The following is a 61,472-nucleotide window of genomic DNA, read 5'->3' as shown; positions in this document are numbered from 1 at the left end:
TATAGAAAATATTTCTAATTCTAAAGGGTTCACAAACTTTCAAGCACCACTGTATAGAAACTTGCTTCACTCTTCGTTTTGTGTCCTTTTGCTCTCTGTCAGCCTTTAGGTGTAATGATTTATTTAACTTTTATTGTAACCATTATTCAACCTATTAGCAAGCTACTGAATAATCAACAATAGTATCAAAATATCAAAAGCCAAATGACCTGATGCTGTATTGATTGAGAAAGAAAAGAAGGAATGCAAAAATGATAGACTTTGCCATACCATATGACAGTAGAGTAAATGAAAAAGAGATAGAAAAAAGAGAGAAGTACCAAGACTGAGCAAGAGAACTACAAAAGCTATGGAATATGAGAACAAAAGTCATTTCAATCGTAATAGGAGCACTCAGCACAACACCAAGACAATTATCGAAGAGATTAGATGACCTGGGAATAAGAATAAGAATTGCTGAGTTGCAGAAAACTGTTATCATCCACTCTGCAAGGATCCTCCATAAAGTCTTTGAAATTTGAGGAATCTTGTTGATAGTGAATTTCATGAAATTATTACCACTGACAAAAAACAGTGAGCGACACAATACATAATAATAATAATAATTATAATAATAATAATAATAATAATAATAATAATAATAATAAAAGGAGGTACAGTTTACCAGAGACTGCGAGCGGTAGCAGCAAGACCACCAAGAAACTACTCCGTGTCAAGATCATGGAGGCCAGAATGCAGCGCTACAAGGAGAAACCACTGCAGTCAGTTCTTTACCAGCCTGGACAGGCCATATGTCGACAAAGAGCAGATACACATGTGGCTCCAAAGTGCAGGATTCAAGGGTAAAACCGAGAGCCTCATCGCAGCTGCACAAGATCAGGCCTTGAACACCTGTCACGACCAGAAATGTGTCATGGGCATGCAGGTCAGCAGCAAGTGCCGTCTGTGTGGTGAAGCCGAGGAGACCATCAGCCACACAGTGTCTGGATGCCGGGTACTGGCCCCAAAAGAGTACCTCGAGCAACCCAACAGGGTTGGTACCTACGTGCACTGGGCGCTGTGTCGGCAACTGGATATTCCTCTGGCGGACAGTTGGTACCAACACAAACCAGACACGGTCATCGCTAATGGAGACTGCATGGTCATGTGGGATAAAACAGTGCCCACGGACCGAACCATAGCCGTCAACAGGCCGGACACCGTGTTCCAGGATAAAAAGAACAAAACATATGTGTTTATTCTATGTGGCCATACTGGAAGACAACAACATACTGAGTAAGGAGGCCGAGAAGATCCCAATAGAAGTAGGCGCGCTGGGGACTATCAAGACCAGGTTCCAAGACCAGCTGGACAAACTTGCATGCAAGATGAGTGTGAAAGAGATCCAGAAGATCGCACTCCTCTGGACGGCACGCATCCTTTGACAAATCCTCAGCTGAACACCTATCTGATTAAAAAGCCTGAGAGACCTAGTTGACCTCTGGCGAACGAACCAGCATGCTGTGCCCCAGTGTGCTGAGAGGAGGGTGGATAATAATAACTCACTCACTACATTATGTATAAAAAAATTACATTGTTAAAGTTTATTAAATCATGACATTTTATAATGTTATTACATTAGGCTTGTTCTGTTACATAAAACTTCACGTTATAATTGCTATTACAGGGGCTTTCACAAAGCTATTTGGATTATTCAAATAGAGTGGCTGAGAAAAGTAACAAATATTATACCTCAATACGGGGATGAAAAAGATTTGAATAATTAAAAAAACCCCACAAATATTTCAACTGAGTGTTCACCCTAAGATCAGGAGATTGCAAGCTTGATTTTGGGTGATGCAGCAGCTATTTGTTACCAGGAGTGCGGGAAAGCATAATTCACAGATGATCCAGATTAGCTAACTGGCTCTCTCAATATAGACTATATGCAAAGTGTTTATAATGTTTTCTGATCAGGCTCATCAGATGATGTTTTGCCTCTTTGTTACACATGCAGTTAAACTGCATCTTTAAAATGTAGTTTTGAACCTGTAGATCTTTTTATTTTGTATAAAATTAAGTTGACTCACTTTAGTGAAGAATTTAAAGCTATGGATAAAAACTAAATATGGTTTTTCTGAAAGACGCTGACATAATGTAGTATTGTTAGCTCACTCCTTTAATGTGTGCTTGTATGTTTAATTTGACTGACATTACTAGAGGCTGCAGAAGGAGAGGAGGAAGGGGATGATGGATAAAGAAAGGAACAGACAGAAGAGGTTGGGGGAAATGCAATTGCCATTTGAGACTTGAACAAATCCCACTTGATTGCTGCCGATCTGGCTGTTGATCCAGTCTTGGTACTGAGACACTCTGGCGTATACACCAGGAAAATCAGGTAAAGCGCAGCCCTTGCCAAAGCTTACAATCCCAGCCTGGACCCAGGCTCCATTGGACTCGATCACCAGTGGACCTCCAGAATCACCCTGCATGGACAACAATCACCCTGTTATCTACATGTCTGCTCTTCTACCACATGACACTGTACCATGTCCCAAATTAATATTGCAGGTTTTAGATTTCTTACCTGGCATGAATCTTTTCCTCCCTCAGCTAAGCCAGCACACATCATCTTGTCTGTGATATAACCAGGTCCATATGCTTTTGCACAGTTACTGTTGCTGACAATCGGTACCTGCACCTCCTGCAGGGTTTTAGGGGAGGGCAGATTCACTGTGAAGATCCAGGATGAACTTTTACAAACATGCTTTCATGCCAATGGACAAAAACTTTTGCTGAAAAATCTAGTTCGGTCTGATCAGCTAAAACACAGAACAAGCTGGTCAAACTGGTACACCATCTTTGACAGCGAGGGAGTTAGTTTTCAGCTCCTTGTTACTTAACTAAATTAATCAGTAAATGTTTGAGAATTTTTAGTTGTGTTATTTTCATAAACTTAAATAATATTGGCTGGCATTGAGTGGTATATCAGATATATTCCATTCAGCTAGCATGATATTGAACGAGTCGAAGACTCATTCAGTATCATGCTAGCTGAATGGAATATATCTGATATACCACACAAAAAAGCCAGCCAATATTATTATTATTATTATTATTATTATTATTATAGCCCTGTGATGACCTGGCGACTTGTCCAGGGTGTACCCCGCCTTTCGCCCATAGTCAGCTGGGATAGGCTCCAGCTTGCCTGTGACCCTGTAGGACAGGATAAAGCGGCTAGAGATAATGAGATGAGATTATTATTATTATTATTATTATTATTATTATTATACATAGACATTCCTTTCAGGTGTTCAATGCATCTTTCTCTTTCAAATTTCTCTCAAAATCTTTCGTATTTAATGAAGCAAACCTGATGGCCATGTTTGTTTCTAAATTATCACAGTCACTCGCTAGCACAGAAGTTTTACATCTCCAATGTGTGACGTCATGTTACCTTGACAACCATGCAATATCGCAAACCATATTTAATGCTCATTCTCCACTGGGTAGAGTGACATAATACATGTAGGGTAAGCGATATGCAAACAATACTGCATGCTATCAAACCAAATGAATGGAACCCGCAAGAAGGGAATAGAACGCAGGGGTTTTATTCCATTGAAAAAGTCTCCTGTATGTATAATAAACTATGGTGTTGCATTAGTAGCAGGAGTTCAGAAACTTTGAATATACAGTACCAGTGCAAAATAGACTCTCAAAAGTGGTTTACCAGGTTGATTTTAAGGGGGTAAGAATATTTTATATTCCAAAGCAAGGAATGGTTCATTTATTTACAGATTTTTTTTTTCAAATCAACTTGATGTATTTAATGAAACTCCTTAAATGTTCAATGCACTGGGTGTGGCACGTTTACCGTCAGAATCAATGTAACCCCATCCTGTGACCCAGACTTTAGTACCATCAGGAAAAGAACTGTTGTTTGCTGCAAGGCACACTGGCATGACATAACTGGTGAAAGTCACTGAAGAGGAGAGCTGGATGAGTGCAATATCATTGTTGAGGGCATCAGGGTCATAATATTGGTGGTTGATAATGTTACGAACACTTTTTTCCTGCATATTCGGGTTAGTGCCCTCCAGACTCTCCATTCCTAGAAAGATCATGACTTCAGGTGCAGTCATACTGAAAATGAAAGGAAGAGACATTGAGAGCAATTTATTTATTTTCCTAACTTGTCACTCCCCATCCCTTATTTCCTGATGTTTTATATTTACAATAAACAGTAATAACTTGCTTACAGTAAAGTATGGGATATTTTGAGTGTGGTACACTATGAAAATGCATATTATTATTATTATTATTATCATTATTATTATTGTGTGGTTATTTTAGACTTTCCTCAAGCATATACCTTTGGAAACAGTGAGCAGCTGATAAGACCCAGTTCTTATTGATCAGGCTGCCACCACAGAAATGGCGGCCTCTCGCCTGAACGCTAACCTGCCAAGGCCAAGCACCGGCAGGAGCATTGTCACCACCCACAATCTTGGGGTTCAGTGGAGGTCGACCACACACTGGTAGAAAAGAGGGAGGTTACAGAGATGGGTGGTAACACATTTACTCCATTGCATGTACTTAAGTAACTTTTACCAATAATTTATACTTATGGAGTAGTTTTAATGTATATAATACTTTTCATTCTCGCTCAAGTACATTTACTATGTAAAGCATGAACTTTGACTGTTACATCAAATTATACACTTTTTGCTACTTTAAATTTATCCATCCATTATCTGTAGCCGTTTATCCTGTCCTACAGGGTCGCAGGCAAGCTGGAGCCTATCCTAGCTGACTATGGGCGAGAGGCAGGGTACACCCTGGACAAGTCGCCAGGTTATCGCAGGGCTGACACAGAGACAAACAACCATTCACACTTGCATTCACACCTATGGTCAATTTAGAGCCTCCAATTAGCCTATCCTGCATTTCTTTGGACTGTGGGGGAAACCGAAGCACCCGGAGAAAACCCACGCAGACACGGGGAGAACATGCAAACTCCATTACACCACCGTGCCACCCTTACTTTAATTTAATTTTTTCAATTATTTTTATTCACATACGCACATCTTCTATGACATCAACATCTGAGTGCAGAGCCACAGAGCTCCATTTTTAAAACGGCAGTTTCAGGCCGGTGGCACTGAACACATGCAAAGTAGGACATCTTGTGGATTGGGGTAAATATAGTTAATGAAAACTAAAACTAGCAGTGAAAAAATAATGCAATTAACTGAAATAAGAGGCAGGTTTTTTTTTAAGAAAATGAAAACTAAATAAATAAAAATACAAATGAACAATGCAATACAAACTAAAATGATACAAAATTGCAGGTAAAACCAGCTTCAAGAGATTGATGGACTAGTTCCAGAAGGTGGCAGTAATGCAAGATGCCATAAGCAAAAAAAGGGGAGTCCCATATACGATTCGTACATTGGGGGAGTGCCTGTTAGAGAGCGCACTTGTCCTGGGCCATCGGCATAGTGAGGTAGGGTGGCCAGTTCCTTTCCTCGCCGCCTTTAACTTCCCCAGTGTTTCCACCAGGTCCCCATTCACTGCTGGGTGGACAGGGAGCGAGCCCCAGATCCCCATCGAGCCGAGGCTCGAACCAGGGACCATTCGCTTAGCGGTCAAGCGCTCTAACCACTTGGCCACCTGCGCTCCACAAGATGCCATAAAACTCCAAAGAAGAAGATTCTTGCTGTGTAATACCCGAAAAATTAAAGCCAACACTAAAACTAAATTAAAACTAAATTAAAACTAGTCACTTCCTCAGAATAAAAAACACATGCACTTGTAAAACTAACTAAATTGAAATAGAAATAAAAAACTAATGAAAATTTCAAAAACAATAACTCTGGGGTGAACCTGCTAATTCGTCCAGTTGTACCATGTAGACAATGACCGCTTGTGCTGGTAGTATGTGTTGCATAAGTTAATAATGCATAAATCTGTGGCTATGAAGTCAGAAAAATGGAAGATATGTCAGTTTCTTCTTCTAGCTGCTCCCGTTCAGGGTTGCCACAGCAGATCATCATGATCTGCATGTTTGATTTGGCATAGGTTTTATACCGAATACCCTTCCTGACGCAACCTTTCCCAATCTATCCAGGTTTGTGATAGGAACCAAGTATGCATTGGCTTGTGCAACCCCAGTGGCTTTACGTCACCTACAGGTCTTTGAACTGTGGGGGAAACCAGAACACCCAGAGGAAACCCACGCAGACACGGGGAGAACATACAAATTCCACACAGAAAGGCCCCGCTGGCCATGAGGTTTGAACCCAGAACCTTCTTGCTGTGAAGCTACAGTGCTAACTACTGCACCAAAAAATAGAATACAGAAACAAATCTCATCTCATCTCATTATCTCTAGCTGCTTTATCCTTCTACAGGGTCGCAGGCAAGCTGGAGCCTATCCCAGCTGACTACGGGCGAAAGGCGGGGTACACCCTGGACAAGTCGCCAGGTCATCACAAGGCTACAGAATCAAATGATCAACAAAAAATAAATGTTGCAGCATGTTTCAATTAATTAACATTGTATTAATACAATATTTGTTTGTTTAGTCATGTGTTCATTTATTTGGCTTCAGAAACATGGATTAAATAAAAGGTACCGGAAGTCGTACTTGCTTACGTAACAGACACCTAGTGATATTGATTGTAATGATACTATTAATCATTATTTTCACAACAAAAACAGGAAGTAACCATGACAAAACTATGGTAAATTCAGATATCAATATAGACAATATCTCTTCTCTCCACTAGGTGGCAACACTAAACAAGTTAAAGGTGGCAAACTAAGGTAGCCTAGTAAACTAGACCCACCCGCCTAGTGGCCAAAAATATTTTTGCCTACGAGTGGCAAATATTCACATTTAGTCTGGCTTGCCAGGCTAAAACTAAGGAAGATTCATTGTGAAGCCTTCAAAGCAAAACATTTGGCATCACAATCAATTAATAATACATTACTCATTTATTTTCTCATATTATTTCAGTATTCTATAATAAGTAGACACAAATTCTTAATTATAAACATATTCTAATTTCTTCAATTCTAAAGAATGCAATTAAAGTGGCAGGATATAAATCCAAAACAAGTGTTTAAGTTTTGAAAAAGATGAAGAAAAGCATAACCATCAAACAAACATGTGCAGCTTAATTATGTGGGTTTTTTTATATGGAATTGCACCATTTTAACAACAAATAATTCTAAATAAATTCTGCAGTTTTTTTTCCCAAGAATTCCTCCAGAAAGCCATGCCTTAAAAGGAAATTTAAAGTATTACAAGCATGTCAATGAACACAAAAGGCTTTAGTTATTTAGCTATATACATACAAGGTTATACAAGGTATTGTAGTCAGTGCAACTTGACTTAACAAGTTGGAAAAAAGGTAAGGTGCTGCTGGCTCCAATGAACACATATACTGTACAATATATAAAAACTGAAAATATGCTTAATTTACACCAAGTCAGAGAGAACTTGAGGCTACTGAAATATTCCAAGCATGGCAATGTTAAACTGCCATTGGTAAAACAAAAACATGACAATGTTAAACTGCCATTGGTAAAACACACACACACACACAAAAAAAACAACTTTTGCCTAGTAAATTCAAATATCAGATATCACTGTACTGTCTGCTGTGCTACTTCCAGGGTGGAAGAGAACGCAAGGGTAGCAAAAACGAGCATTGACTACATCACAGCCAGCTAGACAAGTTTTCCGGTGGTACCAGTTCTTGTTAAAACCTCTTGAGTAGGTCCTCTCCCCCTTTGTAGACACTTGCTTGATGTTTAAATTCGGTCTAGGAGGTCCTAGCTGTTTGATTGCCGTTTTCTCCTCATTGGCACGACGACTAAAGGGAACTTCTTTCAGAGACGCTATCGTATTGTTGCACTCAACACTCGCCGCCATCTTCATAGAATGTTCACACATTTCCCGCGCAAGTTGCGTTTTCCAGCCCAAAATTATGTTCAAAACCCGCAAAAATGCACTTAAAATTGCCCAATCTGGCAACAGTTGCGCGGCGCAACAGGCGTATGACATAAGCACGCTGCTTGTGCGAGCACATAAAACCCAATAGAAAATGCATTGGGAGCATGATTTTCGAAAAAAACGTACGTACCATTACGGTCAATGGGAGATTTTGGGGCAAATCTGAACCTGACAGAAATCGCCCCAAAAGGGTGTGTCTACACCAGGCGCGACCTTAGCCTGATTGGACAATGACATTACTGTTGCCGTGGTAGTAGGAGTAGATTAAAAAAAAAAAATCTCCCTCCCTGTTTGGGAGTGCGTCGCCCAAATCGCCCCTATTAACGAGCCGCCAGTGCCCTCAAGGTAATAATATGTACTTTTTTAGGACCAAAAAGGTACATATGTTTCCAAGCAGTATATAAATGGTACAAATAAGTACCTTAGAGGGTACTGCCCCAGTGACAAGCCACTGTACCCCTAAAGGTACAATAATGTACTTTATTTTCTGAGAATATACACTACCGTTCAAAAGTTTGGGGTCACTTTGAAATTTCCTTATTTTTGAAAGAAAAGCACTGTCCTTTTCAATGAAGATCACTTTAAACTAATCAGAAATACACTCTGTACATTGCTAATGTGGTAAATGACTATTCTAGCTGCAAATGTCTGGTTTTTGGTGCAATATCTCCATAGGTGTATAGAGGCCCATTTCCAGCAACTATCACTCCAGTGTTCTAATGGTACAATGTGTTTGCTCATTGCCTCAGAAGGCTAATGGATGATTAGAAAACCCTTGTACAATCATGTTAGCACAGCTGAAAACAGTTTAGCTCTTTAGAGAAGCTATAAAACTGACCTTCCTTTGAGCAGATTGAGTTTCTGGAGCATCACATTTGTGGGGTCGATTAAATGCTCAAAATGACCAGAAAAATGTCTTGACTATATTTGCTATTCATTTTACAACTTATGGTGGTAAATAAAAGTGTGACTTTTCATGGAAAACACAAAATTGTCTGGGTGACCCCAAACTTTTGAATGGTAGTGTATATTGTGAAGTCGTTTGATGCAGTAGAATATTCCCAGAAGATAGTACCATACAGCTTTGAACACTATCATTGTAGAACATTTTTTATAGTACAGATATTAAATTGTGTAGTCAGTCATTCTTACACTGCGGATATTTTTGTCATGTTTTCACATGGCTGTCTGTCCTTGCCTATAAGGTTTAGTTTTCGACTGCTCGGAAAGCTGTTCTTTCTACGATATATCTAATAGCAATAGAAATACATACATCATAAAATATTGCACCCTCTGCATGTTATAACTGTATAACAATAAATGTATCATGTTGATGTAATTAAATAAAATGTTCTACTCTTTTTTTTTCCATTTTGTTGTAATTCTTAATTTGCTCCAGGAATTAAGCTCCCAACACATTGCTTTAGTTTATGGATTTTACACAGCAACACCACCAGGTCTTAGCTTCTTTACACTGACAGAAAAATCACGTACTCAACATTTCATGTGTGATTATGTGAATATGCAATCACGTGAAAAAATGTGTGAAGATGTTTTACCCTGAAATTGCACAATTGAATTCAAATAAAAATAAATGTACATAACACCATGTGAATAATATATGAAAAAAAGTTTTAAAAAAATTAAACCCATGCGCCTTGACATGAAATATCAGTCAAGTGAGAAAAAAAAATTATCACATATGAAACCAGAATTATGTGGGCAATTAAATGTTGAATAAATTATTTAGCTACGTATATGGGGGGAAAGCATGTTCCCTAAAAATGAAAAAAAAAGACTGAAAATAAGCAAAAATAAGTGAATAATATGGAACAAATCTCAATGTCAAAATACAAGAATCAAATGGGGGAAAAATGCATAATGTCTGAAAGAGGGTTAGGGTAACCCTCACCCAATTCAGTTGATCACTATAGTTGCACATACAGTTGACCATCAGTAAAAGTGGCCTCTTAATTTTTTCCGTAGTTGTATATGATTGTAACATATGGTAATACCTCTTTGGTAGCCACAATATTGTATGACCTCTTTTTCAACTCTGTACATGTGAATCACACTCAGTTTCTTCTTTAACATTAGACTGAAAAGATCAACACTGACACAAAGTGAAAATGCTAATGCTGGCACGAGTGTTAAATTAATATTGCATGAGAGTCAGTAAGAAGGATATAAAAACTATAACAGTATAAAAACACATGAGTGAATTTGCTGCATATGTAAAATATGCACAATACAGACTCATTCATGAAATTAAACTTCAAGGTTAACACAGTGTTGTAGTTTCGGTTCACCCGGACGCTACCTTATCATGAATCTGTTAGCTCACAAACCAGTAAATCCTCTTTAAGGTGTTTAAGGTCAGGCCTTAAAAAAAAAATCTAAAAACAATTTGCTGTGTCACCATTATTCTGCCTGAAGCATATTGCATGCATGCATGTGTGTGGGGTGTCTGTGGTTTGAATCAAGAACTTACCATCCAGTTGGGAGAGTGAGCCTAACGGAAAAAGAAGAGACAAGCACAATGTTTACAGCTCAAACAATGTCAGAGTTTTACCACTGTATGGTGACAGCTTTTGCTTTCTAAATATCACACAAGGAGCAGCCAAAATGTAGATTAAAAAAAAAAGAAAGAGAATGCTGTATTAGTGAGGTTGATTGAAAAGATTTGAGCTCTCTTAAGAATGAGTGTTAGTGCGTCAGCCAAAACAATAAATTGTCCGATTACAATTTTGAACACATCATCCATCCATCCATCCATTATCTGTAGCCGCTTATCCTGTTCTACAGGGTTGCAGGCAAGCTGGAGCCTATCCCAGCTGACTATGGGTGAGAGGCGGGGTACACCCTGGACAAGTTGCCAGGTTATCTATCACAGGGCTGACACAGAGACAAACAACCATTCATACTCGCATTCACACCTACGGTCAATTTAGAGCCACCAATTAGCCTAACCTGCATGTCTTTGGACTGTGGGGGAAACCGGAGCACCCAGAGGAAACCCACACAGACACGGGGAGAACATGCAAACTCCACACAGAAAGGCTGTCACCAGCCGCTGGGCTCGAACCCAGAACCTTCTTGCTGTGAGGTGACATTGTTAACCACTAGCCACTGTGCCACCTGAACACCTCATAAATTCTGATATTAACCAAAAACAAAACAAAATAAAAAACAATAGCCCTAGCTCATGGCAGTAAATAAGCCAGCATAGTTTTTTACTGCCTCGGACAGTTTGTGTACAGTGTCAACAAAGCAACAGATGGATATAAAAGCAGTAAAGAGTTTTAATGAGGCAAAGCTGGCAGACAAAGCCAAAACAATAGGCAAAGGCAGAGTTAACACACAGGCAATGGTCAGGCGAGACACAAACAGATTATCAGCAGTAAATACAAAGAGCAAAAATCCAAAGTACAGAGTCAAAGCCAGACTATCAGAACAATACTCAAAGGCTTGGTAAAGTCAAGCAAGGACACACTGAGTATTTACTTTGCAATGAAGCACTGTCCAATCTGTTTATATATAGTTGCGTGTTTATGTAATGAGGAACAGGTATGCATAATCAGTACTCAGGAGACTGAGAGCACCGAGGTGCAGGATGGTTGTTGTAGTCCACGGCAGCCATATTTGAAGGCCGCTGTGAATTCTGGGAAGTGTGTCTGTGAAGATTCTCAGTCATCCAGGTACATAGTAATCTGTGGTTGGTAGAAGAGAACAACTGGACTTGCTTGAAGATTCTTGAAAACGTTTCACCTCTCATCCGAAAGGCTTCCTCAGTTCTGTCTGACTAATAGGGAGTATCAGGTATTTATCCTCTCATGGATCATCATAGAATCAGAATCAGAATTCTGATGGCTGCATTGTTTCTACGCACTTTGGGGTGAGATCCCTTTGACTGGTGCGGGAGTATGAGAGGACTTCCAGAAAACTGGCAGACATCTTAGCCAGAGAGGATCGTTCATTTTTGTCAACCTGGAACGGCCATCACTGAACAGAGGTGGGTGTCTCAGCCACCTACAATGCAGCCATCAGAATTCTGATTCTGATTCTATGATGATCCATGAGAGGATAAATACCTGATACTCCCTATTAGTCAGACAGAACTGAGGAAGCCTTTCGGATGAGAGGTGAAATGTTTTCAAGAATCTTCAAGCAAGTCCAGTTGCTCTCTTCTACCAACCACAGACTCTGGAAAGTGGTGTCCTGAGTGCGAACAGGTACAGAAGTGACATATAGAATAAAGTGCAATGTCACTGACAATAAAATATTATACATTGAAAACAAAAATTCAAAGATATTTTTATGGATTATCATTTGCAACAGTTGAGTGAAAAAAATTATTTTAATTCGAGTTAAATTACAATTCCAGTCAGATTGTATACGCAACTACTTGCCTTTCAGTTTATGCACTAAAAACCTATGATACAAAGTGGACAATAGTGAACGATATATCGAGAAAAACAAAGATGTATAATGAGAAAAAAAAATTCACATTAGTTTCAATGGGCATGGAGAGCAAGCATACTTTACAATGTGCATATCCCTGCAGCTCCAAGGCAAAGACTGTATAGTTATGGCCGGATTCTTACCCAAACTGATAATCTCATTCTCATCTCATTATCTCTAGCCACTTTATCCTGTTCTACAGGGTTGCAGGCAAGCTGGAGCCTATCCCAGCTGACTACAGGCGAAAGGCGGGGTACACCCTGGACAAGTCGCTAGGTCATCACAGGGCTGACACATAGACACAGACAACCATTCACACTCACACCTACGGTCAATTTAGAGTCACCAGTTAACCTAACCTGCATGTCTTTGGACTGTGGGGGAAACCGGAGCACCCGGAGGAAACCCGCATGGACACGGGGAGTACATGCAAACTCCGCACAGAAAGGCCCTCGTCGGCCACGGGGCTCGAACCCGGACCTTCTTGCTGTGAGGCGACAGTGCTAACCACTACACCACTGTGCTGCCTTCAAACTGATAATCACAATCAATTTTTCTTTGGCTAATCAGACACAAGGTACGCCACCACACTTGCCAGAACAATTGGAGGTTAGGTGCCTTGCTCAAGGGCCCTTGAGCCAGTGCTACTGGTTCAGGGAATCAAACCAGTGACCTTTTGGTCCCAAAGCTGTTCCTCTAACCATTTGACTATGGCTTCTCCTAAAGAAGGCTGTATAGACGAGTAAAGAAGTGCCTTCATTCTGTTTTTAGTGCTTCCAAAGTACAACCCAAAATCAGAAAAGGTTGGGACAGTATGTTGGAATTGAAATTAAAACTGAAAACAATGATTTGTAAATAATCTTTGACCTATACTGCATTCAAAACAACATAGCAGCAAATTATTTGATTTTTTTTTACCTCATGAACTTTGTTCAAAATCAACACTTATTTAAATTTTTATTCTTGTATTCTTTTTATGTCTTGTAGCACATTTCAAAAAAGTTGGGGCAGTTCAACTTTACCACTTTGTAACATTGCCATTCCTTCTCACAACAGTTAAAAACTGTTTAGGGACTGAGGACACCAAGTAATGAAGCATTTCAGGTGTTATTTTGTTCCATTCTTCCTGCAAACAGATCTCAAAGTGTGCAACAGTGTGGGATCATATTTTTCATTTCAAAATTCGCTGCACATTCTTTATTGGGGACAAAGAGGACAGGCACCCTGTCCTTCCACAGCCATGCCTTTGTAAGGTGTGCAGAATGTAGGCTTGTATTGCCTTGTTGAAATATCCCTGGAAAAGATGTCATCTTGAAGGCAGCATATGTTGCTCCAACATATCAATGTACTTTTCTGCATTAATGCTACCATCACAGAAGTGTAAGTTACCTTTGTCAAGGGCGCTGACACAACCCCATACCATGACAGACCCTGGCTTTTGGACCTGTTGCTGGAAACAGTCTGGATGGTCCTTTTTATCTTTGGTCTGGAGCACACAGGTCCTCCAAAAAAGACCTTGAATACTGATTCCACAATACACGTTTGACCACAATACATGTTTCCACTGTGTGATGGTCCATCCCAGATGCCACTGAGCCCAACGGCACTTCTGTACACAGTTAACATAAGGCTTCCTTTTTGCACAGTAAAGTTTTAACTAGCATTTGTGGAGGTAACTCCGTATTGTAGAGCTTGACAAAGGTTTGCCAAAGTAATCCCGACCCCATGTGGTTATATCAGCTATAGATGAATGACGGTTCTTGATGCAATGCTGTCTTAGGGATCAGCACTCACAGGTGTTCAGCTTAGGCTTGTGCCCTTTATGGACCAAAATTCCTTCAGATCCTTGAATTGTTTAAGGATATTATGCACTGTAGAGGGTGAAATATCCAAATCCCTTCCTATGCTTCTTTGAGGAACGTTATTTTTAAACTTTTCAAGAATTTTCTCATTCATTCATTGACAAACTGGAGAGCCTCAGCCCATCTTTGTTCCTCAAAGACTAGGCCTTTCCTGGATACTGATTTTGTACCAGATCATAATTACAGTCACCTGTTTCGAACCACATCGTTATGTAATTATTTTACCTCATTACTAGCCCTAAATAGTCCCCATCCTCACTTTTCTTGGAACATGCTGCAGGCCTGAAATGCAGGATTGGATGTATATTAACAGATTAAATGAAGTTTACCAGACAAAACATGAAATATCTTGGGTTCACACTGACTGCAATGAAATACAAGTCAAGGTAAATTTAGAAATCACTGCTTTTGTTATTTGCATTTTCCATACCATCACAGCTTTTTCTGATTTGGGGATGTACTCGAATTTAACAATAATATTTCAATCCACCTCATATTCAGGCCCGGCGCCATGGGGGGGGCGAAAGGGGGCATCGCCCCCTCATGGCTACAGCCCCGCCCCCTCAATGGAGACTCAGATCACTTAATTGTTTTCTTATGAAAATATAATGTATTATAGACGTATTAATAATTTGCATTTTCAAATACGAAATATTAAGTGGTTGCGCATTGCACAAAAATACATTTCACATAAATCACTACTAAAACTGGCACGGTAGAACAAATCTGATTGGTTGTTATGATTCTTATGTTGCAATCGTAGAATTCAAGTGTATTAAGGTAGGATTATTTCAAAAAGCCTGAATATAATATTAACCCTGTTTTAGACATATGTATCAATCCTAACTACTGGGGACTACTAGTTATTGTGGGTGTATGTGTGAAATGCTGACACAGCCGCGCACACACAGACCTATGATAAGGACAAGGGGAGGGGTCGTGCGGGCGGGCGGGGGTTTTACATGTACACTTACAAGTGCACTGTCTCTGCAATATCCTGTAATATGCAGTCAGTTTACGGGAGTAGTCTTTCCCCCACCGAATTAAACGAATTCAATCACAATGTTGTGAATCCATTTTCTTTCTTTGTAGGCTAAGTTTATCTCCGTTTATGTTGGTGTGTGTGTTCATATATGGTCCGCTTTGTGCGCAAATAGCGTAAGAATATGTGTCGTTGACGTCACCCCCCATGCAACGGGGGTGAAAATTCATCACTTCAGAGTGTTTAGTCCCCTACACGCCTAAACTGGGGTCACGGATTAAGTGGTTAGCGTTGACTCGGTGCGAGTCAGGAAGGCTATTACTGGTGCAGCTGCGGGGTCTGTTGATTTTTTTAAATTATGATTTTGGCCGCCGAGCCAAGTACCTTAGACTTGCATTGACATTTTGTTTTCATGCCGCGGAGCTATTTGTATGTATTTTTAATGTAAAGGACTTGCCTGTAGGTTTGTGTGTGTTGTTTTATGTTTGGCATCTTTCCGGTTGTACCGCGTGTCTGTGAGAAAACTGGAGGGGAGGGTTAACAGGTGGGCACGGAGGTTGATAAAGCGCAAATGCCCTGGTAATATGCCACATGATTTTCCCGTACTAAAGCAACATTCGGGGCCGTGGTTTTGTGGTTGGCGCAGTTAATTGTTTGAAACACGTTGTCAGACCGCCATCACTACTACACACTATATGAAAAATATTTGCCCCCTTGCGATTTCTAATTGCCCCCTTAGTAAACTGTTCCTGGCGCCGGGCCTGCTCATATTAGACAGATTAATGCAAAATACTTCAGGAGGAAATCACAATTTTTATCTCTTCTTCTTCAGTGTTACAGATTGTTTGGATGTATTTTTGTCTTTAACATGTCTTCCCTTAAACTGTAGTAAAAAAAAAAATCAAAAACAGAAAATGTCCATTTCACTGTTTTTCTCCACTTCTGCCCAGGGGATTACCTGAAATTTAAAGTGCTAGTTTTACGAAAATGACATCATAAAATCCCAGATTTTCTGTGTGTGATATGTTCAAATAGGTTGTAAAGTTCACCGATAAATAAACATTTTTTCAAAAAAGATATTTTTTGCGTCTGAATTCTGTTCCAAAAATCACTAAAAGCTTGTCCGCCATTGTCAGATCGCAGAGATTTACAGGTCAGTGGCGCTGCATGTGTGACGTCATATGTGCCACTGCCTTGTTTTGTGTCCACACTGACTCTATAGTATTCTCTGCAATGGCATGCATTCCTGATTCTTTTGAAAAAGACAACAAAAGCTACAAGGGGGATGGTACACAAGTGTCATAATAATAATTATATTATTTTATAATTTTAATACTTTTATTTTAGGTGCATATAGGGAATATTGAGTGCTGTTTTAGGCACACCAGATCCATTACATTCTTAGGAATGCAATGAATTTGAAGTCAGATTAAATAAAGGAAATTTAAGAAATAGCACAAATAAAGAAAACCTGTATATGTACCTGCTGAAACAGTGATTGGAGAATCAACCATAGTTTTAAATGTATTCACCCAGTTGCTCTAATTGACTTGTATTTGTGTTTCCTTTTCTTACGTTACAGCCTTTTAATTTTGGACCGCAGAGCTTTCTTATCTGATTTCGGAGTTAGAAAGTTACTGTATCACACTATAAATTAGAGGAAAGAGGTGGAATTGATGACATGGGCTGTCTTGTAAAGTCTGGAGTGAGAGTTGCAAAAGTACTTGAATGAGAGGGTGGAGTTGTAAAAGTCTTTTATGGTTGCAGAGATACAGTGATTTTAGTAAAAGTCAATAATGGCAATTGTGCGCTGACCCCCCACCACCACCTCTACCTAACATAGCATAAAATAGAAAGGGTCTACATGGTCCTAATTGGTACTGTTAGAACCAGAAATGGTTATAGTTTTATGAGTAACTTAGTTTTGGAGGTTAATCCTGGCTGCTGCGCACAATGCATATGGCGCAACGCATCACCCACTTCTGCTGGCTCCAGCACTGAAAGTGAATGTGCCTAACACAAGCTTGACACTTACTGTGCAGTGAGCTCTTTGGGATGGTGCTTCTGACTTTTGTTTCCAGATCGTAGCAACTGCTCCGCGTACCAGACATCGCTCAAATCCTTCTAGGTGAATTTGCCTTGCAAATTTATCTTTTTCAAAATGTATGGAGCAGACACCAAACCATCCTGTCGGCTTGAAGTTACCTCTCTTGGTCTGTACAAATCAAACCCATTCATTCCGTAAGTGTCCTGCCGACTTTGGGCTATAATGGATCGAAATTCCGCTTTTTTAAATCGGCTACACTTGAACAGCCTTGAATGACACACCTCTTAGGAGGCATGCTTTGGTTTTAGTTTTGTTTTGGAATAAAAAAAATCGTTAAAAACGTGCTACACTTTGCAAAGCAGATGAAGCCAGAAATGCCGCAAACTTTCAAGCGTTGCGCATATGACATCACTTCATTTGAATTAACAATAACTTACCAGGAATACATTCGTGTAATGGCGGACTCAAAGAGTCAAACTTTACCAGCTAAATAGAACATGTTCCCGGTCTTGTATTAAAATAAAATTTAGACCGTAAACTATTTAACATGTCTAGTGTTATAAGATACAATTTCCAGGGGTGATGTCATTTTCGTAAGACTAGCATTGAAGAGGGCTTAAGTCTCACAAACTTGTCACAACTACATCATGCGATATATCCATGAAAAGCTTGTTTCCTGATATAAATGTCACTTTGTCATTATGCGATACAGAATTTCCTTTATAAACCTTATAAATTACACTACTAGAACAGACACACATTAATCCATATTGTAACCAAAAATCCGGGTTTCACCTGAATTCGTGAAATTTTATATGCTCATTTTTATCCCTGTTTAAAAATATATATTAAAGGATATAAATCTTCTGTTGGTTTTATGTTTCTATACTAAAAATAGCACAAAGAATGGTGCATGCTCGTTTCTTGATTAAACAAAAAACAAAAATGATTTTCCAACAAACAGTTCTGCAGCAATCGTTCTTTTGAGAGCATCTTCACTGTGACAAATATTTTAATTCTTACAACAAACATCAAAAGACTAGATTAGCTTGATTAAGGATGCATATTTAATTAGAAGAAACCTCGTTTGAAAAAAAATGAATGTAGATTTTTGTCCCAATACAAAATAACACTTGGCAACAAACTAGCAATTCTGCTAGTTATTGTTTTAAAAGAAGAAAATTGCCCTTTTTGCTTGTAATGTTTTGCTTTAAATATACTGTAATATATTGAAAATATGAGAGATTACATGTAATACTCATTAGTACCAGCATTTTCTTTAGACGTACCTGTAGCATTAAGGAGTAGAGCACATACAACACACACGACTTTCTGCAAATAAATATCCATGATCTCATGTCTCCTCTGGTTTAAGGTATTCTTCCTTCTCTTGATGTCGTTTGTCTCAGCAAAAAGAAATGTCCTCTTTGCCATATTCAAAACGTATGTAAACTGTAACCTCCTCTACCTGTGTCACATGTTTACACTTCTTCCAAAGAGGCTGCTACCCATATTGAACTAGAACTAGTTCCATCTACAGGTTCGAATTACTAGGATGGGCAAAACTGAGCTCAACATTGAAGAATAATACATCAAACAAACAATGAAACATATACAGTCAAGGACAAAGGTTTACATACACCTAGATTAAGGACATTCAAATTCAGTTTCTCATAATTCCATAACTTCCTGTGTTAAGTCAACTGAGGTATCTATTTTATTGATATTAGAGGTCTTTTCAAATGAATGTGATGAATGTCTTTATTACGACTTTGCAAAAAACATGCTAGTCATATGAAAATATTTACAATGAAATATGAAACAATAAGTAATAATAAATGCATACATATTTAAAATAAAGCTTTAAAATATTTACATTTACAAAGCTAACTTATATTGAAAATGTAATCTGTTAAAAAAGCAAGACTTAAAACAGATTGTGTTTTCAATAATAGCTATAAATAATTGCTAACAGCCAGATTTAGTTCCACTTTTATTGACCATATCAGCTTTTCAGTGGGTCAAAAGTTTACATATGCTTTGTGCAGCATTTTACATTTACACGACTTAATTAATGCCCTTTTCATAGTGAATTGCAGAAGTGCTACTTCCTGATACCTTTTAGCTAGATCACTGATTAAGAATAATATCAGTCTAAAGCTCTGTTGGGGAGGTAGTATAATAAGAGAAGCAGACAGACAACACATTTTTTAAATAAAGTGCTAATTTAAGTATGGTATTTGGTGACATTGCCTTTTAATTTGTTTAGCTTGAATCAAAAACTTGTTTTCCCTCATTCCTTGCTCAGACACACATTTTCAGTTCAGCCTGCAAGTTTTCAAGGGGATTCAGGTCAGAGCTTTGTGATGGCCACTCAGGAACTTTCCCTTTGTTGTCCTTAAAGGAGATACACAGAACCATGGCCTCACTTTTTGTTTATAAATGCCTTGAGACCTCAAGAATGGCATAGGAATAGTTTTAAGCATTAACAATAAATCTAATATAGTAATTTTTATGATTAAAATGATTCATATAGGTAGCGGTCTGAGTGAATGACCTTGACATCTGTGATGTCACCGCAGGAAGGCTATCGGTCTCATCGCCATTTCCGCTGTACTAAAACACAGAGCTGACTGCAACTTCGAGCTTCCATTTTGAGCTAATTTATCACCATGCCACGTAGATGTGTTGCTGGCGGGTGCAGCAACACAACAGAAGGTGGATTTACATTGCATTCATGGCCCAAGAATGTTCAAACTGCAAAGATTTGGACGTGTTTTGCAAGAAGTTCACAGGCACATTGGGCACCTACGAAGTGGTCTCTCCTCTGCTCTGCACATTTTACTGAAGACTCGTACGAGACCTCTGATCTGTTGAGGAGCATTGGCTATACCAGGGCTTTTCAAAGTGTGGGGCGCGCCCCCCCGAGGGGTGCCAGAGTTCTTCAGGGGGGGCGCAACGTGAGAGACAAAATGGATCGATTTTTAGTACCTAAAGCTACAGGGAGTGAGGAGACGGCCAAGCAAAAAACCAGAGCCTCCAGGATGTTGCGATTTGCAACTTCAGCGCAAATTCAACCAATCCCCGCGAATTCAGGGCGGTGTTGCAATTATATCCAATCACCGCAACTTTCCCGCAAATTTGACCAATCGTTGGCGTCGTCTTGAGGTGACGTCGACAAACTACCTTCCGCCTTACTTCCGGATGTCTATGTTCAAGAGAAGCAGCATGCGCGCAGTGTTGCCAGATTGGCGGTTTCAAGTGCATTTTGGCGGGTTTTGAATATATTTTGGACTGGAAAACGTCAGCAGTATCTAGCAACATTGCATGATGTGCGAGTCAGTGTTTATGTAGGCTTAAATTCTGTTACTGAAAGTGTGTTATGTTTACAGTGAAGGACTGTGTGCACTTTATTTTTTTTTTTACTTAATACAAGAAGTTAATGGATGCCAACATTTTTGCCAAAATGGTATTTTATTTTCCATTGTTTAGGCAGCTTCAGCATCATACTGTGAGATTCTGTTCAAATTGTTTTTTTTCTTCTATGAAGCCTGAGCCATTTATTTTATTCGTTTATAATTATTGCTTAATTTAGTCTTCAGGAGAGACTGCCTGCACACAGTACTAGTATTAATAGTTTTTTTTTCTTACATGAAAGCTGAGGCATTTATATTATATTTTAAGGTAACTTCATGTTGTGCTGTGAGGTTCTATGCACTTTAACTTTTGAACCAACAGGTGCATTTGGATAAGTAAAGCCTATTTTTCTGCATTTTTGTAGTCCTGGTAATCATTTATATTGGTAAAGTTGTTTATAGGACCATTTCTCAGTGTCTTTGTTTTTTTAATCAATAGTTTTTCAGTAATAACTTAATATTTAACATATCACTCAATTTTAATCACAAAAAGAGAAAATCGCAACAATTTCTCGCAACTTTCACTTCCTCCCGCAATGTAATCGCAACAAAAACCTAAACACCGCAACTTTCATCGCAATTTTTTTGGAAACCCCCGCAACAGACATTTTAGCCTGCAACAATCACAAAAAAGGCCCGCGGAATCCTGGGGGACTGGAAAAAGAAGGAAGTATGACCACGATTATTTAAAGTTTGGATTTTCATGGACTGGATCTGAAGATGCTCCACTGCCACAGTGTGTTGTCTGCCAAGAGGTGCTAGCTAACGATGCTGTGAGATGTTTAAAAAGATGTTTTAAAAAGCACAGATGTTTAAAATGTGCAAAAGAAAAAAATAATGTGTACAACAACCATTTTTTTTTAAATACGAATGGAACATTAAGTATAGCAACAACAAAAATTGGAAGGGGGGGCGCTGTTGTTTATTTGCTCTCCGAGGGGGGGCTCACTCTCCCACACTTTGAAAACCCCTGGGCTATACCGTAAGCCCGTATTGAAAGAGGGTACAGTACCAACAATTATAAGAAAAGAAAACTACAAGAAAAGGAAAGTAAGTTCAATTGCACCGGAATGTGAGCCAAGGGTTGTTGCTAAAACTTGGGATGGAACGGAACGGGACGTGACATATCGCTCAGGCAGTGACCTCCCCGCGGTTGTTGCTAAAACCGGTGACCTCCTGTCCTGAGTTTTAGTAATTGCCTGAGCCGAGCAGTAATGGCGGAGTACTCGGTATGGAGAAAATGGAGAATGAGTGGACCAGTCGTCAGATTTCTCCGCTGGATATGCTTGCCTCAGCAGCAATATCTCACCCTTACGTGGAAGAAGCGAATGAACGGAGAACTGAACGAACAACTGAAAGTCAGATTGGTTCAAAACAATTGGCCACAAGGTCGGCCTTCAAGAAGCGAGAACACAGACGGGTAAGACGCGACTCTGATTTGGATACAAAGCAACAAAAACAATAACAACACTCGTTGTTTACCTGCATTTAGATTAATAAATGTAACTTGTATTGTGTTTAAGTTACCAGTATAAGAGTATTTGCTTCAGAATGTGATTGTCTCAGTTCATCTGATTATTTAATTAGCCTTTTACGGTACGTTTTATCAGTGAAAATGCATGCATGTACATGTCTGTTGCATAAGTTATAATACCCATCCTGTTTTAATGAGAGTCAATCCACAATCAGTGAAGTCAAATCAGTCTTAGTTGAGCAAGTCGGTAACGGTATTTCTTACTTTAACCATAAATTTTTATTTATATGACTTTGGTCTATAGCTGTAAAAGGCCTCGGTCTTAAAACCGGTTACCGCTGTGACATCACTCAGGGCTGGCTGGCTCAGCGGGGCAGCTCGAATGCCAACTTTGCGGTCGATTTTAACTCTCAAAAATACAACTATATATATTTTTCTTCCCATTTGTGCAGCATACGAGAGTAAAGGATAGAGATACTATCCCTTCAGAAATGTATTTAAAAATAAAGTTTTTGCGTATCTCCTTTAAATATTTTGTTATAACTTTGAAGGTGTGCTTAGGATTATTGTCCTGCTCAAAAAACTCAGTTGCAACTAAAGTTTTAATTTTCTGGCTACTGTCTTGAGGTTCTGCCTCAGTATTTCTACATAATCCTCATTCCTCAGGATGATATTTCAGATTGAGAGTGTGCTGTGCATGTTTTGTCTGCCACTTATCGCAAGAGCTTTTTCTTTTCTTTTCTTACTGTGTTTTCATGTTTGATGTTTGTTTGTTTTCTGGGCGGCACGGTGGTGTAGTGGTTAGCGCTGTCGCTTCACAGCAAGAAGGTCTGGGTTCGAGCCCCGTGGCCGCGTGGGTTTCCTCCGGGTGCTCTGGTTTCCCCCACAGTCCAAAGACATGCAGGTTAGGTTAACTGGTGACTCTAAATTGACTGTAGGTGTGAGTGTGAATGGTTGTCTGTGTCTATGTGTCAGCCCTGTGATGACCTGGCGACTTGTCCAGGGTGTACCCCGCCTTTCGCCTGTAGTCAGCTGGGATAGGCTCCAGCTTGCCTGCGACCCTGTAGAAGAGGATAAAGCGGCTAGAGATGATGAGATGAGATGTTTGCTTTCTGTTTTAATGTTTTGCTGCTTTTGTCCCTTTGTCTACTGGTTGCCGGTTGTGTCGTAGCTCTCGACCCAGCCTTGAGTGTCAGGTTACCCAGGCCTTGATCTGCCATGAATAACGTGTGTCCTACTGCTCACTATGGATTACAGAGTGCCTGTTGTTCTTGTCGACGTTGGAACTGTCCAGTAATCTGTGATCTGGGAGTCTCCGCCGGAATTTTTTTTTTAATGGCATTCATGTGCAATTTCCAAGCATTTCAGCTTATTTTTATGACATTTATATTGGTATCAAAACCTGCAGGTGGATCGTGTATCTGTTGACAGTTTATAACAGCACATATTTAGTGACAGCACCGAGCAGTGTTTATTTTGATGGGGCAACGACCTTGACATTTGATAAATCACACGTTAGTCTTAAATCAATACAGACATTAGGCACTTATAGGCCTACACAAGAGTCTATCAGATGCAGATCTAGATTTTAGATACATTAAAAAACTGGGATATTTCCAACATATGAATCTCTTTACAAGCCAAGAATATGAAGGGAAATTTAAGCATGAGGCCTGGATCTTGCAGAAACGGTGGTGTAGTGGTTAGCGCTGTCGCCTCACAGCAAGAAGGTCTGGGTTTGAGCCCCATGGCTGATGAGGGCCTTTCTGTGCGGAGTTTGCATGTTCTCCCCGTGTCCGCGTGGGTTTCCTCCGGGTGCTCCGGTTTCCCCCACAGTCCAAAGACATGCAGGTTAGGTTAACTGGTGACTCTAAATTGACCGTAGGTGTGAATGTGAGTGTGAATGGTTGTCTGTGTCTATGTGTCAACCCTGTGATGACTTGGCGACTTGTCCAGGGTGTACCCTGCCTTTCGTCCATAGTCAGCTGGGATAGGCTCCAGCTTGCCTGTGACCCTGTAGAACAGGATAAAATGGCTAGAGATAATGAGATGAGAAAGTTTTGCCTGGCTTATCTTTCACAGGCTGTATAGATGGAATTGCAAAAGACCACTCTTTATTAAACTTCGTTTTTGAATACATGTGCTTTCTTTTCTTTGGTGTACTTGTACTTGGTCCGTCATGATCTGACATCATTATACAAATGACTGATCATGTACATGAGATATAAATTATACAGTACAGATCAATAATGATAAAGGTTAACTTACATATGTACATGTATGCAATGACAGCAGCTGTCATATGTCTGTAGGCTTGTGAATTCGTGGGCCCTGTGAAAGCAATTGGAAAATTTCAGCATTTGAAATGCCAAAAAGCAGTTTCGGAAGTGGTCAAGTAGTTCATTCATCACTTGTTAGCATGACTGGGAAGGTGCCCAATCAACTAACCCCATACATACCAGAAGATGTACAGGCCCTATACGTGTGTGTGTGTGTGTGTGTGTGTGTGTGTGTGTGTGTGTGTGTGTGTGTGTGTGTGTGTGTTTAATAATCTGTTAATTGGTCCAAAAACACTTATTGGCAAGTTTAAGCTTAGAATATATACATTTAGGCATTGCCTGAAAGCGGAGCTCCCAGTGAGTGTAAAATGTGTAAGTAAATAATCCCATGTTATTTAAAAAAAAATCAAATTTAAAATAAGTACTGGGTAAAAATAAAATAAAAGATACAAATTTCATTGTCTGGCAGTCAACTGTTTATGGGATACATTGCCTTGCACTTATGATCAGATACCCTACAGTCACAAAAGCCATCAAAAATCAGGTTGATATATTACCATATGCTCTTAAGTATGAAGCTTCACTCCACTATAAATCCTGATAGATCACTGACATTACTCTTTAGATTTTTTTTTTTGATGTAGGTTTTTTCATGTCATGGCAGGTCAGACAGTTTGAATATTATTTTGCAAGTCTGACCCACCAGATATGGTTCACTTGGGAGGTCTGCTTTACATGTTCATACTCACAGTTGTGACAAGTTTACATACACCGATATGAATGTTATGGCAATTGTAGGTGCTAAAAAAGCAACTGGACTCGCTTGAAATCCTTGAAGACGTTTCACCTCTCATCCGAAAGGCTTCTTCAGTTCTTTCTGACTAGTGAGGAGTTCCAGGTTGTCATGGTCCTACCTGTGGGATTCTCTCTTCAGGTAACATCTCCACTCAGCATTATCAGCCACGCCCGCTCTCACTTCCTCTTATTAACTTTCAGTGACTGTCATTGGCTGTTGCCGATCACCTGCTTCCCCCCTGTGTGTATTTAAGCTGCAGTTCTCCCTAGCCTCAGTGTCAGATCGTCTGCAACTTCCAGCGTGATAACCTGCTCTGTGTTCCTACTACTCTGACTCCTGATGATATTCTGTTCTGTCTGACTCTGTCTGCTCTCCAGCCCCGGTAACCTGATCTGCCTTCTGTCCTGTCGACTCTGCCTCTCCTGTACCTTCGCCTGATCTCCAGCTTGCCCAGCCCTGCTGCTCGCCTGCCTCTCCATCAGCCTGGTGTGAGCAGCCCTGCCTGGAGCCCTACTCTTTAGCCCCGGTAACCTGACCCTGCATTTCTGTCCCCTATCTTGCTATCTGATCTGTGACTCTGTGTTCCAGCTTGCTCATTAATTCCAGCCTGCTGAGGGACTACTGCTGAGAGACTGCCTGTAAACCCAAGTGCTATCAGCCTACAGCCACACCTCTCTGACAATGCCTGATCCTGTCTGATCTCAGAAGCTAAGTAGGGTCGGGCCTGGTCAGTACTTGGATAGGAGACCTCGGACGTCACCAGCCATCCCTGCCTCTCAGTCCTCCTGCCACTGAACTTCACACACACATTCTCCCAACTCCCTTTTAAACTGTGGTTTGAGTGCATTTGATCTCCTCTCCTGTCTGGTCCTTGACACCAGGTATTTATCCTCTAGTGGACCAAAAGCAACCCTAAGGAGAGTCATGAGGTCACATGGGTTGTTGACCCTCTCAATCACCCTGTAGGTTGTTAGGGTCCCTGGAGCAGGGCTTTACATTAGCACCCGCCCACCTGCCAAATGCGGGTAAAATTCGGCTTTGGCGGGTAATGACTTTAGTCCCACTAGCCACTTTGGCGGGTGGTTTATTCTGTGGTATGACAATATATTTTAATTGTAGTTTTCTCTGAAGGCATCTGATATAATAAATGCATTGCAATGTAATATTACGCACCTACAACTCCCACAAGCACCTGCATAAACATTCTGACACAACATGGTAGAATTGTTTAGAACATTCGTTAACGGCTCAGATAAAATCAGTGATATGGTAACCTGCGGTTAATGAACGAAGCAACAAAGTTGCTGACGACTGACAAGCACACTATGTGGCGGCATATCGCTGGAGTTTCAAACCCTGCTGCTCAGGGAAAAAGGGGCAGAGATAAGCAGGGCCGGAGGCAGCATTTTAAAATCACCGAGGTTCGTGATGCGCAAACCGCGCACTGAAAAATGTTTGACATATTTAAATGAGCGGGGTGAATTACACGCCACACAAGAGATCTATTCCTGAAATTACTTTTAATGGTGTTTGAACTGAATATCATCAGTTTTGAAAAAAAAAAAATCATGTATGTGGCAAGAGTAAGAATAAATTAAGCTTGTTTAATGGTTTGATCTGGCCCAAGCAATGAGGACAAAAGATACCCTAACCATGTAGCCTATGTAACTAAGATACATTAACAATGTAGCATCTGTTACACCTACACAAAAAAAAATTCTGGGAAAAAAAATCAGTATACAGTACACCACCATGTTTTAGGCAAAGTTATCCAAGGCAAACATAGGTTGAAACTTTCCACTCTATTGCTTTGGCTTATCGAATGATTTATTTTTAAAATCACAAACAAGGTAGGCTACAACTGCGCTGCTTCGAAAATGTAAATTTAACAGCTTGATGAAAGTGCGCTGATGGTTACCATGGAAACCCCGTGTCTCCTGCACTGCGTTCCTCCCCCAAGTCGCGCGCTCATTTGCTTTTGTGTTCTTGGTCTCAGAGCCGCGCGCATGAAACAGACACAGAAGACAGAATCAACGTTTAACATAATTAACAATGCACTTTTTACGGAGACATTTTAATGTTCTTTATTTTTTTAATCCAGTTGAATATTTAGCCTACAAATGTATTTTCAGCTCTTAAAAATGACCGAGGTCCAGACCACGGGGGCCTCAGAGCTGGCTGCGGCCATGGAGATGAACAAGACACTAATAGGAAGATAAGACAGTTCAATGACAAATGGAATTTAGGGCGAGATTGGCTAGCTCATAGCAAAACCGAAAATACCATGTACTGCAAAGACTGTAGAAAGTCTGGCAAAGACAGGCACCAGTAATTTTAAACTCGAAACTATAAAGGACCACGAAAAGTCAAATGCACACATCGGTACTATCACATCAAAACAGGCGAAGACGGCTGGTTCACTACAGGACAGCATTGCTTTCAGTCCCTGGCTGTCATGAAGTCGGCTGAGCTGGAGAGGATGGAGCTGCTGTTTAGAAATGTTCACGCGATTGGAAAGAAGTTGATCCGCCCCAGCTATCAACTTATGGCCTGCTGGAAGCCTCAGGTCACGAAGACCATTTTTCATGGACCATTCAGACTTATCTGATGATGAATGTCATGAGGACATTTAATGTCTCTCTCTACACATGTTCACACTCACTCACTCACTCACTCATTCACTATTAATAGATTATGCATAATAATACTTGATAATACACATAATACTTGCATATCAAAACATCAAATGTTTTTCAATGATAAATGCTTTGAATTGGACTTTTAATATTAGAATCAGTTCAGTTGTACTGAATGTTATTTTTCATATTATACAATATTTCATATTGTAAGGGGCTTGAATTTGAGTTCAATAAACAGAATACTCTGTTTATATTTTTGTCTGAATTGGTTGCATGTTTTCATATAGGGAGCTACCTTAACTGCACTGAATACTTGAGTGCTACTGTAGAGATACATTATATGCTGCCATTCATAATTAAATCTAGACCTTCCGAACTTTAACGTATCATGCTGAAGAAAAAACTGCGATTTCCTGGCAACAAAATTGTGGCTAGTGAAAAGGCTGAATGGCTAGTGACTTGGGAAAACCACTAGCCACAGTGGCCGGTGAGCAAAAAAGTTAATGTAAAGCCCTGCCCTGGAGATGGAGTGTGAAAGGTGTTAGCAGGCTAGAGGGTCGTTAGGGTGATCTGTGAGTTGTTGGCTCTCTGCCATCATGTGATTCATTGAAGTCAGCTGAGTCTTGGTGTGGATGTGTATTGAGGTATTTCACCTGATGTCACAGGGTCACGTGACGCCCCGGTGTCCGCCATTTTGAACGTCAAGCTACATACTAACGCTGCAGACAGAGAGGGAGAACCGGCTTGAAAAAAAACGTGTTACAGACACCTAGAATAGATTAATTTGTCAGTAAGCACTCTATAAATAACCATGGTGTTTGCTTGTTGTGCTGTGGGCTGCCACAACAGACAGGGACAGCGTGCAGGACGCTCCTTTTACCGGTTTCTAGTGATGGGAATTTCGGCTCTTTTTCAGGAGCCGGCTCTTTTGGCTCTTCTTACTATAAAGAGCCGGCTCTTTCGGCTCCCAAATGGCTCCTGAGATTTTATTTTTGATTTAATTGCTGCAATTAACTAGTTAATTAATTACATTATTTATATTTTATCAATAGGATGTTTTCCATTTTATTTTTTAGTTTTTGTAGCCATTGTAAAGCTTTGTAAAGTATAGCAGTGTAACAATGTTCTAGCTATAGAAATAAAACTAACTTACCAATTAATAAATTATTTTCTCACAAACATAATGCAGAACTGTGTTATATTACCAATATAAAATACACAGCTGATTTTCCCCTCCTCAGGTGCCTCACAGACTCCTCTCCCCTGCGCTCCACAGCTTTAAGCATTACACCAATTTTCCTATTTTTGCAGCTGTGAATGACATCAACCAAAAAAAGTAGGCGTACACCATGCTACTTTTTTTCCTTTGAATGGTAATAGACAACACAAATACGCAATCAGACAGCAACTTTTTTTGTGAAAGTCTCTCTCTCTCTGAGTCACCTAAGGACAAAAAAATAATTCGGCTCCCACCGAAGAGCCGGCTCCCGTCGTTCACTTCAAAGAGCCGGCTCTTTGAACCGGATCGTTCGCGACCGACACATCACTACCGGTTTACTACTGACCCAGACAAGAGGGATTACAGCTGTGAAAAGACAGGATTGGGAGCCAACAGAATACTCCAGACTTTGCAGTGATCATTTCATTTCAGGTTAGTTTATCAGTTAACGCAATTTTGATAAAATATATAGCAAAAAGTAAATGGGTCAGTGTTTGTTAACCCATCTGAGCAGTGAAACAAGGCAGTGTTAATTTGTCTAGGGTTGCATGTAGCAGACATCAGACATAAAACGCAATAACAGGCTAGAAAGAAACGGGACACAGAAATAAACAGGGAAATTAAGTAAAAAGAAAGAAAGAAAGAAAGAAAGAAAGAAAGAGAAAAAAAAAGAGCGCAGATCTCCAAACACATGAGAAGCCTATCTTACGCACATATCACGCGGACTCCACACACGCATCGCGTCTGAAGTCATAACTCATCAGGGGAAATCGTGTCCGCATTGGCATGTTCAAAAAACAACCTCGCGTCAACAATGATACCACACGCAAGAAAAAGAAAAAAAAACAGGCTACTCAACAACCAACCTGGCAGCAGCAGTCGTTGTCATGTAAACACAACACTTCGGATATGCAAATGCTTCCCGTTACACACAATTGCTATGTCAATAAACATCATTTTGCCAATATTTTAGAGACCCCCCAACATTTCCCAAATCATGTTTTCAAAGGATCTCATGTCTGTTTCAGGGGATCTCGGATCCCCCGAGTAACAAGACAGTGTTGTGAACATAGCCTACCTTGTACCGTTTCAAACTGCTGGGGTCATCCTTCATCAAACTGTTGACTTCTGTCGACAACCTTGGCTCCATACCAAGGCTGGGTACAGTGTTTGTGATAAAAGACAGATCCAATTTAACACGAATCACAGCTTACTTTCTTGTTAAAATGTGCAAAGGTCTCCACCATCTCATACCGCCTTGCACTGAAGGACTTAAGCGTGCCGTCCAAAATGGCTGCATCACGTGACTTGGTCACATGGGTGAAATACCTCAATCCAGTTTTCTGGGAAGTGTGCCAAGGACTGCATTGTAAGTTGATAAGTGGTGTCAGACCACCTCCTCTGTTCAGTAATGGTCGTTCCAGGTTGATGAATATGGCTTCTTTTACTCCTCTTTCTTTGAACTTTTTCTGTTTCAGTATGATTGTATAACATACATCTTTAATTTAAAAAAAACTAACAAAAAAAACAAGAACAGATTGTGCACAGGTTTTAATTTATTTTGGGTTTTCTGAAATTAACACAGGATTAAAATTATAGATACCATAGCAGTCAAAAGTTTGGACACACCACATATAATGGTTTTTCTTTATTTTTATTAATTAAAAGACACTTCAAGTCTTAAAGTAATGATGAACTGTCATTTCCGTAGTTGAGTGATTTGTGACATAATATGGATTACTACAGTTGTGTAATAGGACTATTTACTGTATTTTTTATCACTATTACTAATACTATTACTATTTACTGTTTGATCTCAAACGCATTAAGAAGGCAAGAAATTGCACTAATTAACTTTTGACGAGGCACACGTGTTAACTGAAAAGCATTCCAGGTGACTACCTCATGAAGCTGGTTAAGATGATGCCAATAGTGTACAAAGTGTCAAGATAAAAGCTGGCTACTTTGAAGAATCTAAAATATGAAACATATTTGGCTTTTTAACACTTTTGTTTACCACATAATTCCATATATGTTCCATATGTTAGTTCATAATTTTGATGTCTTCAGTGTTGTTCTACAATGTAGAAAACAGTCAAAATGCAGAAAAAAACCCTATGAATGAGTAGGAGCGTACAAACTTTTGTCTGGTACTGTATGAGAGATTTTGGGCAGCACGCTCCACTACCATCATCAAAATGCTAACAGTAAAAAATGATGCTCATCCCTTCAGTACAGTTTGTACTTGTAGAATCATCGCCAAGCTGAACTGAAGTTACTCTCATGGCTCTTGGTGGTCCAATAATTTACTTTACACTTTATGTTAATTTTATGTTCACATTTGTAATTTGTCATATATGTATATAGACTTTCTAGTACTTGTAGTCTTGCACCACAGACAGGGAGTGAAACAGAGCATCAGACTGGCGCAACCTTCTGCGGATGATGCAGACAGCAGCTAGCCAACGAGGCTTTCTCTCAGTAAACTACAAGCGCTTTTCACTGACATCACAGATATTTATTTATCACGTAGCTTCTGCCCTATTGCCGGGCAAACAAAGAAACATTGCCATGACAGTTAATAATGAACATTAAGATGACTGCAGTCAATATAATATCTTAGAAACAATTAAAAATGTATATTATACCAGCAGATCGCGTTACCTGCATATTTCAGCATCTAAAAGCTGAAATATGCAGGTATCACAGATCCATATAATTTACCAACAAACTTATTTATTATTTATTCTGCCCACTGCTTGCTATCTCTCTCTCACTCACACAAACACACTCTGTGTGTGTGTGCATATTGTTCACTTATGTGTGCATGTGCGTATTCACTTCTTCAGATGAGTTAAATGCAGAGAAGGAATTTTGCTGTACTTGTGTGTACATAAGACAAAAATAAAGACTTATTTTTCTTAATTTACCCACAAATGTATTTATTCCACTTGAAAAGTGTTTGACAAACCAGCTACCAGATTTGGGACACTATGACATCCTGAACTATTTAGTATTTGGGACTTCAAAATACACCAGAGATGCTAAAAGCAGACAAAAATACAGATGCTTATCGATATTTCGAGGTAGGTTTCGTGCATGCTGGAATGTTATGGAAAATTCCAGATCAAGTAAAATACCTTATTATGACAAATATAAGCTCAAACGTGGACTTCTAATAATAATAAACAAGCCAGGGCCTAGATCTAGCATATTTTATGGTGTTTAGCCTCATCTACACTATCAGTACATAACAAACATGCTGCTAGTCTAGCCAAGCATTAGGTCTAATAAAATATAGTGCGTCCAAAGCCCACATCCAGAAATACATTTTAACCTTCATACATTTGCCATTTGGCATGTTTTTTGTAGTACAGTCGAGCTACTAAGTATGGCAGGCTTGTGTATGTACTAGTAGACTGTACTGAGTAGTGCCAGGCCATGCAATCTGTTAAAAGCTTTACTTTCTAGACCAAAGTTCTGTTCATATGACACCAACTTACAGACTTTTTGAATGTTAATTGAGTACGCCGAGGCTAGATCTATGGGATTTTTATAACTGAATGGCCTTGAGCTAGAAAAAGTGTTAACAGTTGCACAGAGCTTTCATACTAACCTGATATAAAATACTTTGTTGGCATCAGCCTTCCTGTTTAACTGCATTTTTCTCATCTTTCTGGGTTTTCCAGGAAGCGGTGAAAAGTTAAACCAGGCTTATCTCCATGTCTGTTATTACATCCAAAAGCACTACAAGTCTCTGGCATTGTTCTTTTAGATGTAACTTCTACAAGTTTATCTGTAGATATTTACTGAATTGGGCTTACACTCATTCACATACACTTGTGCCAGTTGTTGTCCAACAGAAAGCTTGCCTGGTAATATGACCGCATGAATAAATCCGCAGTTACAATGACGTCATATGAAAGGCCCCTATACAAAAAAACCCCGTGTTCCCTGAGGTAAGTACGTTTAGGTTTTGCTTCTTTGATTTACATATAATTAAACTGTCCCTTTAGAACAGGGGTGTCCAAACTGATCCATAAAGGGCCGTGTGGCTGCAGGTTTTCATTCCAGCCATGCAGCAGCACACCTGACTTGGCTCATTCAATCAACTGAACTGTCTTCACACAGTCAAATACTTGCAGCCACACCCACCCTTGATTAAAGGGTGGGTGTGTCAGTTGATTGAATAAGCCAAATCAGGTGTGCTGCTGCATGGCTGGAATGAAAACCTGCAGCCACACGGCCCTTTATGGATCAGTTTGGACACCCCTGCTTTAGAATGTTCTGTAGAAAATAAAGTTAAGCACTCAAGAAAAAGCTATGGATAAAAGCTAAGTATGTATCTTCTGTAAGACATAGATTATACACATAATTTTACCTTATTACTTTCATTTGTACTTTGTTTAATTTGACTATAATCACTGGAAGATAGAGAGGGAGAGAAGGAAGGGGATTATGGAGAAAGAAAGGATCAGGCTTCTTGAAAGGAAGTGATTGGGGGAGACACGACTGTTGATGGGATTTGTTGATGTAACAAATCCCAGTTGATTGCTGCCGATCTGGCGGTTGATCCAGTCTTGGTACTGAGACACTCTGGTGTACACACCAGGAAAATCAGGTACAGCGCAGCCCTTGCCAAAGCTCACAATCCCAGCCTGAACCCAGGTTCCATTGTTCTTGACCACCAGTGGACCTCCAGAATCACCCTGCATGGACAACAAGCTGTTATCTACATGTCTGCTCTTCCACCACATAGCATTGTACCATGTCCCAAATTAATATGGCAGGTTTTAGATTTCTTACCTGGCATGAGTCTTTTCCTCTCTCAGCAGCACAAATCATATTGTCTGTGATAGAACCAGATCCATATGCTTTTGCACAGTCAGTACTACTGACAACCGACACCTGCACCTCCTGCAGGGTTTTAGGGGAGGGCAGACTCTCTGTGAACACACATGATTGAGTTTTACCAGCATGCTTTTGCATAAAGCAAAAAGCTCAAAAATCACTGCTCAGTAACACTGCTCAAAAATCCAGCTTGGTCTGACCATCTACCAGCAACAAAAACACAGGCCAAGCCAATCAAATTGTATATCCTCTATATCCTCTTTGCCTGGCTGATAAGTATTTTCTAGCTTCTTTATTACATGAGTAATTTAATAAGTGTTTGAGTTTTTCTAATTGCCTCAGTGTTGTATTATGTTCTTGAACTTTTCTGTGATGTTGCATTTGTAGCAGTAGTTCAGAAACAGGTAAAGATGGTGGACTGGTTTGGATTGTTTGGGCTGGTCAAACTAAATTGGATTTTTCAGCAGGGAAGGATGTTCCAAAACAAGGAATGAGTAATTTCTTTCCAGATTTTATTTTCAAATAAACTTGATACATTGAAATAAACTAATTAAACATGCAGCCTGCTTTGTGTGACTATGTGTCACTCACCACCAGAACTAATGCGACCCCATCCTGTGACCCAGACATTAGAACCACCAGGAAAAAGGCTGTTGCTTGCTGCAAGGCACACCGGCATGACATAATTATTGAAGGTTACTGAAGAGGAGAGCTGGACGAGTGCAATATCATTGTTAATTGTGGTACTGTTATAGTTTTCGTGGTTGATAATCTTAAGAACAGTTTTTTTCTGCATATTTGGGTTCGTGCCCTCCAGGCTCTCCATTCCTAGAAAGATTGTGATGTCACCTGCAGTAATACTGGAAGTAAAAGGAAGAGACATTGAGACCAAGTTATTTATTTATTTTATTTCCTAATTTGTCACTCCTCATCCCTTATTTCCTAATGTTTTATATTTACAACAAACAGTAATAACCTGCTGACAGTAAAGTATGGGATACGGTTGTGGTCAGAAGTTTGCATACAGTGACCATGAATGTCATCTTGGATATGACTGTCATGGCAATCTTTGGGCTTTCAATAATTTCTTTGAATTGTTCTTTTTCTGTGGCAGAATGTACAGCATGCATCTTTAATTAAAAAAAATACTAGAATTTGGTGCACAAGTTTTAATTTTCTTTGGATTTTCTGAAATCAACACATGGGTCAAAATTGTACATACAGGGTCAAAAATTACATACAGCACACCTAATATTTGGGTAAAATATCTCTTCGCAAGAATCACCTTTCCCAAACATTTTTGTTTACTATGAACAAGCCTCTGGCAGAATTCTGGTTGGATATTTCACAAGACATTTTGGAAGTTTCAGCACCTCTGAATTAAAGTGCCATTCCACCATTGGATGTATTCTTTGGCATAAAATATAATATATTTTATGACAACATGACTAGACAGAGAAATCTTTTAGCTTCAAAATGATATATCAAACATTATTTTTTGACAACGACAAGTATATTAATTTTGCGACCAAAGTCACCTACCCTTTTAATTTCCGCGCGGTAGTGAAACGTGATGTCATCGGCAGGTTCCCCTTCTTCTGTACCACGTGTCGGTCTATTTTTAGACCAGGAAACCCCCAGAGTGAGAGAGTCATTTCTCCTCGTATATGGGGGCCAAAAAAATTGTGAAAACTTTTGAGTTAATCTTTCAGTTAGCTAGATTTATTGGTATTAGCTAGATTTATTGGTATTATTTTTATCGCGTTCTATCCATCGCGTTTTCCAAGATGGCAGCACTCTGTTTGTCTCGTCCGACCTGCTGTTAAATTTGTTTGCATTGTTGTCTCGTTTGTCTAAATGTTATATGTTTTTACATTTTGCGTGACACTCAAAATCACAATTTTAAGTTTGGATAAAATCATACCTGTTTTGATAGACTTTTAGTTACCTGCAACCTGCTGCGTTGGGAGAAGCTAAGGCTAAAATTTAAGGCTACCTGTAGCACTATACTGGGCCGCCAACATTAATCAACACGTACTCCTTGTCGGTAATTCGGCGATTGGAAAGTCGCTGTTGTTCCCTGAAGGTCTTCCTGGATTACAAATTTGTGGAGCTCGGGGATTACCATGACTGTGAGGGCAGCTGCAGCTCAGGTTGGTGATTTTCGCCTTTTTTCCTGGGCTTGTGGGCTGTCTGCCTGTTGAGCTGCATCGGGTCATCAGCACCAGTCGGTTATTCGCTCCGGAAAGCGAACGATAACCGATTGGAAAGTCGTAGTTGTTGGATACTGGGCTTGTTGGGGCCCATGGGTTATCGTGGCAGCGGGACACTTGCAGTTAAGGTTGGTGATTTTCTGCCTCATCTGAATTCTCCAGCTGCGTATTTCCCACGTTCTCGCGCTGCTGTTGGCTTTGTCTGTTGTCTGCTCCTCCGCAGAGAGGAGGGGGGTGTCTGTACGACTTCTATAACATCACGGCACGAGCATCATGAAGGTACTTTTTTTATGTAGTTATCCACATTTTTGGGCTATGGGACTCTTCAGGGAATTCAGAAGGCAACGCAAGTGTCTTGATGCATCTTCACATGCATCTCCCATCAAAACACATGGACACCCTGTTTATATCTTGGGTGGCTAGTCTTACGACATTGGATATTGTGCCAAAGATCTCATTCATCTTTGCTATTATGCCTGAGAGCATAGCCTTTCCATCTAAGTCTGTATTGTACTCTCCAAACAAACAGTGTAGTCCCCCATTAAAAAATCTAAGGCAACGATTTCTGGTGATGTTGTTGCTTTTATTGGCCAGAATAAATCCAAATCCTGGCCCTGCTGAAATTGTTCTTACTCCTCTGGAATTTTCAAGTTGGTCAGGCCTGGGGATTGTGCATTTAAATGTTCGCAGTTTATTGCCAAAATTGGACCAAGTACAAATTTGGGCCAACACGACCAAAGCAGATATCTTGGTTATCTCTGAGACGTGGCTTAAAAAATCCATATCAAATCACGATATTGCCTTGGTAGGGTATAACGTATTCCGAACTGATCGTAAAAGTAAAGGGGGTGGGGTTGCATTGTATATTAAGTCAAACTTGCACGCATCTGTTCTTAAATCAGTTTCTCTTCCTAAACAGTTTGAATTGTTGGCTATTGATCTGGAATATGGAAAGGATTGTCACTTGTGTCTAGTCGGCTGCTATAGACCACCTGCAGCTATTAGTGATGCTCTATCCTCATTATCGGCTGTCCTAACTGACCTACTGACCAAGGATTTTGTTTTATTGGGCGATTTAAATTAGGACTGGATGTCAACGAACTCAGATCAGTTCAAAGCCTTTTGTGACTCTGTGAATCTCACTCAACTGATTGAATCATCTACACGACTTAATCATAAGAATCCCAGCAAGTCCAGTTTATTAGATGTTATACTCACAAATAAACCCCATAAGTATACTCATATTGGGGTTTTTCCTGATGATGTCAGTGATCACTGTGCGATAGTTGCTATAAGAAACTGCAAAATTCCCAAAGCAAAACCTAGGATTGTTATAAAGAGGAACTTTAAGCTGTTTGATATGCAAGGCTTTTTGCACGATCTGTTTTTAGCTGACTGGGACAGGATATTGTTAATACCTGATGTGTCCATTGCTTGGAAGTATTTCCACACCTTGTTTCAGAAAATTGTGAACAGGCATGCACCTGTTAAGAAATTCAGAGTAAAAGGCCGTGATAATTCATGGTTCTCGAATGAATTATCTGAACTTATTCATGAAAGAAATTTGGCCTGGGCCACAGCCAGGAAGTCGGACTCAGAAAGGGATTGGGTAGCTTTTAGAGCATTGAGAAATAAATGCACAGCACTGATACGCAGATCAAAATCTGATTATTATCTAAATGAAACTTCACAAAATATTAATAATCCTCTTAAATTTTGGAAAACTATAAAGTCTCTTTCTCCTTTGACATTATGTAATGACTTTCCTGATTATATTTTATTAAATGATCAGTCTATTACAAATAAGCTTGATATTGTAAATAGTTTTAATAAGCATTTTATTTCTTCAGGGTCAATTTTTAATGAATCTTCTGTGAGTGATGCACCAAACTTATCTCCTCCTTTGAGAAGAAATGGTCCTATATTTAGCTTTTCAGCCATCACAAGAAATGAGGTTGTAAAGGCCCTAAAAAATCTGGATATTAAGAAGTCTGCAGGGCCCGATGAAATTGAGCCTTATTTCTTAAAATTAGCTGCGGAGATTATTGCTGGGCCACTGTCTTATATTTTCAATTTATCACTAGAACAGAATGTTGTCCCAGATGTCTGGAAATCTGCTTTGGTTGTACCCCTGCTGAAAGGTGGTGATCCAACCATTTTAGATAATCATAGACCAATATCTAAGCTGTCAATTATTGCCAAAATTCTTGAATCTATTGTTAGTGAACAACTAAAGGATTTTCTGGTTAGTAAATGCATTCTGTCTAAGTTTCAGTCAGGCTTTAGAAAGAACCATAGTACAGTAACTGCTACTATGAAAGTTTTAAATGATGTCATTTGTGCGTTAGATTGTGGAAAATCTTGTGCTGCAGTGTTTATTGATTTGACTAAAGCCTTTGATACTGTCAATCATAGGATCCTTTTATCACGTCTTTACAGTATTGGTCTTTCAGAGTCCACAGTAGGTTGGATTTCTAACTACCTAAATGATAGGACCCAGAGGGTACAAATTAAGGGGTTACTTTCTGACAGGCTTAATGTTGACACTGGGTTGCCACAGGGGTCCATTTCGGGCCCCCTGCTATTTACATTATATATTAATAATCTTGGTGATAATTTATCTGATGCAAGTATACACTTATATGCAGATGATACTGTAATTTATTGTTCTGCACCCTCTATTGACAGGTGCATTTTAAAGCTGCAGGAAGCATTTGTAAGGGTTCAGCACAATCTTTTATCACTGAAATTGGTATTAAATGATAAGAAAACTAAATATATGATCTTTTTCAAGGAGCCGGAAGTGTATTTCTTCTACACCAACTCTTTATACGCTGCAGGGCAGATCCATAGAATTAGTCTCCTCCTACAAATATTTAGGCTTTGTGTTGGAGGAAGATCTATCTTTTAAACTCCATGTAAAACAATTGCTTTTCAAGCTAAGATTAAAATTGGGGTTTTATTATCGCAATAGTGCTTGTTTCTCTCAGTCTGCCAGAAGAAAGTTGGTAGAAGCTACATTTTTACCTGTTCTAGATTATGGGGATATTTTTTATAGAAACACCACTAAGGCACTTTTACAATCTTTAGATTCTGTTTATCATTCCGCGTTAAGATTTATATCTCGTAAAAATCACTCTACACACCACTGTGTACTGTATAATCTAGTAGGCTGGCCATCATTACATATTAGACGGCATAAGCATTGGCTCCTCTTTGTATATAAGGCGATACTTGGTCAGTTTCCTTTGTATATCTGTAGTCTTTTATCTTTTAGCAATCAAGGGTATAATCTACGCTCAAGTAGCTACATTCTTTTAAATGTCCCTAAAATGAAGACAGAATTTGGTAAAACTGCTTTTAGTTATTGTGCCTCAGCTGCGTGGAATGAGATTCAAAAATCACTCAGATTTGCTATTTTTATGTCTGTCAACGATTTCAAATTTTATCTTAATCATACATTCAATACTGTTTGCACTTGTTTTTAACTTTTGATCTTGTTTTATGTATTTATTTAACTATACATTGTATTCTATGTATTTACTATACCACACATGCAAAATTGTTTGCATTTGTTTTATTTTTGATTTTGTGTTATGTATTTTCTTTTGTATTGTATTCTATATTTTATATTTATTTTAATTCTTTCTGTTTTTCTTGTATCTTGTGTGTTGTATTGTAATGTGTGCTGCTGCCTTGGCCAGGGCTCACTTGTAAAAGAGATATTTATCTCAATGTGATTTTGTTTCCCTGGTTAAACAAAGGTAAATAAATAAATAATCCACCATTGCTGATAATATGTGCCACGTCACGTGGTACACAAGAAGGGGAACCTGCCGATGACATCACGCGCAGAAATTAAAAGGGTAGGTGACTTTGGTCGCAAAATTAATATACTTGTCGTTGTCAAAAAATTATGTTTGATATATCATTTTGAAGCTAAAAGATTTCTCTATCTAGTGATACCATTTATATATGTTGTCAAAATATATTGTATTTTATGCCAAAGAATACATCCAATGGTGGAATGGCACTTTAATCATCTAAGTGAGCGTATGTAAATTTTTGACCCTGTATGTATAATTTTGACCCGTGTGTTGATTTCAGAAAATCCAAAGAAAATTAAAACTTGTGCACCAAATTCTAGTGTTTTTTTTTTATTAAAGATGTGTGCTGTACATTCTGCCACAGAAAAAGAACAGTTCAAATAAATTACTGAAAGCCCAAATATTGCCATGACATTCATATCCATGATGACATTCATGTCACTGTATGCAAACTTCTGACCACAACTGTATCTTATGTGTTGTACTCTATGAAAATGCATATTCTTAATGTGTGGTTATTTTAGACTTTCTCAAGCATAACTCCTTATATACCTTTGGAAACAGTGAGCAGCTGATAAGACCCAGTTCTTACTGATCAGGCTGCCACCACAGAAATGGCGGCCTCTCGCCTGAATGCTAGCCTGCCAAGGCCAAGCACCGGCAGAAGCATCGTCACCACCCACAATCTTGGTGTTCAGTGGAGGTCGACCACACACTGGTAGAAAAGAGGGAGGTTTTGAAAAATATGTGACAAATGGAATAATGTGATAACAGGATAAATACAGTGCTGAGCGTAAATGAGTACACCCCCTTTGAAAAGTAACATTTTAAACAATATCTCAATGAACACAAACAATTTCCAAAATGTTGACAAGACAAAGTTTAATATAACATCTGTTTAACTTATAACATGAAACTCTCTCGGGGCGGCACGGTGGTGTAGTGGTTAGCGCTGTCACCTCACAGCGAGAAGGTCCGGGTTCGAGCCCCGTGGCCGGCGAGGGCCTTTCTGTGCGGAGTTTGCATGTTCTCCCCGTGTCCGCGTGGGTTTCCTCCGGGTGCTCCGGTTTCCCCCACAGTCCAAAGACATGCAGGTTAAGTTAACTGGTGACTCTAAATTGACCGTAGGTGTGAATGTGAATGGTTGTCTGTGTCTATGTGTCAGCCCTGTGATGACCTGGCGACTTGTCCAGGGTGTACCCCGCCTTTCGCCCGTAGTCAGCTGGGATAGGCTCCAGCTTGCCTGCGACCCTGTAGAAGGATAAAGCGGCTAGAGATAATGAGATGAGATGAAACTCTCTCATCTCATTATCTCTAGCCGCTTTATCCTGTTCTACAGGGTCGCAGGCAAGCTGGAGCCTATCCCAGCTGACTACGGACGAAAGGCGGGGTACACCCTGGACAAGTTGCCAGGTCATCACAGGGCTGTAACATGAAAGTAAGGTTAATAATATAACTTAGATTGCACATTTTTTTCAGTTTTACTCAAATTAGGGTGGTGCAAAAATGAGTACATCCCACAACAAAAACTACTCCATCTAGTACTTTGTATGGCCTCCATGATTTTTAATGACGGCACCAAGTCTTCTAGGCATGGAATGAACAAGTTGGCGACATTTTGCAACATCAATCTTTTTCCATTCTTCAACAATGACCTCTTTTAGTGACTGGATACTGGATGGAGAGCGATGCTCAACTTGTCTCTTCAGAATTCCTCAAAGAAAATAATTTCTTTACACCACAAAGGTAAAGGCTACAAGAAGATCAGCAAAGCTTTAAAATGTCGCCAACTTTTTCATTCCATGCCTAGAAGACTTGGTGCTGTCATTAAAAATCATGGAGGCCATACAAAGTACTAGATGGAGTAGTTTTTGTTGTGGGGTGTACTCATTTTTGCACCACTCTAATTTGAGTAAAACTGAAAAAATGTGTAATCTAAGTTATATTATTAACCTTACTTTCACATTATAAGTTAAACAGATGTTATATTAAACTTTGTCTTGTCAACATTTTGGAAATTGTTTGTGTTCATTGAGATATTGTTTAAAATGTTACTTTTCAAAGGGGGTGTACTCATTTACGCTGAGCACTGTAAATCCACATATTAAGACAACGTGAAAATAAATGAGTTGTGGGGTTAAATCACAAAGCAAAAACAAGTGAATTCTAAGAACACTGTATATGAAAAATATACATACAATTGTTCATCACAATACATTTTTACATACAAAAATGAATAAAGTGTGGGGGATTTGTGTGTGGGGGGTCACATTTCAAAGCACATTTCACATTTTTGTGTTGAAAAAAATCACGTGAAAATAAAAACACACTGAAAATATGGAAATATGAAGTGAATAATGATTATTAACATACAAAGTTCATACTTTGAATAACTATTAACATACAAAGTGTGACTTTTCTGTCAGGGTAAAGTTGTCTATAGTTTATTTTAGAGTGAATTAAAGGCTGATGTTAAAATCTGGTGAAAGAGGGTGTTGCAATCAGTGAACGTTTGCTGTGAGATTAAATCACTTTTTAGCCCTCCTCTGGGTCTCTTATCTACCAGAGAGAAAGCAAAAGAAAGCAGCTCACTTGGGTTCACTCAGATACCATGTCATTGCAAACCTGTTAGTTAACAATCCAGTAAATTTATGTACTCTTTGTTTTCGAAACAAAGCACTATTGTAATGTTGTTTGAATCAAGAACTTACCATCCAGCTGGCCAAGTGAGCCTAATGGAAAAGAAAGAGAGAAACGCAATGCTTTATACAACATCAACAATGTCAGAAAGCTTTTCCACTGTATTTTTGATTTCTAAACACAGCATAAGACAACATGCAGATTATAATTTTTTTTAAAATCCAGAGAAACGTGTATTACAAGATATGTTTAAGATTGAGGATATTATTGCTTCAACCAAAACACTGAAATATCTGATAAGAATTGTGAACAAGCCTTTTCTTAATACTAATACTACAACAACAACAACAAAACCCTTAACACCAGATTAACAATGCTTTAATTTTTTTAATCCAGCGTCATTAACAACTGCTTAGGATAGTTTGTGCTATACAGAGGTGGGGTACACCCTGGCCAGGTCACCAATCTATCGCATGGTTCAAATAATTATTTATTACTGTGATTTTAACAAATTACAATTTGATTTAAATTGTATAACCAATTACTTGCATAATATTTTTGGTTTGTAGATTAAAAACTAATTATACAAAGAGGATAAGAGAGAATAAGCAGGAATGCAGAGAATAACAATTATAAAGAGTGCAAAATACATAAATTCACCATGGGTGCAGTGACTAAACATATTCTGCATATCTCAGCATGACTAAGGCAAACTGAAAAGAGGAAAGAAGCTCCAGATCAGTTCAAATGTCTGAAATGTCTGGAAGTTTTCCTTCAGTCGCGACCTTCCTGCCTGAAGTGTATTTTAAAGGTATGAGACACTGCAAAAATGACATCTTCTCAAATGAATATATCAATTCTGGTTTGATTTATCTAATATTCCTTATTACAAGATTACAAGTAAGCAAATAACCAGTGGACAAGGTGAGGAGCTTCAAATAACTTGGTGTCCAGCTCACTGAGGACCTCTCATGGACAAACCATTGAGACAATCTTACAGTGAAGGCACGGCAGTGCCTATATTACTATGGCCTCGTGGCCAGGTTCAGGCTCTCCCCACAAGTGCTCAGGATGCTTTAGATGGCCACCATCGAGAGCCTCCTGGCTGGTAACGTCACAGTATGGTTTGGCAATGCCACCAGAGCAGGACCGCAAAGCGCTATCCAGTGAGGTGCACTCAGCTGAGAGAGCCACAAAGCACTGTCTCCCTGCCCTGCAAGACATTTAGGCACAGCAGTGCAGAACCAGGGCAAAGAAGATAGTTAAGAACCTCAGTCACCCGGACCAGGGCCTGTTCTCAGTGCTGAGGTCAGGCAAAAGGTACTGTAGCCTGAGAACCAAAACCAAGAGGCTCAGGAGGAGCTTCTTCCCTCAGGCAGTCTGGGTGCCAAATGAGGATTCATCTCAAGGGCTGCACCCCCAAATCACCTCAAACATCCAGGAAAAAATAAACAAACAAAAATATACAAACATATCTTGTCCATATGTTTATACTACTTTATTATTCATCTATATTATTCATCTGTGTATATTATATTTCTATACACTCTCAGAAAACAAAGTACATTATTGTACCTTTAGGGGTACAACAGCTTGTCACTGAGGCAGGACCCTTTAAGGTACTTATTTGTACCCTTTATATACTGATTGGGAACATATATGTACCTTTTCAGCCCTTAAAAGGTACACATAGTTACCTTGAAGTCCAATAATAAACCATAGGGTGCACATTACTGCAGATTGGACCTTAGGGACAGAAATGGATTCCTACTATACGCCTATTTCTGACAGTGTACAGTATTTATACTGTATTATGTTATGCTACATTTACAACCCTGATTCCAAAAAAGTTGGGACAAAGTACAAATTGTAAATAAAAATGGAATGCAATGATGTGGAAGTTTCAAAATTCCATATTTTATTCAGAATAGAACGGATGACATATCAAATGTTTAAACTGAGAAAATGTATCATTTAAAGAGAAAAATTAGGTGATTTTAAATTTCATGACAACAACACATCTCAAAAAAGTTGGGACAGACAAGGCCATGTTTACCACTGTGAGACATCCCCTTTTCTCTTTACAACAGTCTGTAAACGTCTGGGGACTGAGGAGACAACACTGTAAAAAAAGAATAGTCGAGAATACTTGAAATTTCAAGGCAACAGTCTGCATTAAGAATTTTATGTTTTGCCAACGATGTATGCCCATGATAATCCAAACTATGATAACACTGTTATCTTTATTAAGAATTCTTAATTAAGTCAATTTTCAATTCCTCATTCTGCCAACATAGATTTCTCTTTTTGCTGAACAGTGGCATTCACAGTAGTACAAAAAGGCAATTGAGGTTCTCACAATTTTTGGGGGGGCTTTTTTTACCTTTATTTGGATAGGATAGAGACAGGAAATGAGCAGGAGAGAGACGGGGAGGGATCAGGAAATGACCTCAGGTCAGAATCAAACCCAGGTCCCCGGATTTATGGTATGGCGCCTTATCCACCTGAGCCACAACAACATGATCTTCAACCGGAGAGAGAGAACCACATTGCCCAGCCCTTGCATTTGGGAGAGGAAACCCCGTGTCTTGGTCATTAAGAGCATGCGCTGAATAAACACCATTATGTATTTTCAATTCAGATTATTCACTATTGCATATTTACACATCATTGAGGTGCACCCTATCAGTTTGATGTGGATTTTTCTGTTCGTTAATAATTATTCATATTTTCTTGTCCATTCAATTGTGAATATGGAATTACTTGAACAAAGCATAATTCTATTTTTTAGAATTATCCACATCAAGAAAAATCCACATCAAACTGATAGGGTGCACCTCAATGATGTGTAAATATACAATAGTGAATAATCTGAATTGAAAATACATAATTGTCACAGGTGTTTATTCAGCGCATGCTCTGAATGACCAAGACACGGGGTTTCCTCTCCCAAATGCAAGGGTTGGGCAATGTGATTCTCTCTCCGGTTGAAGTTCACGTTGTCGTGGCTCAGGTAGATAAGGCGCCATGCCATAAATCCGGGGGCCTGGGTTTGATTCTGACCTGAGGTCATTTCCTGATCTCTCTCTCCTGCTCATTTCCTGTCTCTACACTGTCCTATCCAAATAAATGTGAAAAAAGCCCCAAAAAATTGTGATAACCTCAATTGCCTTTTTGTACTACTGTGAATGCCACTGTTCAGCAAAAAGAGAAATCTATGTTGGCAGAATGAGGAATTGAAAATTGACTTAATTAAGAATTCTTAATAAAGATAACAGTGTTATCATAGTTTGGATTATCATGGGCACATCGTTGGCAAAACATAAAATTATTAATGCAGACTGTTGCCTTGAAATTTCAAGTATTCTCAACTATTCTTTTTTACAGTGAAGTTGCTCAAGTTTAGGGATAGGAATGTTAACCCATTCTTGTCTAATGTAGGATTCTCGTTGCTCAACTGTCTTAGGTCTTTTTTGTCGCATCTTCCGTTTTATGATGCGCCAAATGTTTTCTATGGGTGAAAGATCTGGACTGCAGCCTGGCCAGTTCAGTACCCGGACCCTTCTTCTACGCAGCCATGATGCTGTAATTGATGCAGTATGTGGTTTGGCATTGTCATGTTGAAAAATGCAAGGTCTTCCCTGAAAGAGACGTCGTCTGGATGGGAGCATACCTGTATGTTGCTCTAGAACCTGGATATACCTTTCAGCATTGATGGTGTCTTTCCAGATGTGTAAGCTGCCCATGCCACACGCACTAATGCAACCCCATACCATCAGAGATGCAGGCTTCTGAACTGAGCGCTGATAACAACTTGGATCGTCCTTCTCCTCTTTAGTCCGAATGACACGGCGTCCCTGATTTCCATAAAGAACTTCAAATTTTGATTTGTCTGACCACAGAACAGTTTTCCACTTTGCCACAGTCCATTTTAAATGAGCCTTGGCCCAGAGAAGACATCTGCACTTCTGGATCATGTTTAGATATGGCTTCTTCTTTGAACTATAGAGTTTTAGCTGGCAACGGCGGATGGCACGGTGAATTGTGTTCACAGATAATGTTCTCTGGAAATATTCCTGAGCCCATTTTGTGATTTCCAATACAGAAGCATGCCTGTATGTGATGCAGTGCCGTCTAAGGGCCCGAAGATCACGGACACCCAGTGTGGTTTTCTGGCCTTGACCCTTACGCACAGAGATTCTTCCAGATTCTCTGAATCTTTTGATGATATTATGCACTGTAGATGATGATATGTTCAAACTCTTTGCAATTTTACACTGTCGAACTCCTTTCTGATATTGCTCAACTATTTGTCGGCGCAGAATTGGGGGGATTTGTGATCCTCTTCCCATCTTTACTTCTGAGAGCTGCTGCCACTCCAAGATGCTCTTTTTATACCCAGTCATGTTAATGACCTATTGCCAATTGACCTAATGAGTTGCAATTTGGTCCTCCAGCTGTTCCTTTTTTGTACCTTTAACTTTTCCAGCCTCTTATTGCCCCGTCCCAAGTTTTTTGAGATGTGTTGCTGTCATGAAATTTCAAAATGTCTCACTTTCGACATTTGATATGTTGTCTATGTTCTATTGTGAATACAATATCAGTTTTTGAGATTTGTAAATTATTGCATTCCGTTTTCATTTACAATTTGTACTTTGTCCCAACTTTTTTGGCATTGGGGTTGGATTATTTATACCACATATTTTACTTTTATTCATATCTGTATTTACTACATATTATATCTTCCTCTGCCTTACTACCTATGGTACACTTTTTTAAAAACCTTTTGCACAAGATACAGTTCCAGTCAAAGTTTGGATGCCTTCTAACTCAATGTTTTTTCTTTATTTTTATTCATTAAAAGACACTTCATGTCTTAAAGTAATGATGGATGTCGTTTCTTTTTACTTAGTTCATCAGTTCTTGACATAATGCAGATTACTACAGTTGTGGAATAGGGCTATTTACTGTATTTTTTATTATTTACTGTTTGATCTCAAATGCATTAAGAAGGAAAAAAAATTGCATTATTTAACTTTTGACCAGAGCCCTGTGATGACCTGGCGACTTGTCCAGGGTGTACCCCGCCTTTCGCCCGTAGTCAGCTGGGATAGGCTCCAGCTTGCCTGCGACCCTGTAGAACAGGATAAAGCGGCTAGAGATAATGAGATGAGATACCTGTTAATTAAAAACATTCCATGTGACCTCATGACGTTAAGAAAATGCCAACAGTGTACAAAGCATCATCAAGATAAACACAGTGAAAAATCTAAAATATGAAATGCATTTTGTTTTGTTTTGTTGTTTTTGTTTTTTGTTACTTTTTAGTTTACCATATAATTCCATACATGTTCTATATGTTATTTCATCATTTGGATGTCTTCAGTATTGTTCTACAATGTCGAAAATAGTCAAAATACAGAAAACCTCTGAATGAGATGTATCCAAACTTTTGACTGATACTGTATGTATATTCTTGCATAAGTGGAGGGAGCACAATGGGAAACCATTTCACTGCCATTATCTTGACATTGAACATGTGATGAATAAAAATTTGAACATTATATGATAATTAAACCTATTTCCAGATATCGGTTTACTCATTTCAAGATACAGCAACATCATCTGTCAAAATCTAATGATATTTTTACATACTATGGTGACATTTTTTGCAGTGTAGGCATACAAACTAGTAGATTGACTATGGTTAGGGTTAAGACTGAAACTTTGAGGCAGGCTATCTAGAGTGGAAACAGATAAAACCATGTTGTATCTTTTTACAAACAAGCATCTATTTCCCTGGACGACCTGCATTAATGACATTTTACAAGTTCATTCTGATTCCTAATTAAAAAAAATATTAAAGAAGAATGTTGATTATTCTTGGATTTATTTTAATTATATTTTATGGGGAAAAATAGCATCAAGAAGTATGTGATATTTTCTTGTTTAAACAACACAAAGTGATTTCCAAGTAACTGCTTGGTAAAAGTGTCTGTCATGTGAGTGTTACATTGAGACAAATATTTTAATTCTAAGACCATCAAAATAAATTATTTTTGGTTTTATGCAAAGTTTTATGCAAAGTTTTATGCAAAGTATGCATGCAAAGTTATCACTGTTTCACTAGATAAAGCCTCATCTGTATAAATAAATGTACATTTTTAAAATAAAGTTTAAGAAAAACTTGTAAGAATCTCAACAAACGAGCAATTGTAATGTTTGCCATTTTAAAAATGTACCCTATTCACCTGTAGGGTCTTGCCTTAGTTGTAATATGTTGAACATATCATAGATTAAATATAATATTCATCAGAATCAGTGCTTCCTTGACACGTACCTGTAGCACTAAGGAGTTGAGCGCATACAACACACAGAACTTTCCACAAATCCATGATCTTGTGTCTCCTTTTCTTTCAGGTAGTCTTCTAAGTCTTGATGTCATGTGTCTTTAAATGCAATAGAACTTTCTTCCTTGTTGACTCTTACTAGTTGGCAAAGTACGCAGAAACTGGAAACTCCCCATTCCTGTGTCACCTGTTATACACCTGCCCATAACATAAGCAGCAACATACCAACAAAACAATCTGACGTATTTTCCCTGAATGGGAGCACTTCCTTAAGTGTCTGAATTCACTTTTTAAGTTGAAATTAATTCATTGGCCGGTCTGATTTGTGAATGACAGACAGTGTGGAAGTACATCTTTGACTTCTGTACATGCTTATTGAAGCTTCTTAGTGTGTCTAGATCTCTAGAAAAAATATTGTACATATTTTCACTGGTCTGTGCAACAAATATTTCCTGTCTACAATCTAATTCTCATGATTTAATCATTGTGGCAGCGGGGGCGTGGTCAAGCACCGGTCTGTGACAGGAGGGCGGAGTTGGGGAAGGTAAGTGGCAGAATCGCTTCACCTGAGTGTCATTAACCTGTGTTTTGTGTGTTCTCCCCAGTAAACCGCCCTATTTAAGGAGGGAGAGCGAGAGCAGAGGGAGAGCCGGACGAGACGGTGTGTGTCTCTCTCTCTCTCTCTCTCTCTCTCACGCTATTGAAACTGTGTTGCAACCCTGAAAAGTGTGGCAATAAAGCCGTAAAACCAACCTGATCTTTGTCCTGCCGTCCTCTGTGCTCCACCCACACGCGATTCACGCTACAGTGGTGCCGAAACCCGGGACCGTGGAGCACCTGTCCTGCAGCCCCATGGAATCCTCCCCGTTCGCGGACTTGGTCCACGCCCTCGCCACGGCCCAGCAGAGCCAGCACCAGGCGCTCGTCACACTCCGGAAGGAACAGGAGCGCCGCTTCGAAGCCCTGGTACTGGCTCAACAAGAAGACCGTGAGGCGTTCCGGCGCCTTCTCGCGTCGGCGGGGTCCCCCAGCGCCCCGGCCGCGGGCCCATCTCCCATCACCTTGACTAAGATGGGCCCGCAGGACGACCCCGAGGCGTTCATCGCATTATTCGAACAGGTCGCCGAAGCCTCGGGGTGGCCGATGGAACAGCGCGCGGCGCGCCTCCTCCCCCTCCTGACGGGAGAGGCGCAGTTAGCCGCACTACAGCTCCCCGCCGACCACCGGCTGGCCTACGCCGACCTTCGCCGGGCTGTCCTCCAGCGCGTGGGGCGCACGCCGGAGCAGCAGCGCCAGCGCTTCCGCGCGCTGCGAATGGAGGAAGTCGGCAGCCCGTTTGCGTTCGGCCAGCAGCTCCGGGACGCCTGCTGGCGGTGGCTGAGGGCCGAAGATCGCGACGCCGAGGGGATCATCGACCAGGTGGCGCTGGAGCAGTTCATCGCCCGCCTACCCGCCGGAACCGCGGAGTGGGTCCAGTGCCACCGCCCGGCGTCGCTGGATCAGGCCGTAGGACTGGCGGAGGATCATCTGGCGGCTGTCCCGGCGGCAGGACAACGGATGTCTTCTTCTCTCTCTCTCTCTCTCTCTCTCTCTCTCTCTCTCTCCCCCCTCCTCCCGTGTCCCGTCCTCGCCCCATTCCCCCACCACGGAGGCGGGGGCCGGCCCCACCCCAGCCGGCCTGCCGCACCCGTGGTGCCCTCCCGTTTCTCCCTTCTATGTCTGTCTCTCCCCCCCCCCCCCCCCCCCCCCCCTCAGGTGAGTGACCCTCAGTCCACAGCTGCAGAGGGGAGGCCCGGGCCGGTTTGCTGGCGCTGCAGGGAACCGGGCCACCTGCAGCAACAGTGTGCCGCGATGGAGGTGGGGGCGGTGGTGCGGATCCCCGACGCGCCAGAGGCTGCCCTCGATCAGGCCGGAGCATATCGCATACCGGTAAGTGTACAAGGGGCGACCTATCAGGCGTTGGTGGATTCGGGTTGCAACCAGACCTCGATCCGCCAAAGCCTGGTGCAAGACGAGGCATTGGGGGGAGCACAAGGGGTGAAGGTGTTGTGTGTGTGTGTGTGTGTGTGCACGGGGATGTTCACTGCTACCCGTTGGTGTCGGTCCACATACATTTCAGAGGGGACAAATCTATAGTGAAGGCGGCGGTTAATCCTCGCCTTACCCACTCTTTAATCTTGGGGACTGATTGGCCGGGATTCCGGGGGTTGATGGCACACCTAGTAAAGAGTGGGTCCTGCCGGTTAGCCGGGGGGGGTCCCGGGGTCGTTTTGGCTGGAGCTGCGGTCGCAGGGCCGTCTACGTCATCTCCGCGACAGAGTGAGGGGCCCCCGGCTCCTCTTTCTATTGGGGAATCCCTCGCGGATTTCCCACTGGAACAATCGCGAGACGAAACTCTGCGACACGCGTTTGACCAAGTGAGAGTAATCGATGGTCAAACGCTCCAGCCAAATGCCACCCCGACCTTCCCCTATTTCTCCATCTTAAGATAGGTTATACCGAGTGACGCAGGACACTCAGACGAAGGAGCGTGTCACCCAGTTGTTAATTCCAAAGAGCCGTCGGGAATTGGTATTCCAGGCGGCTCACTTTAATCCCATGGCGGGACACCTCGGGCAGGATAAAACACTCGCCCGGATAATGGCCCGATTCTATTGGCCGGGGATTCGCGGCGACGTCCGTAAGTGGTGTACGGCGTGCCGCGAATGCCAGTTAGTAAACCCAGCGGCCATTCCAAAAGCGCCCTTGCGCCCCCTACCATTAATCGAGACCCCGTTTGAACGAATTGGGATGGATCTCGTCGGGCCATTAGATCGGTCAACACGAGGGTACCGCTTTATATTGGTTCTGGTGGACTATGCAACGCGATACCCGGAAGCGGTGCCTCTTCGCAATATCTCCGCACGTAGTATTGCAGAGGCCCTCTTCCACGTCATCTCCCGGGTCGGAATCCCGAAAGAGATTCTGACTGATCAAGGCACCTCGTTTATGTCACGAACACTGGCCGAACTGTATGGGCTATTGGGTATTAAGCCGATCCGCACCAGCGTGTATCACCCACAAACGGACGGTTTAGTCGAACGGTTCAACCGCACCCTCAAGAATATTATCAAAAAATTCGTAAGTGAGGACGCACGTAACTGGGATAAGTGGCTCGAACCCTTGTTGTTTGCAGTGCGAGAGGTCCCCCAAGCCTCCACGGGGTTCTCCCCATTTGAATTACTGTATGGGCGTAAGCCGCGCGGCATCTTGGATGTACTGCGGGAAAATTGGGAGGAGGGACCTTCGCAGAGCAAAAATGAAATTCAATACGTTATGGATCTGCGCGCAAAACTCCACACGCTCACCCACTTAACTCAGGAGAATTTGCGGCAGGCCCAGGAACGGCAAACCCGCCTGTACAACAAGGGCACGCGCCTTAGAGAGTTCACTCCGGGAGATAAGGTACTCGTCCTGTTGCCCACGTCGAGCTCCAAATTAATCGCCAAGTGGCAAGGGCCCTTCGAGGTCACACGGCGAGTCGGGGATGTCGACTATGAGGTTAGGCGAACGGACAGGGAGGGGGCGCTACAGATCTACCACCTCAATCTGCTGAAGCTCTGGAATGAGGAGGTCCCTGTGGCGTTGGTGTCGGTAGTTCCGGAGAAGGCGGAGCTGGGGCCGGAGATCCAAAAAGGGTCATTGGCATCTCGCACCTCTCCGGTCCCCTGTGGAGACCACCTCTCCCCGACCCAACTCACGGAGGTCGCCCAGTTGCAGGCCGAGTTTTCGGATGTGTTCTCGCCCCGGCCCGGACGCACCAACCTCATAGAACACCACATAGAGACGCCCCCGGGGGTGGTAGTGCGTAGCCGACCCTATAGATTACCCGAACACAAAAAAAAGGTGGTTCGGGAAGAACTTCAGGCCATGCTCGAAATGGGCATCGTCGAGGAGTCCCACAGTGACTGGAGCAGCCCGGTGGTCTTGGTTCCTAAGGCCGACGGCTCGGTCCGGTTCTGTGTGGACTATAGAAAAGTCAATGCGGTGTCTAAATTCGACGCATACCCAATGCCTCGTATTGATGAGCTGCTTGATCGACTAGGCACGGCTCGCTTTTACTCGACACTGGATTTGACGAAGGGATATTGGCAGATCCCCTTGACTCCATTATCCCGGGAGAAAACAGCCTTTTCCACACCGTTCGGCTTACACCAGTTCGTCACACTTCCGTTTGGGCTGTTTGGGGCGCCCGCTACGTTTCAGCGGCTGATGGACCGGATCCTCCGGCCCCACGCCACCTATGCGGCCGCTTACTTAGACGACATAATCATTTATAGTAATGACTGGCAGCGGCACCTGCAACACCTGAGGGCCGTCCTTAGGTCGCTGAGGCGGGCGGGGCTCACTGCCAACCCGAAGAAGTGTGCGATTGGGCGGGTGGAAGTACGGTATCTGGGCTTCCACTTGGGTAACGGGCAGGTGCGTCCCCAAATTAATAAGACAGGCCGCAATCGCTGCTGCCCGAGACCCAAGACCAAAAAGGGGGTGAGACAGTTCCTGGGGCTGGCTGGCTATTATCGTAGGTTCATACCTAATTATTCGGACGTCACCAGCCCGCTGACTGACCTCACTAAAAAGGGGGCGCCAGATCCGGTCCAGTGGACGGAGCAGTGCCAGCGGGCTTTCTCTGAGGTAAAGGCTGCACTGTGTGGGGGGGCCACTTTTGCACTCCCCTGACTTCTCTCTCCCCTTTGTGTTGCAGACGGATGCGTCGGACAGAGGGCTGGGGGCCGTTTTGTCCCAGCAGGTGGGGGGAGAGGACCGCCCAGTGTTGTACATCAGCCGGAAGCTGTCAGTGCGTGAGGGGCGCTACAGCACTATCGAGAAGGAGTGCCTGGCCATCAAGTGGGCGGTCCTCGCCCTCCGTTACTACCTGCTGGGGCGCTCTTTCACCCTCTGTTCGGACCACGCGCCCCTCCAGTGGCTCCACCGCATGAAGGATGCCAACGCGCAGATCACCCGTTGGTATCTGGCGCTCCAACCTTTCAACTTCAAGGTGGTCCACAGGCCAGGGGCGCAGATGGTCGTGGCGGACTTCCTCTCCCGTCAAGGGGGGGGGGGGGGGGGGAGTCGGCTGCGGGCCGGACGGGCGCCCGGCCTGAGTCGGGCGGTGGGGGTATGTGGCAGCGGGGGCGTGGTCAAGCACCGGTCTGTGACAGGAGGGCGGAGTTGGGGAAGGTAAGTGGCAGAATCGCTTCACCTGAGTGTCATTAACCTGTGTTTTGTGTGTTCTCCCCAGTAAACCGCCCTATTTAAGGAGGGAGAGCGAGAGCAGAGGGAGAGCCGGACGAGACGCTGTGTGTGTGTGTCTCTCTCACGCTATTGAAACTGTGTTGCAACCCTGAAAAGTGTGGCAATAAAGCCGTAAAACCAACCTGATCTTTGTCCTGCCGTCCTCTGTGCTCCACCCACACGCGATTCATGCTCATATAAAGGTTTTTATTTTATTTATTTTAGTTTATTTAGAATTCGCTGTCCTGACATTTTCCTTTAGATCAAACTGTTAACTGGGTTCATGACATATTGATTGATAATACAGTATCATTCACACTGTGGTAGCTGAAAGAATACATTCTGACTACACATACACTAGCGTACAATACCTAGCTGATTTAGGTGACAGGACTAAGTGCCTTAGACGTAGAGACTAATATAAAAAAATGCCCAATACCACATTGTTCGTTGACTGACTATTGCCACAGACTGGACAGTAACCAGTAGGTGAACTCTGTATGATAGTATTATAGATTTAATGTTGGGTTATCATTTACATGATAAAAGGGGGAACTGTAGAGTAAATTTTAATGTCATACTGTTTTGTTATTTTCCTTTTTTCTGAGTGTTGCCTCTTCAAGGACTAACGACAGAACATTTCCGGTAACTGTTGATCAGTCCTGCACACCGGCTTGGAGGAATTTTAGCCCATTCCTCCGTACAGAACAGCTTCAACTCTGGGATGTTGGTGGGTTTCCTCACATGAACTGCTCGCTTCAGGTGCTTCTACAATATTTCGATTGGATTCAATGTCAAGACTTTGACTTGGCCACTCCAAAACATTAATTTTTATTCTTCTTTAACCATTCTTTGGTAGAACGACTTGTGTGCTTATGGTCGTTGTCTTGCTGCATGACCCACCTTCTCTTTTTTTTTTTATTGATTTTCAGCAGGAAAAAAGACAACATACATACTTACTTACGTACATGATGAACCAAAACCAAATGAAACAATACCACAAATCAAAACACAATGTAAATCAGAGACAACAAAACAGAGGGAGTACAACAGAGACAGGGCGATATAAACATATACAAGCATGTAAATATAGACTGATAGTCCAAGTTAAAAGGTAAAAGAAAGGGTGCAGCTCCTCATTATGTCAGGTTACCTTGGTATAAGAACCCCGTATATTCATGTAAATATCTTCCCTATCTAGTAGTCTGTAGCACAGTCTTTAATCAAATCAAGTTTATTTGTACAGCGCTTTTAACAATAAACATTGTCGCAAAGCAGCTTTACAGAATTTGAACGACTTAAAACATGAGCTAATTTTATCCCTAATCTATCCCCAATGAGCAAGCCTGTGGCGACGGTGGCAAGGAAAAACTCCCCCAGACGACATGAGGAAGAAACCTCGAGAGGAACCAGACTCAAAAGGGAACCCATCCTCATTTGGGCAACAACAGACAGCCTGACTATAATATTAACAGTTTTAACAGGTATAACCCTCAACTGTCCTCATGGGGCCGTCCTTCACAGGAGTGGGGCGATAAAACTCCGACCAGACACAGGGCACCAGGATGGATCAAGCAGGTCCGAGGGGCAGAAGAGGCCAGCATCTCAATCCCAGGATCAACATGTAACTCAGAGGGACAGATTGGGGGGGGGAGAGAGAGAGAAAGAAAACACGTTGTTAGGTATGCCCTAAAAATGACAAGTATTAAATCTGTGTGGTAGGCTCGCAGAGACGAGAGTCTTTACATCAGGCATAACACACAATGGCATGTTAATATGGTAAAAAATATATCATGACCTGCTCTGGCTGGATGCTTGATTGGGTGATGGGAGCACACTCCTCAGCAATGATGAGATGCAGATGGGACCCTTAGGCCTGGCCAAGACAATTCAGTTACATTTCACCGGGTCTGGGACATGCGACAGAATGTCTGACGGCCGATTCCCTGCAGGCTACGATAGCCAGTCGAGGTCCCCACCGTCTCCACCAAAAGATTTCCTGTTGACTCCATGTAACTCAGAGGGACAGATTTGGGGTGGGGGGGAGAGAAAGAAAACACAGGTGGTTAGGTATGCCCAATGTCACCTGAATAAGTAGGAACAGTATACATATTGCACCGAGTACAAGCAGGGACTCCGGCAACTAACTATGACAGCATAACTAAAAGGAGAGAGCCAGAAGGTAACACAGGCATGAGGGAGCCCCGGGACATAAAGCAGCCAGCCACTACACCGTCAACAAACTCGAGTGAGCAAGCGAGTGGGGACTGACAGCATCCATACATCCCAGTTTACCAAAACACTCTATGTCTGAGGACCCTCCAGATCTACTCCTTTACCTCATAAGGCTTGACTAAACAGATATGTTTTCAGCCTAGACTTAAATGCTGAGACTGTGTCTGATTCCCGAACATTACTTGGAAGGCTGTTCCATAACAGTGGGGCTTTGTAAGAAAAGGCTCTGCCCCCTGATGTAGCCTTCACTATACGAGGTACCAGCAGATAGCCTGCACCTTTTGATCTAAGTAGGCGTGGCGGGTCATAGAGGAGCAGAAGTTCACTCAGGTACTGTGGTGCGAGACCATTTAGTGCTTTAAAGGTCAATAGTAGTATTTTATAATCAATACGAAACTTGATTGGGAGCCAATGCAGTGTGGACAAGACAGGCGTGATGTGGTCATATTTTCTAGTTCTAGTAAGGACTCTTGCTGCGGCATTTTGAACTAACTGGAGCTTGTTTATGCACTTATTGGAACATCCAGACAGTAAGGCATTACAATAATCCAACCTGGAGGTAACGAAAGCATGGACTAGTTTTTCTGCATCATGCAATGACATTAAATTTCTTATCTTTGCAATATTTCTGAGATGAAAGAAAGCTATCCAGGTGATGTTATCAATGTGAGTTTCGAATGAAAGACTGGGGTCAATAATCACTCCGAGGTCTTTTACTGCTGCACGTGAAGAAACAGAAAGGCCATCCAGAGTTACTGTGTAATCAGAAAACTTACTTCTAGCTGTATGTGGTCCTAGCACAAGTACTTCAGTCTTGTCAGAGTTAAGCAGAAGGAAATTAATAAGCATCCAGTGTCTAATGTCCTTAACACATACCTCAATTTTATTAAGCTGGTGTCTCTCATCAGGTTTTGCAGAGACATACAACTGTGTGTCATCAGCATAACAGTGGAAACTAATACAATGTTTACGAATAATATCGCCCAGAGGTAACATATATAGAGAAAAAAGCAGTGGACCCAAGACAGAACCTTGTGGAACACCAAACTTTACCTCGGTACGTCTAGAAATATCACCATTTATATCAACATACTGATAACGATCAGTTAGATAAGACCTGAGCCAGGAGAGGGCCATTCCCTTAACTCCCACAACATTTTCTAGTCTATCCAGAAGAATGGAATGATCAATGGTATCAAATGCTGCACTAAGGTCAAGCAACACAAGTAGCAAGACACAGCTCTGATCAGACGCCAACAGTAGGTCGTTTACTACTTTAACCAGTGCTGTCTCTGTGCTATGATGAGGTCTAAATCCTGACTGATACATTTCATGGATGTTATTCCTATGTAAATATGAGCATAACTGCTGTGCCACAGCTTTTTCAAGGATCTTGGAGATAAAGGGGAGGTTTGATATTGGCCGATAATTGGACAGCTGACAGGGATCAAGGTCAGGTTTTTTAATCAGGGGTTTGATAACTGCTAGTTTAAAGGATTTGGGTACATAGCCAATCATAAGAGAAGAATTTATTATTTTTAGAAGCGGTTCAATTACTCCAGGCATTATCTGTTTGAATAGATGTGTCGGTAAGGGATCTAGTACGCAAGTTGAGGCTTTTGATGTAGAGATTAATGAAAGTAATTCAGTTTCTTTTAGGGGAGTAAAACATTCTAACTGATGATCTGATACAGTTATATTGTTAACTACAAGGTCACTTTCATTGTCTAACCTTAAATTAGTAGTTTGAATTTTTTGTCGGATATTCTCAATTTTGTCATTAAAAAAATTCATAAAGTCGTTGCTACTACATACTGCAGGTGTGCATGTGTTGATAGTGGACTTATTCCTGGTTAATTTTGCTACAGTATTAAATAGGAATCTAGGATTATTTTTGTTATCTTCTATTAGGGAGGAGAAATATGTTGATCTCGCAGCACTAAGAGCTTTTCGATACTTCAGGAAGCTCTCCTTCCAAGCTAATTTGAACACTACCAATTTTGTTTGACGCCATTTACGTTCCAATTTTCGAGTGGTCTGTTTTAATGTGCGAGTGTCATCATTATACCAGGGTGCTAATTTTTTGTCTCTGACCATTTTCCTTTTTAGAGGAGCTACATTATCTAAAGTATGGCGGAATGTTGACTCTAAGCATTCAGTTGCCTGATCAAGTTCTGCAGGGGCTGACAGTGACCCAATCAAAGTTGACAGCTCTGGGAGATCATTTATAAAACTCTGTGCAGTAGTTGACGTGAAAGTACGTTTAATACAGTAGCGTGGTGAGGTGCATATATTATTACTCAGACATATTTTGAATGAGATGAGACAATGATCTGAGATAACTTCAGACTGTGGAAGTATGACTATATTGTCTACGTTTAGTCTGAATGTTAGTATTAGATCAAGGGTGTGACCACCATTATGGGTCGGTCCTATGACATTCTGCTTAATCCCGACTGAATCTAAGATGGACACAAACGCTGTTTTTAAAGGGTCTTCTGGGTTATTGAAGTGAATATTAAAATCTCCGACAACTAAAGCTTTGTCTAAGGAAATAACCAAATCTGAGATAAAATCTGCAAATTCAGAAAGAAACTCGGAATATGGCCCCGGGGGCCTGTAAATAATAAGCAATGGAATTAACTGGGTAGACTTATTTTTCGAGGCTACATACATTATATGAGTATGAAGAACTTCAAATGTATTAAATTTATAACCAGGTTTGTGTGTTACACCTAGATAATCATTATAAATAACCGCGATGCCTCCTCCTCTGCCAGTTAGACGAGGCTGGTGTATATAACTGTATCCAGGAGGACTCGCTTCATTTAATGCTATATATTCATTTGGCTTAATCCATGTTTCTGTTAAACATAGTACATTAAACTCCTGATCAGTAATGAGTTCATTAACCATTAGCGCTTTAGATGTAAGAGATCTAATATTTAATAGCCCCACCTTTAGATCAAAGGTGCTGGCAGCAGCTGTACAGTCAGTCTGATCTAATTTTATATTGATTAGGTTACTGGAACAAACTCTCTGAACATTTCTACCTTTGAACATTTCTACCTTTAATAGGAGGAAATCTTAGACATTTCATCAAACCACTCCTTTACCGAAATACCACCTTTAGTTTTCCAATGACGTAGCACTATCCTGCATCCAGTAATAATTACAGTGGTGCTTGAAAGTTTGTGAACCCTTTAGAATTTTCTATATTTCTGCATAAATATGACCTAAAACATCATCAGATTTTCACACAAGTCCTAAAAGTAGATAAAGAGAACCCAGTTAAACAATTGAGACAAAAATATTATACTTGGTCATTTATTTATTGTGGAAAATTATCCAATATTACATATCTGTGAGTGGCAAAAGTATGTGAACGTCAAGGATTAGCAGTTAATTTGAAGGTGAAATTAGAGTCAGGTGTTTTCAATCAATGGGATGACAATCAGGTGTGAGTGGGCACCCTGTTTTATTTAAAGAACAGGGATCTATCGAAGTCTGATCTTCACAACACATATTTGTGGAACTGTATCATGGCACGAACAAAGGAGATTTCTGAGGACCTCAGAAAAAGTGTTGTTGATGCTCATCAGGCTGGAAAAGGTGACAAAACCATCTCTAAAGAGTTTGGACTCCACCAATCCACAGTCAGACAGATTGTGTACAAATGGAAGAAATTCAAGACCATTGTTACCCTCCCCAGGAGTGGTCAACCAACAAAGATCACTCCAAGAGCAAGGTGTGTAATAGTAGGCGAGGTCACAAAGGACCCCAGGGTAACATTGCTGCTCGTCTGCAGTTTGCTAAAGATCACGCGGAAAAGCCAGAAGGCTATTGGAAAAATGTTTTGTGGATGGATGAGACCAAAATAGAACTTTTTGGTTTAAATGAGAAGCGTTATGTTTGGAGAAAGGAAAACACTGCATTCCAGCATAAGAACCTTTTCCCATCTGTGAAACATGGTGGTGGTAGTATCATGGTTTGGGCCTGTTTTGCTGCATCTGGGCCAGGACGGCTTGCCATCATTGATGGAACAATGAATTCTGAATTATACCAGCAAATTCTAAAGGAAAATGTCAGGACATCTGTCCATGAACTGAATCTCAAGAGAAAGTAGGCCATGCAGCAAGACAACGACCCAAAGCACACAAGTCGTTCTACCAAAGAATGGTTAAAGAAGAATAAAGTGAATGTTTTGGAGTGGCCAAGTCAAAGTCCTGACCTTAATCCAATTGAAATGTTGTGGAAGGACCTGAAGCGAGCAGTTCATGTGAGGAAACCCACCAACATCCCAGAGTTGAAGCTGTTCTGTACGGAGGAACGGGCTAAAATTCCTCCAAGTCGGTGTGCAGGACTGATCAACAGTTACCGGAAACATTTAGTTGCAGTTATTGCTGCACGAGGGGCTCACACCAGATACTGAAAGCAAAGGTTCACATACTTTTGCCACCAACAGATATGTAATATTGGATCATTTTCCTCAATAAATAAATGACCAAGTATAATATTTTTGTCTCATTTGTTTAACTGGGTTCTCTTTATCTACTTTTAGGACTTGTGTGAAAATCTGATGATGTTTTAGGTCACATTTATGCAGAAATATAGAAAATTCTAAAGGGTTCACAAACCTTCAAGCACCACTGTAAGTGCTATTCTACACCATGAGATCTGGTGTACATTTAGACCACTTCCTTTCTGTATCACTCCAAATAGGTAAAGCGTCAGTTGTTGTACCAGTGTAGAGGACATCACTTTATTGATAAAAGAGATAATCTTAGACCATAGCAGATCTATCATGGGGCAAGAATACAGCATATGTAGGAGGGTGCCACATGTCGCATCACATCTCCAACACAGGTCAGAGTTCCTAAGTCCTAACCATGACATTTT

General features: G+C 40.9%; 1 protein-coding gene across 1 annotated transcript; it reads right to left on the bottom strand.

The window, feature by feature from the left end:
* Window positions 1-1,623: 1,623 nt before the first annotated feature.
* On the bottom strand, window positions 1,624-49,219 carry LOC132869062 (uncharacterized). Its single transcript, XM_060902417.1, has 12 exons — window positions 49,055-49,219; window positions 42,786-42,806; window positions 40,627-40,789; window positions 34,626-34,894; window positions 33,990-34,129; window positions 33,608-33,892; window positions 18,650-18,785; window positions 10,500-10,520; window positions 4,358-4,520; window positions 3,860-4,128; window positions 2,567-2,712; window positions 1,624-2,465 (listed from the first exon to the last, which is right to left on the bottom strand). Exons 1-12 carry the CDS (start codon window positions 49,107-49,109, stop codon window positions 2,196-2,198), a joined length of 1,938 nt encoding a protein of 645 aa, XP_060758400.1. The 5' UTR covers window positions 49,110-49,219; the 3' UTR covers window positions 1,624-2,195.
* Window positions 49,220-61,472: the final 12,253 nt, after the last annotated feature.

The sequence above is a fragment of the Neoarius graeffei genome, chromosome 20, assembly GCF_027579695.1.
Source record: "Neoarius graeffei isolate fNeoGra1 chromosome 20, fNeoGra1.pri, whole genome shotgun sequence".
NCBI classification, from domain to species: Eukaryota; Metazoa; Chordata; class Actinopteri; order Siluriformes; family Ariidae; genus Neoarius; species Neoarius graeffei.
This window is presented reverse-complemented; position numbering and strand designations above follow the sequence as displayed.

Excerpts from the sequence above, each read along its gene's own strand:
- LOC132869062 (XM_060902417.1), bottom strand. The coding sequence starts at position 49,109 with ATGGATTTGTGGAAAGTTCTGTGTGTTGTATGCGCTCAACTCCTTAGT. Across the intron at positions 4,521-10,499 it reads CTCACTCTCCCAACTGGATG|TGTGTGGTCGACCTCCACTG; the intron begins GTAAGTTCTTGA and ends CTTTTCTACCAG. Across the intron at positions 2,466-2,566 it reads GAGGAAAAGATTCATGCCAG|GGTGATTCTGGAGGTCCACT; the intron begins GTAAGAAATCTA and ends TTGTCCATGCAG.